At 35.1% G+C, this 60948-nt stretch overlaps 1 protein-coding gene across 2 annotated transcripts; it reads right to left on the bottom strand.

Moving 5' to 3' along the window:
• Window positions 1-6090: 6090 nt before the first annotated feature.
• Pnpt1 (polyribonucleotide nucleotidyltransferase 1) lies at window positions 6091-51860 on the bottom strand. Of its 2 annotated transcripts, none has more exons than XM_046423712.2 (28): window positions 51669-51860; window positions 45860-45920; window positions 45034-45108; window positions 44047-44152; window positions 43097-43146; window positions 41924-41987; window positions 41777-41824; window positions 40788-40901; window positions 34070-34256; window positions 33362-33413; window positions 32944-33001; window positions 31009-31105; window positions 30454-30556; window positions 26597-26667; window positions 24886-24922; window positions 22341-22407; window positions 22142-22231; window positions 21015-21068; window positions 16459-16565; window positions 15949-16020; window positions 15790-15853; window positions 14842-14925; window positions 13904-13987; window positions 12940-13046; window positions 12791-12846; window positions 11664-11742; window positions 8856-8903; window positions 6091-7561 (listed from the first exon to the last, which is right to left on the bottom strand). In XM_046423712.2, the coding sequence occupies exons 1-28, from the start codon at window positions 51827-51829 to the stop codon at window positions 7403-7405; spliced, it is 2355 nt and encodes a 784-aa protein (XP_046279668.1). In that variant the 5' UTR covers window positions 51830-51860; the 3' UTR covers window positions 6091-7402. The 2 variants fall into 2 exon arrangements, with proteins under 2 accessions (XP_046279668.1, XP_058429003.1); XM_058573020.1 differs by having other exon boundaries at window positions 45034-45104; window positions 51669-51737.
• Between the last annotated feature and the right edge of the window lie 9088 nt (window positions 51861-60948).

The following is a 60948-nucleotide window of genomic DNA, read 5'->3' as shown; positions in this document are numbered from 1 at the left end:
CTAACCGAAAGCTCAAACGAGCCGAGGAGAGCCCTCAGACCCCTATCCAAGATCTGGTGAAAATGGCCTTTAAAGTTGCTTTGTCATCACTGAAAACAGGTTACTACGAATTAAAGTCCCTTATAGGCTTTTTGGGATATTCATTCCCGTCTTCCCCTCTGCTCTACCTGTTCTACTGCTCAAGTTTTCCTTGCTAGGGAAAATCCCAAACCCCTTTCCCACTATTCTTTTACATCTCCTTCTTCATTCTCAGATCCACTGGAGCTGCTCTCAGCCCCGCCTTCCCATCTTCCCCCTCCCTACCCAGGCCCACAGAAAAGTCTTAACTAACCTTCTCCAGAATATTCACCATGGCTGATTTTAGGACTTTCAGCAAAAGAATCTCTACAAAAGAGTTCAGTGTAGATAAACTTCTTCTTTTTGTGTTGCCCTGTTCTACTTGGCCATTGGCTAAAAAAAATCAGCACTCCAGGTGCTGGACACCCCCTTACTAGTTTTTCACAAAATATGTAAACAAAGCCTCTGGCCTTGAGCTGGGCTTCACAGTGCTGACTACATTTCTAAGATAAGGGAGACTAACTGGGCTCCATGGTAACAGCTGGCAGGGGGAGGAAAGGGAAGAAGAAGCCCTCCCCCTCCCAGGTGTCCTTGAAGGGTTAACTTGCCCAGAACAGAGAGGAAAAAAAACTGCTTTTTGTGAACTTCTGCAGACTGTGAACTTCTGAGCCCCTCCCCTTACATGCTAGGTGCAAAATTCTGAAACTATCTAAATTTGGGGTTCAGGGGATTAATTGATTATGGCAGAAGCTGTGCGCTCCAAATCTAGCTGCAACTAAATAAGACTGTTTCCCTATCTTTGGTGCTATCTTAGGTGCCCGTCCCTACAACAGTATAATTCTATGTATTTAAACATTGCTCATGTTTTCATGAAATAGTAAACAGATGTGATTAATTGTGCAAATAACAAAATATCTCTTATTGAAATGGAATAATTTGCCTAAATTCAGAAATTTACAAGGATTGGTTCAAAGTGTGAATAAAGAAGGAATTAACAGATGGGAAAGAGAAATTAGAAGGTTCTAGGTATGGATTTAATAGAAGGAAAATGTGTTTCTGGATAAGAGAGTCTTTATGATTAAGTAAATAAGAGGGTTTAAGCAAGTGATAAAGAAGGTCTGTGTACGTTGGCTATATAGGTTTAAGTAAGTGATAAAGAAGGTCTGTGTATGTTATATATGTAAGTTTTTTGAGCAAGTAATCTTGAAGGAATTAATAAGCATTATACAACTATGGTTAAACAACAACTGTTATTTTGCAATATTGTAATATGTTATTTCTTTAAGAGCTAAACTTGATTAATATAAAAACATCAATGTAATTGTGGTACTATTACTCTTCTTTGTATATTAAATGTGTTCATATTTTCCAGGTATATGTCTTTAAGATAGAAGCTTTAAAAAATTATATCAAGCTGGTGTTCTCCAAAAGGTTGCATGGTAATTTTAGGCTTATAAAAATAACATATTGGAGATTTATTTACATAATTTAATTTTCTATAACTGGACCTGTTATCAATAAGATTAATATAAAGTTCTATATACCGGGTACAATTTAAATGTAATATATTGTGTTAGCTAGTATTCATATGATCTCGAACAATAATATATGTAAACTTTATAAAATAATATTAAAAACAAAGATCAGCTTCAATACTAGAACACTTTACCTAAGATTTATAAAGAGCCCTGGCTTACCTGAGATAAGGCTATGCCTTCCATCTTACTACATGTCAGAATGACTCCAAAGTAGGCCAAACTTCAGCTAAAGCCTAGTACTCTTAATTTAAGGTGAAACTGACTTTGCTGAATGTTTAAGATCAAGACTTAAACTTAAATTAAAATGGCCATGAAAACCAATATTTGGCTCTGACCCTCTGAGTCAGTCTGAAATCCAGGGAACAGGGAACTTCTCTAAAGAGCTTTGCAACTCTGGGCCACATAACCTCCTGATTAATGAGACCACTGGAGAATGAAAAGCCAATCAGTGCACTTGCTGTGAGTAGGAGGGTCATTGGAGACAGGAGACATCCCTGATGCTTCCAAGGGAAGCCACATGGTCAAGCAAGACCTGGACCCATCCTAGCACAAATGGCACTAGCAGAACTAAGAAGCTGTTCTCAAGTTCCCCCATGAGTGACCCCTATGGGAACTTGGCTGACTCTTAACAACAGATAGATACAAAGTCAATTTTGACCAGCTTATCTTAAACACCTACCAAAAACAGTTAAGCCAAAAAGTCATTCCCAGGAGTAATGAAAGAAGCCAACAGGCTCCATAGGGAATGTTCAGTCAAGTATAGCCTTGGCTCCTCCCCCTCACAGGACTCCTATTAGTCCTCTTTATGTTTCTCCTAATAGGACCATGTCTATTAAATTGCCTACAGAAGTTCCTGCAAGATCAGATACACAAATTCACCAACCAATCAATTACTTCTTTAAGACTACCAGCCCCTGATGCCCAAGACAGAGACCTGTGACTCATGACCAACTCCTCTAACTCCAGAGACTCTGCCCCCACATAAAACCCTCTCTAGACCCTTTTCCAGATTTTACAATCCCTCTTTCACTTTCTAGGAATGAGAACTACTCTCCAGCAGGTCCACTCTGCTTGTTCAGTCTGCTCTACAGTATCCCCACAAGGAAGCAACAAACCTAAACTCCCCACACATCAGATGAGGAGCCACTAGCCAGGCAAAGACTAGTAGATCAACTTCACTCATGTGCCCAAGCACAAAAAGCTTCACTACCTACTTACTTTGGTTGATACTTTTCAGGTTGGATAGATGCCTTCCCTACATCCAGGGAAATTGCTGACACCATTGCCTCCATCCTCACTGAGGGGATCATTCCCAGGTTTGAACTTCTCACCTCCATCCAGTCAGACAACGGTCCAGCCTTCACTTCTCAGGTTTTTCAACTAGTCTCCAAAGGCCTCAACATCACTTGGAGGCTCCACATCCCCCACCAACCCCAATCCTTGGGTAACGTTGAGAGGCCTAAAGGCATTCTCAAAGATCATCTCCCTAAACTTACTATTGAACTTAGGCTCTCCTGGCCCAATCTCCTGCCATTGGCCCTCACCTGAATTCAGGCAGCCCCAAGGGCCCCCTCAGGCCTTAGCCCCTTTGAGCAATTCTATGGATGCCCTTTCTTAACCACCCAAAGCTTTACAGTCACTCCTCCTCCCCTGTGCCCTACCTGCCCTATCTCACACTTCTAACAAACTCCTAAGGGAACATGCAGACCAGTGCCTTCCTGTGCCATTCATTGCTTCAATCCCAGCACAACCACAAACTGAATTGGACTCTCTTCAACTCGGTGATTCAGTCTTACTTCAGGAACTGCATTCTCAATCATTGGAACCTCAATGGACGGAACCCCATACAGTCATACTTAACTACCCAATGGTGACCAAGCTTTTAGACACTCCCCCTGGTACCATGTCTCCTGTTAGGATCTGTAAACAAGTCAAGATGGCGCCTGGCATTTTGCCAGAGGGAGTGGTTTGTGAAGTAATGCCAGCGAGCCATTAAGTGTGGAGATTCCTTATTGGCTGACTGCTCTATCTAGTTTATGTTAATTAAGATAAGCTGTGTGGAATGTATATATACCCCTCCTGTCCTACAATAAACGGCTCCCACTCCTGCTGTATCAATGTACACAAGTTGCTCGTCACCCCCCTCCCCCATTTACTTTGCTGCAGCCGGCTGCGGCAGTCTCCCACCTTAAAAAGGCACCTGTTCCAAATGTCCAGTCCTGGACTTCCACCACGCCCACCAAACTCAAAATTTCCCTCGTCTTCTTTTACTAATCATTAATCTCTCAAGTTTCTATCCCAACCACAGATGGCGCTTTAACATCCAAGCAACATGGCACCAGGATGACACCACCCACTCTCAGTTTATGGGTCAAGGTGATTTTCCTTCCACTGGCTGCAATCGGGTTGTCACCCTTAACATTACTGGATTCAACCAAGCCACCTCTGATACTTCCTAGAGTCCCTACAACAGGACCAATGGCTGATACCAAGAATCTCCTCCACCCAGGACTGGTTTGATGCCATCAAGGACTTGTGGATTCAAGGAACTTTTATGGACTTTACCCCTACCAAAGTAGTTATCTATAGCCACTGAGTGTTATTTTTGGCTGCCCTGATGTTCTCAGACCTGTCCCCCGAACGAACATTCCTCCACTTCCCCTTCTAGGCCCAACGCTGCCCAGAATTAAGCAGGAAGTAGCCAGAGGACTTTACGCTGTCCCCCATGTCATTTAGAAAAACAAAAAGGGAGGAATGTTAGGTGCAGGACAGGCTGAGTAAGCTATCTGCAGGGCATGCCAAACAAAGTTAGCTGCAGGATGACCTGGCCACTCAAACCCTCTGTCTGGTTCTTTATCAACTATTTGCTTCAAGCCCAAACGCCCAAGCCCCCGCTCAAGGCTGAACACTCAACCCCTTGCTCAAGGCCAAACACGTAACACCCTTTGTGCCAACAAGGCAGCTTGCAGACCCAGAGACCTCCTTAGATTTGGGCTATAAAAACTCCCTCCTGCTGGGCTCCTCTCTCTCTTGCTTTCTCTCTCTCTCTCTTCTCTTTCTTTCTTTTCTCCTCTGTTGCACTGCTGCAATAAAGATCTCTTGGTTGCTCCAAGTGTTGTGGTCACTTTTCTTTCAATGTCCTCTTATTTCTTAAGATTAAGGCATAAAAAGTAGTTGAGTGTAGTGGTGCACACCTGTAGTATCTCTTCTGGGGAGGCTGAGGCAGGAGGATTCCAAGTTCAAGGCCAGTCTGGGAAACTTAATGAGACCCTGTCTCAAAATAAAAAAATAAAGACAAAAAGGGATTGGGATATTGCTCAGTGGGTAGACTGCCCCTGAGTTCAATCTCCAGTACTGGGAGTAGGGTGAGGAAGACATGAAAAGGCTGGTTGTAGATGGACACAATATCTTTATTTTACTTATTTATTTTTATGTGGTGCTCATGATCGAACCCAGTGCTTCATACATGATAGGCAAGCCCTCTACCACTGAGCTACAGCTTGAAAAGGCTATTTTATTTTTAAAAATTATTGTTGTTGTTGTTTTCAGTACTGAGGGGTAAAGCCAGGGGCTCTTTACTACTAAGGCACAACTCCAACTCTTTTTATTTTTTTGAGACAGGGTCTTGCTAAGTTGCTGAAGTTCTTGTCAAATTGCTGAGGCTGGCCTCAAACTTGTGATCTTCCTGCCTCAGTCCTCCCAAGTCCTTAGGATTATAGGTGTGCACCACTGTGTCTGGCTGTTCTATCTTTTAAATTTACAATACCAACTGAAAATGAAGTTGTTAAAGCCTCTATCTGAAATTCTTTCCCAAAAAGCTGCATATGTCTCTCCTTTACTTTATTTGGATCTCTGTTCCAATGTTATCTACTCAGAGAAGCTGTTCAGGATCATTTTATCTAAAATAGTAACTTCTTATTGCTCTACCCGCTTACACAATTGTTTTCTTTAAAGCCCCTATCACTACTTCACATATTGTGTATTTATTTTCTGTCAGTTTCCAGCCACTAGAATGTTAGCACTGGAACTTTAGCTGCTTTGCTAACTGACACACCCACTGAACAAAATATAGTGCCTAGCACATAAGTGTTGAATAAATGAATGCTATGCTTGGCTGAACTGAACCAGGAAATAGGCTGATATTCATACTTCTATCTTAGATTTAGAAATTTAACATATTCTGGAAGAAAAGAAAAAATGGTTGCACAAAAATTGTAAAAAAACAGTAATTTATGGAGTGCATATCAACAAAATTCATAGAGGCCGGCATAAGGATGGGCACTCAATTTGAGTGACTATAAATTAGTCACTTAAGTAAGAACTGGTTTCATTTTTCTAAATTTTTAGCAGTTAAGTGCTCCTCTAAAAAAGAAAACAGAAAACTTAAGAAAAATAGAAATTATAATTCTGAATTTCTACCATTAAGGATTATCTTAAAAAGCAAAAGTGAGAATAAAAATATTTTTGTCACTATTACCAAAAACAGCCGATCAAATATAGAAGGCAAATTTTAATCTTTTTCAATTAATCTTTGCTATTTCAGAAAGAATATCAAAATTACCTAACATGTTATTTTAAACATAGTAGATATATAAATACACAAATCTTAAAAATCTTTGCTTTGGCTAGCTAAATTTTATGAACTAGTTAACCTTGAGTTATAAATTTATTTTTTATAAGATTATAAAAGATACATTCTAAATGACTCCTATGTACCATTTACTTTTTTTCTGAAATTATAATGCTTTAAGTGATGGAAATGAACAATAATTACATCAATAACTGTCGTATCTGATTATTTTAAATTACTATTTATTAACTGAAAATCATGATTCTATCAGCTTTTATGTCAAGAATATCCATGTTGGCAAAATACACACTAATAAACGATCTAGTTCTATTTGACAAGTATTTTGTTTGGTTAAATTTGAAGAATTTATTCCCTCATTCTACTGAAAGTTCCATTTCTAAGATTACTCCACTATGTTTATGTTTTTGGGACAAATTTGAAAAATAACATATCATTAAAAATGGGTCAAATTTAGCTCCTTTCCACTTCTTGTTATATGTTTTCACATTTTTTTCTTTTTTCTTTTTTTGGTACTGGGGATTGAACCCGGGGCCCTTTACCACTGAGCTACATCCCCATCCCTAAACTCCTTCATATATCTAGTAATTACTTGGAAAAAATAGGTCCTGCTTATTTCCAACAAAATAGAAAGTTCCAGTTTGTGAAATAGTTGTAGGCAAGAAAAGCTGTTAGGCAAAAAGGTAAGCCCTAATATGACTAAGTGAAAACTTTTACTATATATAAAGAAGAATAATAAGATATATAGGCAGAGATCCATAATGACAGCATAGTGATCTATTATTTCTAAGCTTTTCAGGTATTTCATAATAATAGGAACAAAAGGGTAATCTTCCCTAAAATGTATATAAATGGTTTGCCATTAATTAATTAATTGAATCCAGCAATATATACCATTGATCTACACCAGCTCTTTTTGAGACAGGGTATTGCTAAGTTCTTAGTCTGGCCTCAAACTTATGGTCCTCCTGCCTAAGCCTCCCAGGTCACTGGGATTATAGGCATGTGCCACTGCACCCTGCATGGTTTACTTTTAGTAATAAATATTTATTGGTTTATATTATAAATAAAAACATGTTATTCTTGTAATAAAAAATGGCACATGTGAGCATTTTAATACAAATGATTAGAATATATTTATACTATATATAAGTCTACACATTAGAATACTAAAATTTTGCTATATATAATATCACCCTAGAATTCTTTAAAAAAAAAATCACTGGGAAGAATTAGATGATGTTTGTGAAATAGGTTCTCCCATTACAATACTGCTTCTGTCATTTAGAGTTTTGACAACATTTGTAGCTGGAGACTGAAGCACTTTACGAGAAAGCCTCATTCTTCCATCAGCTGGATCACGACCAAAGTATTTCACCTGTGTTAAAAAAATTTACTTTTTTAAAAGTTATAGCACATTGAATGACCTTCAAAATTAAACACATATGATCTAAATAAAGCAATTATTAATGTTTTTACTTATTCACTGAAAGCACAGCTCAGTGCTATGAAGAGGTATATGCTCAATAAATACAACTTGGTTAGGTAATTATTATAAAAAAGGAAAGAAGGCATTTAGTTGTCTGATTATAACCTTTTGTTAAATCATCTGTCCCTTTTTAGTGTCTCTGAGTCTCCATCCTAGAAGACCAGTAAAAGCCACAGTGATTCTTGACAAGGCTTTCTGTACCTATTTGTGCTACAAACTATACTAGGTCGTGCTCAGATTTTCATTACTGCTCAGGAAACTATCACACTGGAGTTTATTTGGCTTCACTGTGGAAAATGGAAGTTAGGGGGAATGTAGAAATTTTAAAGTCCATCCTGATGTAAAAAAAAAACCAAAACTTTAAATCGAGATATGTTTTAGTTCTCCTTCTTTCCCTAGAGGCTCCATGAACAAAGGGATTATAGATCAGGAATAAACTCGTGGCCTTAGTTACTCAGGTCATGGGTATTAGGTATAACTGGAACACAATGTGGTGCAGCCAAAAAACCCAGATCAGCAATGACTTCTTTCATCAACTAAAAGGACTAAAAAAAAAGTCAATTTTACTATCAGCATTGTAGACTTGAACAACATAGCTCTTATCAAGCTCAAAGTGGTGGAGAAACAGAGTCTCAACTCCTCAAAAATCACAGTCAAGGTTTCCAATAAGGTAAATGATGAGATTTTTATGTCTTTCCCCAAACCACTGAGCCTGCATAACCAATGTGCTCATGCTCTCTCTCTTTTTTGGTACTGGGGATTGAACCCAGGAGCACTTTATCACTAAGCTACATCCACCATTCACAGTCCTTTTTTTTTTTAAATTTTGAGACAGGGTCTCATTAAGTTGTTGAGGGTCTCTTTGATCTTGTAATCCTCCTGCCTCAGTCTCCTAAATTGCTGGGATTACAGGTGTGTACTACCACAACAGGTTTCATGTATTTTTTAAAAGCTCTAAAGATAGCTGTTTTTGCTTAGCTATCAGTTTCTTGAGGGTAAAAACTGTGTCCTAAATCCTTAATGAATCTATATAAAGCAACCCTGAGGTTAAAAAAGAAGACTACATATAAATAATATACATCATAGATGTTAATTTTATTCTTTCAACTTACTTCTTGAAAATGATAATTAAAACTTCAAGTATAATTTAGAACTTTAAGGCTAAAAGTTTGAACATAGGTACCTGAATTTCTTGGCCAACTTCTAATCCTAGGGCAGTGGGATGTTTAATCTGAAAAAAAGAAACAAAACCAAAAACACCATGTTATAATACATTTTTTTTTTCCTCAAGTGGACAAAAGCTTTATTGTTTTCTGATTATAAAATCTGTTAGTTGGGAATGGTGACGCACACTTATAAATTCAGCTATGTGGGAGAATGAGACAGGAGGATTGCAAATTGAGATTGTGTCTCAAAAATAAAAAGGCTAGAGATGTAGCTGAATGATATAACACTTGGCTATATATGTGAGACCTTGGCCCAATCCCCAGTATTATGCCTCTGCCCCCCAAATCTGGAATCCCCAGTACTCTGCCTCCACCCCCTAAATTTATTAATTACAAAATTAAAGTAACATAGTGGTACTGAGAAGAAATTTAAAATCATCCAAAATCCTTCTACCTGCAGATAACTACTGCTAACATTCCAACGAGTATCCCTTCAAATGTCTACTGTATTGCTTTTATAAAAATGGGCCTTTTTTCATTCAATAATACGTTAAGAATGCCTTTTCATATCAATAAATGAAGCATTACAGGAGTATCCAAACTATATAATTTATTTAATCAATCCCTTAAAGATAATCATTTAATTTCTTATAAATTCCCAACATCAAAAATATGAATTACTGATAGATTTAGGTGAAAGGTATATGAGTGTTGAGTGTATTATTCTTTCAACTTTGCAGCAGGTTTAAACTTTTTCGAAATAAAAAGTTGAGACAGGTGTGGTGGGGCATGCCTGTAATCACAGCAACTTGGGTGGCTGAGGCAGGAGGATTGCAAGTTCAAAGCCAGCCTCAGCAACTTAGCAAGACCTTGTCTTAAAGTAAAAAAATTAAAAAAGGACTGAGAATGTAGCTCACTGGTTAAGCTACCCTGGGTTCAATTCCTAGTACAAAAAAAAAAAAAAAAAAAAAAAAAAAAAAAAAGTTGAGGAAAACCCCCAAAGTTTTAATGTTGCACTGATCATTTAATTATCTACTCTAATTATCTTCTGAGAATAAAGTCCTACATATGGAACTTGTGGGATCAGAGACATTTACCAAACATTCCCCAAAGTGTGTCACAAAATTGTCCCTTAATAACGGTCTAGAGAATATCCTTCTTTTCTCTTACCCACACTAGAAATTTCCAACTACTTGAAAGTTAAAAATATATTGATTTTATTGAATTTAAAAAAATTATTATTGATATAGAATACTATGATTGGTTTGAGAAAAGGGGGGAAAAAAGCCTGGGGTTAGGGCTATAGATCAGTAGCATGAGTACATGCTTGGCATGTAGGAGTCCCTGGGTTCAATCCCTAGCACCAAAAAAATAAAAAATAAACAAAACGCCAAATGAAAATCAAAAAGCCTGCCCATATTCTTTGCTCATTTTTCTATTGATATTCATTTTTAAATGATCTATAAAACTTGTGTATATTCAGCCCGTCCTATGTTACAAGCACATTCCCATAGGTTGCTGTTTGTCTTTCATTATTGTGATTTTTGCCATACAATTAAATTAAAAAATTGCAGTTAAATTCTTATCAATTTATTTACATTTTTACCTTTGATACAATGAGAAAGGGTTCCTCAGCACAAATACCAAAACATTCTTACTTTCTTCTAGAGTCTCCCTCCTCCAAAATTTTATTTCTTATTCCTACCATCTCTTTAGAAAATTTAGCTGTTTAATTTAGATGGAATTTTGGTATAAAAATGACTGAAGATCCTACTATGATAACCAATTATATACAGTGAAAATTGAATAATTTGTATTTCTTTCTTTCTTCTTCTTCTTTTTTTTTTTTGTACTGGGGATTGAACTCAGGGGCACTTAATCACTGAGTTACATTCCCAGTCCTTCTCATTTTTTAAAATTTGAGACAGGGTCCCACTAAGTTGCTGAGGCTGGCCTTGAACTTATGATCCTCCTTGGGGCCTTCAGAGTTGCTGAGATTATAGATGTGTACTGTTGCACCCAGCAATTTTTATTTCTTCATTTAGTAAAAATGCAACTTTAAGCATGTATTATGGACCTATGTATATAACTGGGTTTATTTTTTGGTCTCTCTCTCTCTCTCTTTTTTTTTTGTATAGATTCTCTAATCCTGGGCCAAAAAATATTTTCTTTTATTCTCTGTAGCTTTATATTTTAATATATGGTAAAATGGAGACACTTATTATTCTCTGACCCCTGTATTTTCATTGAGTAGTCAGTCTGTCAGATGTCTGAATTATAATTAAGATTAATGAATTTAAAACATTTCAAGAATTAGATTCCCATCATTGGTTGGTCAGTAGAAAATTGAGAAATCATAGTTACATGTAGATATTTTCAGTCACTGCTATGTGCTAGTTCCAGATGTTATTCAACCTTAAAATGCTTAGGAGAAACATAAACATCTGTGCTAAACAATGTAAAATCTTTTGTCAGCAGTATCTCTGCCATTTTTGTTTTCTGTACTTAAACTAGCAATCAAGAAAGTGTACAATTCTCACCAATCCAAGTAATTTCTTTTTTTTTGGTCCAGGAATTGAACCAGGGACACTTAATCACCGAGCCACAACCCCAGCCCTTTTGTTTTTTAACTTTGAGTCAGGGTTTCGCTAAATTGCTAAGGGCCTCGCTATTTAGATGAGACTGGCTTTGAACTTGTGATCATCCTGCCTCAGCCTCTCCCACCAATGGAATTAGAGGTGTGCACCACCAAATACCCAACTGATCCAAGTAATTTCAACATGGTTATATTCAGGCAATAAAAATAATCAAATCTGTATTTTTACCTTTCGTTGATCAAGTTGTGTGTTATGAAGAAGCACAGCAGTCATATTTGGATATAGTTTTACCATTACTCCAGTGTCTCTACAAGAAGGGAATAAGCCTGGTTAAAACAATAAGTGTATCTACTGACAAAACTTATTATGTTTTCATAGACGGAAAAAGTAACAAAACAAAACAAAAGCCCACACCAGTATATAATTATAAAAATTATGATTACCTAAAACAGGTATTTTTCAACTGAAAATATACTAATACTTGTCATCAAAAGAAAAAGCTTTTAGTATATTTACCTATATCTCTTTTGTAACTTCCAAATTTTTTTGAAATGACATTCAATATTTTAAAATAGTATAGAATATTAACCTATTAGAAGTGATTTAAGAAAGGGGTTACATAAAATAGAAAAATTATTTAATTAATAAAGCTCTCTTTCTTTGCTTTAATCTATTAAGCTAAGCCATCCTATTTCTTATTTTTTATCTGCAATATTAAACAAATTATCCCACTGCCTTTATTCATTTTAAATAGTTTTAAACATTCCTGCTACCTTGGTAATTTCTTTAAAAAAAAAAAAGGAATTCTGGGATTATTTTAGCTAGTTAAAAATGCTTTTGAAGTTGAAATTGGCTTTTAAAAATGTATATATTAAACAGTAAGTAGTACTCTTTAACTGCTGTTTAGCCAACTGCTGGGTATGGTAACTGCATGCCTGTAATTCCAGCTCCTTCAGAGGGTGTGGCAGGAGTATCACAAGTTGAAGGCCAACCTGGGAAAGTTAGCAAGAACCTGCCTCAAAAAAAGAAAAACATTTTTTTTTTTTTTAAAACAGGCCAACAATAACAAAAAGAAAATATTGATTTTTGTGTTTTGGGCCTATTTATTGTTACTGGAAAAATTAAAATGGTAGAAAATTTGGTTAAAGAAAAAAACTCAGAAGAACCTATCACTTGAAAATCTACAAACTGGCATAGAAAATAAAATACAGTACAACTTAAAAAATATTACTGATTATATGGCAATTGACATATAATCCAAACACTTTATATTTTCAAAGTAAATAAAACAAATGTGAAGTTAACCTGGACTTGAAATCTTTGAAAACCCAGTGTAGTGTATTAGTTGGTAGTACCTGATTTCAGTTATTGTGGCAGTATAAACTGCTCCAAACTCTAATTGTTGCTCTTGCTGTGAATTAAAAAAAAAAAAAAAAAGCCATAAGATTCACAAAGAAAACAAACAAAAAGAAGATAAAGCAATTAGTATAAGATCTATACTTACATCATCTTTGCAGATTTCACTAATGAATTCTTTTGCTTCATGCATTGCACTGGGTGTTGGTGCAAATACAGAAAATGTTTCTTCATCCAACTGATTAATAGTTACACCTTTTAAAAAGATAGTTTAGTTCCCAGCATCCAAAAAAAAAAAAATCATGGAGACTAGTCTGAAAGTCACTAGGAGAGCAAAGAGGGGCAGCTGGGCAGGTTTATTCAGTGTAATCATTGCTTTGGGAAGGGATCAATTCATCAACACATATATACTGCACACCTGCTATATATCTGGCATTATATTAGGTCCTGGGGATAAAATAGAGAACTAATGTCCTATCATATCAGGGCTAATTTTTGAGGCTCTTGTTTTATTCTCTTAATTATGACTAGAAACTATACTAGAATCCTTCCTCACCTTTTTGTCTCTCTTCCTCTTATCCTGTAGAGTGAACAGATGAATGAGGAACAAAATCATGTCAGTTTCTCATTCTCAACAACTAGCTATGACAACTTTGCTTCTTATCCTTCTTCAATAACCTCAAAGCTGCTAAGTATTAGGAAACCTAAACACTGTTTTCAGAAGAAACAAATTAAGGCATAACTATTTCTACATATACTTTAAAATAAAAAGAGTGTAAATAAAACTAAGCAAAATTAGTAATAAAAAATTCAAACATAACTTCACTAAAGGGAAACACTAAAAATTATTCAGGAACAATCCATTTAAAAATGTTGCCAAAAAACCTTGATGAATGCTTGACTACCCTTCTTGAATATAGTTAAGAATTAAACATTTACTGAGGCACACAAAAAACTCACAGAAAAGACATGAAATCCTTCTCTCCTGGTCTTTCTCTTTGTTTTTCAAATATATATATTTTCGGAACAACATAGTAAAGATAAAATAGCAAAACTACATATCCAGCATTTAATAAAACCCACCTGTTTTATTAGATTAAATAAAATCTCACCTGTTTCAGCTTGAAGTTTTTTTAAATGATATCCACCTGGTCCAACAAATCTTGCTCGTTTTGATAATGGAACCTGAACAGTTTCTGAAATGCAATACAGATAAATACATAAATGAACCTAAAACATGTAGAAATATTTAATTATGAAACAGAAAGACAATGTTACTTGATTAAAAATGTCTAGGAGTACCCCCTAGGTTAAAATAAAGTATTTTTCTTTTATTTTTTAATTGATACATAAAAACAAAAAAATTATACATGTTTATGGGCTACAATGTGATGTTTCTATACACATAGTGTAATGTTGAAATAAGGGTAAACATATACCTAAATATTTTAGGTATTTATCCTCCATGGTGAAAATATTCAAAACACTTCTAAAGTATTTTAGCAATAAAAGTACTTTGAATATTTTTATTTTGTGTATGGGGTAAAAAAAATTAAAAACCTATAATATACTTTCACATACTAATGTTTGTTATGGTGAAATCAGTATTCATTTGTTTTTTTGACTGTTTGTACTAAGGGCTGATCCCAGGAGCCCTTCATTCACTGAGATACATTCTCAGTCTTTTTTTTTTTTCCAAGAGAGGGTTTTTTTTTTTTTTTAAGAGAGAGAGAGAGAGAGAGAGAGAGAGAGAGAGAGAGAGAGAGGGGAGAGAGAGAGAGAAATTTTTTTATATTTATTTTTTAGTTTTCGGCAGACACAACATCCTTGTTTGTATGTGGTGCTGAGGATTGAACCCGGGCCACACGCTTGCCAGGTGAGCGCGCTACCGCATGAGCCACCTCCCCAGCCCCCCAAGAGAGGGTCTTGATAAGTTGCACTGTCTGGCCTGGAACTTGAGATCCTCTGGCCTCAGCCTCCTGAACCACTGGAATAATAGGTGTGTAGCACTGTGCATGGTGTGACATTAGTGATAATTTTAATGTATTACCTACAACAGGTCCATTTTCTTTTCTAGATGCTCGAGGTTTTGAAATAGTTTTGTTCATAATCTGTAGTATCTCTTTCTTTGCCACTAGAAAGATAAAGACACAATAAAGGTTACAACTACATAACGTGGGACCCGAAATAGCTGCATTCGGGAGTCCCGTGGCCCTGCCCCACCCTACTCCCTACTGGAGATGAAACTCAGGGTCTTGAACATTCTAGGCAAGCACTCTATCACAGAGCTATATCCCCAGTACTTTTCCTTTATTCCTCCCTATTTTGAGATAGGGTCTCACTGAATTGCCCAGGATGGCCTTGAACATTGTGATCCTCCTGTCTCAGTCTCATGAATAGCTGGGATTACAGTTATGCAACACCCTGCCTAGCTCACTCTTAGTTTTTATGGAATAAAATTCAAACTCTTTAGCCTAATAATCAAAGCTCTCCATATCATAATTATTTTAAAGATTCACTCATATTCCGTCCTTTATAAAGTCTATCTTAGATGCTTAATTGCTGAAAATCAAAATTTCTCTGGTCTCTTTCTTGGATGATTAGTCATGTGCTCAATAATTAATACTTCTTGATCCCAGTTAAATCATATAAAATTCATTTTTATTTTTGGCCATGCTAGTGGTCAAACCCAGCATCTCACGCATACTAGGCAAGCACTCTACCATTGAATTATATCCCTAGCCATATGAAATTCCATATATTTACATTTGTTTGTATTTTTTTAAATTGGTACTTGGGATTGAACCCAGGGACACTTTGCCACTGAGCTATAACCCCAGCCTGTTACTCTTTATTTTGTGACAGGGTGTCACTAAGTTGTCAGCTGGGATTACAGGTGTGCACCATGATGTCTGGCTGAAATTCCATTTTTTAAAGGAAATATCTTATAATAAGTCTAATGAAAATTATTGTTCCAGTTGACTAGACACTGGCTTACCTGATGCTTGCTGAATGGCTTCCATTACAATTTTCATTGGTATTCCAGGTAATTTAATATCAGCCTAATATGGAAGGGCCAAAAATAAATGAATAAAAACACTGATTCATAACATTATTTAAATTTACAAAAATGAGACAAAGTACGTTTTAAAAATACCTGTAATGCAGTTATTCCCTTATTAGTACCAGCTATTTTGAAATCCATGTCTCCATTGTAATCTTCAATTCCCTTTACGAATTTAAGAAATTATGAAAAAATTTTAAACAAAAACAAAATTCACCCATAGTCACTGTACAAGAATTTTAAAACATAGCCTTAGAAGTAAACCATGTCCTCTAAGACTAAACATAAAGAAAAGTCTCCTATATTAACTGCTGCTTCCAATTTGTGGCTTTTTAAAGATACAAATATTTTCAACAGAAACATTATTTTTAGATCATGCCTTTCACAATAAATGTGTAAGAATTAATTTACAAATTATCCTAAAGCAAGTCATTATGGATACCTATCCTGTAATATATATTTTTAACATATCCTTTAAAATCCAAGGCAATATACAGAAGATAAAAGTAAGAATCACTTGACCTCTATTCTTTGAGAACCAGCATTCTTCTAAGCATATGCTATTTTTGAAGTATTTATATTTAAAACTGGGAATATACTTGCCAGAATATCTGTCAGCAAACGATAATCTTCTATTTCACCCTTCTCAGGATTGCTTTTGGTGACCAATCCTATTGCTACACCTGCAACAGCAGATGAAATTGGAACCCCTAGAAGTGAGAAAAGATAATTTTGTGTAATGTGTATATCAACCTAACACATATTTATTTATTCTGTTGACATTTATTTTAATGAAAGGGGATGATGTTTCCTAAATAGACAATCATGAGAGCTAAATAGACAATCATGAGAGCTAAGTTGGAAAGGTCTTAACAGATCCTCTAACTACCTCATTTCTTATGGAAACTATAATAAAGTCCCTTAAAACAACTTTAAGAGGTAATCCTATATTTGGCATAAACCTTTATCAAAATTGCAAACTTTATAACTCAAATGACTCATTGCTTTTGGTGTCTTCTTCTAGCCTGAACCCCTCATTGGCACCATTAATAGAACCTCCCAGAAAATTTCTGTGCACAAGTATAAATGTAAACATAATTTTAAAAAAAGGTTTTTTGTAGTTGTAGATGAACAGAATGCCTTTATTTTCATGTGGTGCTAAGGATCAAACCCAGTGTCTCACACATGCTAGGCAAGTACTCTACCACTGCTACAGCCCCAGCCCTAAATTTTTATTTTCTTTACTCATGGGAGCAAGGTATAGGCATTTGTTACTCTGCACATACCCTTTTTTAATTAACAACTTATCTTGGATAATGATTCATTTCACTAACAAAGCTCTACTTTATTTCTTTGAATGACTGCATACTACTCATCATATATATTTTTTCCACATGTTCCATATATTTTTATAAGTCATAAACAGAAATAAAATTGCTGAATTAAAAGATATTTGTAGGGCTGGGGTTGTGGCTCAGTGGTAGAGTGATAATGGTCTTAAAGAGATAAGGTTGGACAGTGCCTTGCATGTGTGAGGCACTGGGTTCAACTCTCAGCACCACATACAAATAAATAAAATAAAGGTCCATTCACAAATAAAAAATATTTTTAAAAAAAGTATTTGTATTTTATACTTGCTATACTGTCACATTATGTATAAAAGGATACATGCTATCCTAAATTGTACCTAACTCTTGTTACACTTTTTGATCCCTGTCAACCTAAGGAGCAAAAATGGTTACTTATTTTTAAATTTGATTTGTTTTTAATAAGTGTGGTTGAACACATGCATGTTTGTAAGCCTACTTACATATCTTATTTTGAAGAATTGCCTGTTTATGGTCTTCAACCACTTTTTACATAGTAATCTTTTCCTGTTTTGTTTGTTCATTTTGTTTATAGTGACTTTTTTCTGGGTAGAATTTTAAAAATTTATGTAATCCTGGCTCCCGGATTTTGCTTAAAAAGGCATTCGTCTCTAAGATTTTGATAAAATCTTATTTCATTAAAAAAAAAGTATGTTTTTATTACTTGTAACTTATTTTTAGCATAAAGGAATGTGATTAAAAAAACCTTAAAGGTACAAAAAGATGAAAAGATATTAGCAATTCAAAGAAATAATACAAATGTGTACAGGACACACAGGGAATAAATAATGAACTAGGGGGATGTGGCTCAAGCGGTAGCACGCTCGCCTGGCATGCGTGCGGCCTGGGTTCGATCCTCAGCACCACATACAAAGATGTTGTGTCTGCCAAAAACTAAAAAATAAATATTAAAAATTCTCTCTGTCTCACACCTCTCTCTTTAAAAAAAAAAAAAATAATGAACTAGGTTGAAGGTAACTGACTCAGAGAAACTCTCATCTCATTTGGATGAGAAATGGAAGCTCCATAAAAACAAGAGCTATTTTATTAATAACCATGTCCCATCTGGTTTTAAAGACTGTGCAATGTTATGAAACAGTATAGTATGTTTCTAAGTGTACTAATGGTAGAGTGCTTGCCTAGCACAAGGCCTTGGGTTTTTCTACCTTAGTACCACCACAAAAAGGAAAGAAAAAAAATCTCCTGAAAGAAGATAATGGAGAACTTGAAATATTCTGAGTGTCATATTTTGAGTCTGCTTTTTAACTTTTTTTCTTTTGAGTAAGGCCAACTTAGATAATGGCCTTAAGGGGATAAGGTTGGACAATCCAGGAGGTGAAGGGACAGAAAATCTGGAAAGCCAGCAGGGAGATTGCTGCAAAAGAAGAAATGATGTGGACTTGAACTAAAGTAATAGCAATAGGTACTTCAGTAGTCAAGGGAAAGGATATTTTTCTTAAAATTTTGGAAGATATGGGCTGGGGATGTGGCTCAAGTGGTAGCACACTCGCCTGGCATGCGTGCGGCCCGGGTTCGATCCTCAGCACCACATACAAACAAAGATGTTGTGTCCGCCGAAAACTAAAAAATAAAAATTCTCTCTCTCTTAAAAAAAAAATTTTTGGAAGATAAACAGATCTTTGTGACTTTGAGAGAATGTAAGAAATGAGAGAACTGTTGATTCTGGCATGAATGTCATCGTTGCTTTCTACCAAGATGAATACAAAAGGAAAACTATTTAAATTAGAGTGACTCAATTTTAAATGAATTAAAATATATATTATGCTGTGGGGGACGTTAGCTAGAGATGTCCAAGAGGCAGTTTATATGGATCCACGATTTGGCAAAGAGAGCTAGGTTGAAGGGGTAAATATTTAAGTCATAATCATTATAGTGGTAGTTAAAACACTGAATATAGGTGAGATTGCTTAGAATGTCATCCTGAAGTTTTTATCATTACATCACTGCCAGGATGGGTTTTTCTTTAGAACAAAAGATCTGAATTAAAGCTTAAACACAGGGATTCTATCACTGAGCTACATTCCCAGTCGTTTTTTAAATTTTATTTTTAGAAATGGTCTAAGTTGCCAAGGTTAGCCTCAAACTTGTGATCCCTATGCTTTAGCCTCCAGTGTAGCTGGGATTACAGATATATGCCACCATGCCCAGCATGATGTCTCTTATTTTATCTTTTGATTAATCTTTTTCAGAAGTTTTTCTGTTTTCCAATATAATATTTGGATGAGAAATGCAAGCTCCATAAAAGCAAGGGCTATTTTATTAATAAACCACGTCCCAAGAGCTTAGATCAGTGTTTGGCTCACAGCACACAGATTTGTTTAATGCATACATGAAGATGAAAACCAGTAGCAGAATATTACCACCTATCTTGTATATTACATTTTCCTTCAGTGAACACAACTAGAAAAAATTCCTTATGCATTTTTTCTTTTGTTTAGCTTGATCCAAGTTTTAATTTTTCTGAAATATTTCTATTATATATTCATACTATTTCATTTCACCTTTGGTTGTCTTCCTTTCCACCTTTCACATATATACTGTAAATGTGTGAAATTATTAGAGAATTCCTTTGTAGCCTCTTTAGGTTCCTTTCCTTTTTCTTCTTCTTTTTTCCCCCGGGTACTGGGAACTAAATTTAGGGCCTTGTGCATAGTAGGTGAGTACTCTACTGCTGAGCTTCATACATCCCCAGCCCCCCTTTCTTCTTAAATAACATCAGTGGTACCTATATGGTAGAAACTGATAACTAGTTTTGAGAGCATAACATGCCAACTTTTTCTCTTCTAGTATTTCAGACCCAGGATGAACCACTCACATTCTATCTTCCTAAAATTCTATGTACACTTTTGGAGTAGCACAATCTCAAAGGTTACATGTTGACTTTCTCTAAAGGGCCCTAATCCTTCTGTTACTAATCAAAAACTTCTCTGGTGGTTGGAATCAATTCTGGGGCTCTACTTTTTGGAAGGTAAGAAAATTCCCTGGGTCACTGTAATGGTCAATTGAATAGTCAGCTTGATTGGATTAAGAGATGCTGAGGATTAAAAGGCTCAACAGGGTGTCAATGAGGGTACGTCTAGGAATGATTGGCATTTGGGATAGCCAATTGAAATGGAGATCCTTCCTGAGCATGGGCAGCACCATCTAATAGGATGATGAGTTGGATGGAATAAAAGTTGGAAGAACAAGGAAGCAGCAGCAGACGCAAGCTCCATTCTTCTTGAACAGGTTCTTGATTGATGCTGTAATTATCTGAGGATATCCGACTCTCACTTCTTCACTCTTTCGAAGCAGACTCTGCCAGTGATTCTCCAGAAGCCTTCTGTCTTGTACTAGGGTAGGGTAGCACTGTTGATCCCTCTTGTTCTGGGGCATTAGCCTCTTAGAATGTGCTGCTACTGGTTCTTCCAGCTCTCCAGCCTGTAGATGGCCATTGTGAACTATCCAGCTTCTGGTCCCATAAGCCAACCTAATAAGTCCCCTTTTTGTAATTATACTTCCTGTTGATTCGGCTCCTTTAGAGAACCTTGACTAATACAATCACTAAGACAAGTAATTCTCAGTGTACTGCTTTTATCTAAAAATAAGAATTCCAAAAAATATCTGGATATTTGAAGGATTACTTTTGCTACTATCTTACCTTTGGCCTGGCTTGGTAATCTATAACCTGACTTCAAGTCTTACTAAAATTCAGTTTTAAAGAAACCTTATATTTTATGCTAATCAAATTAAGTATAAAGTAATAGCAATTTTGAGACACAATTCTTTTACCTGCATCCATTAATGCCAAACTTCCACCACATGCAGATGCCATAGAAGATGACCCTATCAAAACAAAAGACTTGCTTTATAATATACTGATTTTTTTAAAAAAAATGTAGAATATTGTTACATTAATGATATCTTTATTTCTTTTTCTCGCTTTTTTGGTACTGAGAATTGAACCTTGGAGGCACTCAACCAGTGAACCACATCCTCAGTCCTTCAAGACAGGGCCCTCACTAAGTTGCTAAGGCTAGCCTTGAACTATGACCCTCCTGCCTCAGCCTCTTGAGTTGCTGGAATTACAGGCATGTGTACTTCAATAATTTCTTTAAAAATATTCAATAGCCTTTTCATCCTACTTTTTTTTTTTTTTGGTACCAGGAATTGATCCCAGGGACAGTTAATTTCTGAGCCACATCCCAGACCTTTAAAATTTTTTTTTTCTTTTAAAATTGTGAGATAAGGTCTTGCTAAGTTACTTAGGGCCGCTCTAAGTTGCTAAGGCTGGCTTTGAACTCAGAATCCTCCTGGTTCAGCCTGATTACAGGCATGCACCATGGCACTCAGCTTCTTCCTACTTTTCAGAAGTGGTTAAAATCAAGTTCTTGGGCTGGGATTGTAGCTCAGTGGTAGAGCGCTTGCCTAGCATGTGTGAAGCACTGGGTTTGATTCTCAGTACCACATATAAATAAATAAAATAAAGGTCCATGGACAATTAAAATAAATTCCTAAGCCACCAACTACAGAGTTACATGGCCCAATATAGTAGGTGTTAGCCATGTGTGGCTACTTAGTGTTCCCTGTCTAATGAGTCACTGTATTTTTGCCCCTTTTCTTTCTAAGCTGGCCTTGTTCTATGTTTTGTCAAAAATGAACAAATGACCCATATTGGATTGATTATAACAGATACAAAAAGAAAAATACTTGTCTTACACTGATTTACAAAGAGTTCATTAGCTAAGAACAGAGACTCAAAACAAATAATAGGCTCAAGTTTATGATCAACCAAACACAGTTTTTCATGCAATAGGTTTGGGCCCTGTGGTAATAAACATCTTGTAACATTACTTTTGAAAAGTTAAGAATATAACAGGGAATCTGGTCTTTTCCACTAGGGAAAAAATAATACATACCGTTCGACTCTAAGACTTCAGATGTCACTCTTATGGTAAAAGGAAAATCTTTGGGAATAACAGGATACAAAGCTTTCTCAGCAAGAGCACCTAAGTTAGAATAAAAAACAGTAAGTAAAAAATATATTAAAAACAATAGGCAAAAGTGTACTAAAAAGTCTCTGTAAAAACACCATAAAAGTTCATAGATTATACTCACCATGCCCAAGCTCTCTTCTATTTATGCCAGTGACTTTGCCAATTTCATTAGTTGCATAAGGAGGAAACTTCAAAGAAAACATACATATATAACCAACATGGAAAGATGCCCAAGATACATTACCAAATGAATAAAACAAATTACAAAACAGTAAAATCCCAATTTTTTTTAAAACAAAAGTAGGTTCATTTATGCCAGAACATGTTGGGTATAAATCTAAAATAAACTGCTAAAAGTAGCCATTTGTAGTGTGTAAAACTATGTTCTAGGAAGTGAATGATTATAGAGATAGACAACATAAATTTCCATACTGTTTAATACTAACAATAACAAAGTATCTTTTTGTAATAATAATAAAATATATATATTTAAGAAGTACACATCGAGGAAATAAATATCACTTTGATAAGGGTTTTATTTTACCCAGAGGTTATAAACTGTTTTGTTTTGATAGAAATGTTATCTGCAAGGTATACAAATTAGTTGATCATTTAAAAATTGAAGCTGCCCCATAAAAATCTGAAATTCCAATTTAACAAAAATTTTTAAAAGGATCAATAGGGAGGCTAAGGCAGGAGGATTCTAAGTTCAAGGTCAGCCTCAGCAACTAAAGGAGGCCCTAAGCAACTTACTGAGACTCTGTCTTAAAATAAAACAAACAGCAATAATTCAAGAATCGGATCAAACCCCTGGATCTAGCAGTCAATTTGCAGGAAATAGAGGAGAGAGAGGAATATGCTGACATATACCATGAGTGTGCAATCAACAATGCCCAGATCAAATGGCTTTGGACTTTAGTAGATAGATTGTAAAGAAAGTGATGGAGTAGAAATGCACAGATTAAAAGACTTAAAGAAATATCACATATAAGAAAAATTGACAAGTCTAAAGTATCTATGGATATACACTGAAAATGTAAAGAAATGGTTACTATGAAACTCAGGAGAAGGGGCTGGGGATGTGGCTCAAGCAGTAGCGCGCTTGCCTGGCATGCGTGCGGCCCGGGTTCGATCCTTAGCACCACATACAAACAAAGATGTGTCTGCCGAAAACTAAAAAATAAATATTAAAAAAAATTCTCTCTCTCTCTTTAAAAAAACAAATAAAAATAAAAAAATAAAACTTAGGAGGACAGTTGGTACTTTTAGGGGAAAATGGTTGTTGAGACTGGGATGAAAAACATGGGGAAGATTCAGAGGTGGCTGGTGATATATTCCCTGACTTGAGTGGTTGTTAAAAGGGTGTTTGCCTTGTAAAAACTCACTGTCATCTTCTGTTTTATATGGTTTACAGAGGGTCTTAAAAATGGAATAATATGGCAATAATAGCCCATTTCTTTTCTGGCTTCCCCTTTCATCCTGTTCCACAGTTAAAAACCAGAGATGCATTTTCCACAACTGTCCTTTCTAGATTATCACATGCTCACTAGTTAATGACAAAGGATGTGCTTTATTCAATTATAATTCCTCTCTGGCTTTCTGTAGCTTCTGGATATATCTAGAACAGTGTATTTTTAAGGGATTCAGACCAGTGATAATCTTCCGGTTCATTGCTATTTGCAGCAAATACTTTCTATATAATATATTCTGTATTTTTGTTACTGGGGATTGAACCCAGGGGTACTCCACCACTGAATTATATCCCCAGTCCTTCTTTATTTTATGACAAGGTCTCAGTAGAGCACAGTGGCACATGCCTATAATCTCAGCAACTCAGGAGGTTGAGACCCTGTAACAAAATAAAAAATAAAAAGGGTTGGGGATGTAGCTTAGTGGTAGAGCATCCCTGGGTTCAATTCCCAGTACCAAAAAAAAAAAAAAAAAAAAAAGACAGGGTCTTGCTAAATTGCTGAGGCTGGCCTTGAATTTACAATCTTCCTATCTCAGCCTCCTGAGTTGCTGGGATTACATTTACGGGTCACTGTGCCCGGCTATAATATGTTCTCTATTGATTATAGCAGGTTTGCCTAAGGTGAAGTATTGGGATTCTAGGCAGTCAACAGTGTTATCCAAAAGTGAAGTAACTTATTACTTTATACTAGCTTCCCATAGCATATACCTCAAGTAATAAAATCAAAGAATTATATTTTATATCTAGTCCCTTAGAATTAGTTGTAAAGATCAATCACAAACTTAATCATATATAATGACTTCATATAAAGAACAATGTTAATTACCTTAGATCATTTACTCATCAACTAAGTAAACATGAACATTTAAATGAGCTAATGGGATTGGGTGATTTTTTAAATCAAATTTGAAATGCTCCACTTTTGTTTGACACACGTTAGGTATAACTCTCTTACCTAAAACAGCACTGTCTAATAATATACTTTCACTTTTATGTATGACTCAGAATAAGAAGTTACTGTACTATCTTCTGTATGCAATAAAATAGCCCCTAAAGTAACTTAACAAATGTATGATAAAATGTTAATGGGATAATTTAGGTAGTAAAGATAAGAAAATTCACTGCAAAATTCTTTCAATGGTGCTGTATCCTAGAAATTTTCCACAATTAATGTTGGGGAAAAAATTCACCTTACCTCATAGTGTAGCATGAAATTTTTGTCTTTTATCCCACTATAAACAAAAAGCATAATATTAAAAACATTATAGGGATAAATTTATTTCATTAAATAAATTTCAATATATTTATTTCAATAGACAACTAAAAAAAAAAGATTTAAGAGCATCTGAAAAAAACCTGGATATTAATGAGAGTTGGTTGAAACAGAAAACATGAAGAATTAGATGAACGAGAGAGGATATATAAGTGTGTGTGTGTATAAAATATATACATATTTTTTTTCTCCTTCTTTTGAGATAGGGTCTTGCTATGTTGTCCAGGTGGGTCATGAACTTCCAGGGCTCAAGAGACCCTCCTGCCTCAGACTCCCAAGTATCTGAGAGATGGTATTTTTTTCCCTGTGACTTATGAATTAATTCTACAAGTACTCAGGAAAACGATTTTGCTTCAAATACCCTTAAATATTAGGTTTGAATAGTATGGAAGAAGACATATATTTTTAAACATTAGTAATAATTGAGAGAATATTAAATGTTATAAACACAATAGTTCAATCTCAGAATTATAATCTTTCTCTTCTTAGTCACCCTGTAAAATGAAAATTGGTAACTAAAATGATATAACACAACAACCAGAAGATCTGTCAGGCAAACACAAACATCTTTTCAGGGTTGGGAAAAAGAACTACTGTCAAAATATCTGGAAAAATGGTAAAAAAATAAGGATGAGAAGAAACAATTCCTGGAGGTAGGAAACTAGGTTTATTATGAATAGTCACATAGTAGGGTCAAAGAACAGATGATGCCCACTTTGTGTAGAATAAGCAAAACACACTTATCTGTGTAGAAATCACTGGCCCATTTTACAAAAAAAAAAGGAAACCAAAGGTCAGATGGATGAGTGATGTGTGTTCCCTCATTTACACAATTATAGATGTAAGACTAGAATATATAGAAAAGAGAAAGGAGTCAAAAGTGAAAAAGTGCAGGGCAACCCAGTTTGGGCTCAAATATTTGATAAAATATAGACTAATTATTAGGATGAACATTCCAGCCTTATATATAATTTTTGTCAGATACAAAAAAAAAAAAAAAAAAAAAACCAACTAGAGTAACTCCTGAAACACTAGAGATTATCCTTGTTAGTAGGGCAGTAAGAAGAGGAAAGCAAGGAAGCAGGCTTTCCCTATTAGCCAATGAGGAAAGAAAGTAGTTCCAGGACTCTGAAGTGGTGGTGCTGTAGGGCTTGATCATCTAATAGTGACTGACGTGATTTTACTACTGATGTTTTAGAAACAGGAGGAGAGCCAGTATTTCTGAACACAAAATCACAATGTGGCTTGGATTACATTTTTCATTAACAGCCTCCAGATTATTCTCAGCAACTGGGACTTTTGCCAATTTATTTGTTCTCTAATTTAAAATAGAAAAACTAATCCATTCAAAATTACCTAGAAAATCGGTTGTGAGGAATGATTCTAGAGGCAGAGAATAATCTAAATGTATTCACATTAAATAATTAAGTTTGTTCCAATTACGTGTTCAAAACCAATAATTTAGAAGAAAATACAACACATGCACACACAAATTCCTTGAAATTCTGACTTCATAAACAGAATAAAGTACAGAGATACTGGTTAAAAAAGTAATAATGACTAATAATATAACACATGAGCTTTAATTCTTTATAGGAACATCACAAAATAACACTGGAAAAACATAACTTACTTTATTGCTGTTATAATTCGGTCTGATTTAATACTAGATTCTAATGAATCAAACGTAACAGTACAAAGCACCTAAAAAAGAAGGAAAAATTTCTTGGGCTTTAATGCACTAATGACAAAGATAAAAACAACAACAAAAATACACATTTTGTGTTTTGGGGGGGTCTTTGTGCATCCTCTACTGCTGAGCTACACCCTTAGCTCAAAAATAAAAGTGAAGAACCCAATTAACTTTTTCAAAAAAAGGTAATAAATACATTCTATACAATACTGGCCATGACACTTAATATAGTAAATACTTATTCATTCTCTGTATATTCAAACTGTATGTAAAACTGAATAATCCAAAGGTCTAACATTATCATATAGACTACATATATAAAACACACAACTTAGGCATGTTAGGGAGGAAGAAGGAAGAAGAAAGAAGGAATATTTTAAAAAACTATGTACTAGTCCAAAGAAGCCTCAACAAAGGTGCAATCAATGAAACAGACTGCTTAAAAAAAAAAAAAAGTCAATCTTCTTTGGAGGAATATAACATAATTCAGAAATGGTACAATGCATCATTAACAGGTTCAGGATACATTCTAAAGAAACAGGAAACAAGGCCCAATCTCAAGACAAAAGATACAGAATGGAGACTGATTTTAGTTAAGATGTTAGATTAGCAGGGCAGGTGTAGGGCAGGTGTAAGGGTACATATCTATAATCCCAGCCTCTTAAGGAGGCAGAAGGATCACAAGTTCAGGGCTAGTGGAGGAAATTTAGTGAGACCCTGTCTCAAAAAATAAAAGGGGCTGGGGATGTAGCTCAGTGGTAAAGTGCCCCTGGGTTTCACCCCTAGTATCAAAAAACCAAAAAAACAAAACAACAACAATAACAACAACAAAAACAAAATACAAAAAACAACACCACCATCATCAACAACAAAACAGGAGACTGATAAAAGACTTTCAACAGCTCTAATAATTATACTGAAGGACATAAAGAATTAACAGAAGCTGGGCATGGTGGTACATGCCTGTAATCCCAGAGGCTTGGGAGGCTAAGGCAAGAGAATCAAAACTTCAAAGCGAGTCTCATCAACTTAGTAAGGCCCTAAGCAACTTAGCAAGACCCTGTCTCAAATTAAAAAATAAAAAAATAAATTAAAAAAAAAATACAGGCTGGGGATGTGGCTTAGTGATTAAGTGCCTCTGGGTACAATCCCTGGTATAAAATAAAGCAAAACAAAACAAAAACCAAAAATTCTAGAACTGAAAAATGTATTACTTCATAATTGAAAGGAGATGAAAAGTCAATGAACATGAAGATAGATTAATAGAAATTGCCCAAGTGGCTAGGGGTGTAGCTAGTGGTAGAGCACTTGCCTCACATGTGCAAGACCCCGATTTCCATCCCTAGTAACACTACCACAAGAAAAAAAAAAAGCCCAATTTGAAGAAGAAGGGGAAAAATACACATTCTCAGAGACCTATGGTATAATATCAAACAGACTATCATAGTGTATATGTAATCCCAGAAGGAGAGAAAAAGAGAATAAGGAATAAAAAATAGTAGTTCAAATATTTCAAGCTTGACAAAAAAAAAAAAAAAGATAAAAAATTATGGATTCAAGCTTAAAATTCTAAGCAAGATAAATCCAAAGAAAATTTTGCATGGTCATACTGCTAAAAACCAAAGACAAAGAGCAAATCTTGAATGTGCCCATTTGAAAACAATAAATAACATGCAAGAAACAGGGATTTAAATGAGTTCTTTCTTTTTCGATACTGGGGATTTAGTCTACAGGTGCTTTACTACTGAATTACATAAGTTCAATCACATCATAATTAAACTAAACACAGATTGGATAAGTATCCAGTTAAAAGACAGACTATCAGAATAAATAACAAAAGAATGAATAATTCTAGAGATACCTTAAAAATGTTATTAAAGAGCATAAAAGAAAACTTGAATTAAGACTGATTTGAATTGTAAAAAATGTCATTTCTCTTAGAATTAACAGGTTAAATTCAGTGCAATTCCAATAAAAAACCCAAGGACTTTTTTTTTTCTTTTGAGAATGTGATATAATTCAAAATTCAAACGAAGGAACAAATCTGCTTGAATAGCTTAAGACAATTTTGAGGGAGGAGGAATCAAAAACGGCAAGATTTGCTTAAGACATTTATATAAACTCCAAGACCACTATAATTAAAATAATTTGACACTGGCCCAGGAAATTCACAAAATAATAGAACAGAACATAGTTTAAAAGTTAATAGAAAAAAAAAAAAAGGAGACGCATAAATTTTGACTCTGAGGTAAAATATGATTCTTTTTTCTTTTTGCAGTACTAGCTATTGAACCCAGGGGTGCTTTACCACTGACCAGTAAGCTATATCTCCAGTCCTTTTTTAAAATTTTGAGGCAGGATCTTACTAAGTCGCCTAGGCTGGCCTTGAACTTGTGATCCTCGTACTTGAGCCTCCCAAGTCACTGGGATTATAGGTAGGCACCACGGCTCCCAACAAGAAATGATTCTTTAATAAAACTTTAAAAATAGAAGTAATGAAAGTGAAAATGACAAAGATTAACTACATCAAAACTAAAAGTTTCAGGTTTTTTCTACATGTAGAGAAGGGTATCAAGCAAAATTAAAAAGCAAACAACAAAGAACATCTACATAAAGTTTGGTTTGTTACTAGAATAGATTAATGTTTAAAACACAAAAGAGATTACTGCAAAATAGAAGGTAAAATACAGGCCATATTAAAAATAGAAAAAAAAATTTGGTCAAAGGCCAAGGACAGGAAATTCACAAAACAGCACACCTGAAGCAAGGGCACCACATTTTACAACTCTAGGGACAGTGCACTTGAGGCGCACAGTCCCCCAGGGTATGGTTTACACAGTGACTATGTTCATTGGTTATATCGAAATTCTGAGTCTTACTAGTAAACAGGGAAATACAAATTAAAACATCATGATACTATTTTTTAATACCTTTCTGACTGGTAAAATTAGTTACTAATGTGAATAATTTTTAAGAAAGAGGTAGACGGCATAATACCATACACAGAACAATGGGTACATGTGTTGGTTTAAATAAATTAACTGCTGGCAAATTATGTGAAATATAAGGGAGTATCTATGTAAAGAAAAAGAATGGGGCTGAGGTGAAGGCTAATGGAGAAAACAAATGAGGGCCATGATCAGACCCCAAACAATAACATGCCATAAAACTGAGGAGTATGAGTAACTCAATTTTGTGCACTTAAAATAAAAATATAATAAAAATACCTAATAATTTACAACATGTCAATTATAGTAACAAAAGCAGATCAGCAGTTGTATAGAGGAAACAGGAAGAAGGGATTAAAAACAGGCAAGAAACTTTTGGGTGTGATTGCTATGTTCATCATCTTGACTATGGCAATCTAAAAACTTAGGCAATCATACACTTAAAACATATATAATTTACAGGATAGAAATGATACCTCAAAAAACTCTTAAGCCAGGTACAGTGGCATACACATGGCCAGTAATCCCAGTAATCTGGCAGGCCGAGGCAGGAGGATTGCAAGTACATGACAGCTTTAGCAACTTAGTGATATCCTGTCTCAAAATAAAAAATAAAAAAGGCTGGGATATAGCTCAATGGTAAAGTGCCCCAGGGTTCAATTTTTAATATAGAAAACCAAACCAAACCAAAACAAAACAAAAAACCTGTTAAAATCATATTTTAAAAAATCTGACATTAATCTGAATAATATATTCCATATAACGAAAATTATAGCATCTATAAAATGTACTTCTAGATCTAATTAAACATTCCTAATTCAGCATGTAGTTTTCTAAAACATGTATTACCTGTGTTTGTCCCCTTTGAAATAATGCTGATCCATGAAGAGTTTTAAACATATCTACCTCACAACTTATATTCCTAAGTGAAGTCAAATCGCGTCCATCACACCTATAGTCATAAATAAAATAAGTAGTAAAGCTGTGTTGGAAGTCAGAAAAATCACATAACATTTCTTTATCTCTACCAAGAAGTTCAACTCCAGCTGCATATCATAAAACCCTGTGGATCTTTAAAAAACAATACAAATACCTGGGCTCCATCCTAAATCCCACTGAATCAAAACGTCTGGGGTTGTGGCCTATGTAACTGTTTTGTTAGTACTGTTACTGCACATCTGCAGGTAACTGTGATGTTCAGGCAAGGCTGTGAAGCATGGCTGGACACACAAAGCCCAAGAGAGTCACATATCCACATATTCTTTCTTTGATACAATTTACACAATAACTATTATTCTTTACTTTCCACTTAAAAATCAGTTCCTTCCTTTGAGTAAACAGCCACTTTCAAGGTAACTTGCAGAAACAGTACATACTTCACTTCTATCAAGAGGGTATGTTTACCTTTTGTATTCATTCAAAATAATACTTCTGAAAACCTCCTTTGCAACAACATTGAAGGATTCTATTATTTCATATGGATCGACATCTGGAAATGTTTCTGGAGGAAAAAAAAGAAAGAAATCAAAACAAAGGTTTTCTTTTCTGAAAGGCAGATTTCTCCAAAGTTCACAGAATCAAATCAATTACTAAGGGAGTAAGCCAAGGGGGCTGACTGAGTATTTGGTCCTCAGGCAAACAAAAGTAGATAAATCAAATGTTCTCAAGCAAGTGAGACTCACCAAATATTAATCCCTTAAACGTGTTGTGATTGGGAACTTAGTTAGCTTATATCATGTCACCTGATACACTGAGTCAACCATATTGTTAAAAGGTTTAACTGACAATATTAAGAGTAGTCATCCCACTCTTTTTTGCCTTGAGAACTTTTACTTAATCTTCTAATTAAGAAATAATTTTCTTTATATATTACAAATTCCAAACAACAAGTTTTTCAGTTAACATTACCAAGTGCTTTCATATAGACACTTCACAAGTTGCTTTTTAAAAATGCCTTTAATCTTCATAACAATTTATGAGGTAAATTTATTATTATCCCTTTTTACAGAAGAAAAAGCTAAGGCTTGAGGAAGTAAACTGCCTGAGATAACACAGACATAACTATTACAGCTGTGACCTGAATATAGATCTGTCTGCCTCAATGGCTTATGCTTTTAAATATTGTTATTTTACTTCATTAATTTCCTGTCTCTCCTTCCATCTCTTTTTTTAAAAAATATTTTTCTAGTTATAGTTGGGCACAATACCTTTATTTTATTTGTTTATTTTTATGTGGTGCTGAGGATCGAACCCAGCACCTTGCAAGTGCTAGGAGAGCGCTCTACCGCTGAGCCACAACCCTAGCCCTCTCTCTTTTTTTGAGATGTTGCCCAGGCTGGGTTCAAACTCATGATTCTCTTGCCTCAGCCTTTCAAGTAGTTGGGATTATAGGTGTGCACTGCCATTTCTGGCTATACCAAATATTAGGTACTGTTCTCTCAAGTCTTTGATTTACTAAATAAATGTATAACTTTAAAGTAAACTGAACATAAGAAATGGCAATAAAAAAAGAGATAATATATTAAGTATCCTATCTCATCAGGCAAGAATAACTTTTAATATTATACTTCAATATGAATTTTTATGCTTTAACTGGGTTGAACATGGAAAGAATAAGTAACAAAATACTTACAATGTTATACTACCAATTCAGAAAATAATGACATATAATACAAAAAAAAACTCATAAAACCTTTCTTTTTAAATAAGATAACATGAATTATACAGCTTTTCATTCTTAAAAACAAGATGAAATGTAGTGACAAAAGACTAAGTATTTCAGTGATTAATACAGATAATGGCATTAATATCATAGCTAATAGCAGAGTTTTAAAATAAGATAAACACTCTTGTGAGAGAATGTCAGTGAAAAAATTAACAAGAACTCTCACACTTCCTTTGTATTCAGTTTATATGAGATTGATTATGTGCCAGGTACAAATGTAAATGATTTACTCATTTAATCTTCATAGACCAGGTATTACTGGTACTGCAGTTTCACAGATCAAACAGGAATTTTAAAAGCTATATTTTAGGGTTTCAAATGACAGGACGCAATGCTATCCATTTTAGAGGAAAAATATGACACAGAAAAGATACAAACATTTCATGTTCAATATTTACTAGGTGCTTACTCTGTATTAATTGTTGTGTTAGCTATATTTATAGAAATTAGTTTAACCCTGTGATGTTTCATTATCACAAATTTACTTAAGATAAAACCAAGGAGCAATGAGAATAACTGACTTTTTCTGAGAAATTTTTACCAATGACTGAAAAAAAAAACCAAAACTATATTATTTCCTTCAATTTTTTTCCAATTGAAAAAACAGAATTCACCTTTTAGTTGTTCCTCTGTATCTAATCTTATCTTGTTAACAGCTTCATCTCTGGAAATCTAAAAGAAAGTTAAGGTTCAGTTATTATATAAAACATGATAACATTTAACATTTCTATTTTTATATTGTAAGGGTACTCATATTTTTCTAATGACAATATTCTTTAAGAGATTAGATCTTGTCATTGATTTTTAAGAAATACTATTTGTTTTTCATTCAAATGCATTTGTAGACTTCCCTAAAAGTTGTATTAATTAATAATAGAAGAATGGAGAAGCAGACAGGTAAGCTTTTACTCAAGACTTTTGGCTGGAGATTTTTAATAAAAATAGGATAACAATTCATAAACAAAACTACATGAGTTATGACAAAAAATAATACTGGAACAATTGTACAAGACAAACTTCAGGTATACCTACTTTATCATGTTCATAATTTGTAAAAACTGCATAGAGTTTCTCCATGGCAAGTCTTTTTAAAATAGAAAATAAATGTTAGCATAATAATATTTGAAACAAGAGTTAATTTCTATTATTAGTGAAACAAATACTTAGTAAACTACAAATTATTTATAAACATTTCATTAAGAATTAAAAATATGGACATACTATTGTTTATCACTGCTAATCTGTCTACTACTTATGATATGGGAACACAAATATCTTTACCTTTCAAGGCAAATCACTTATACATGTACTATGCTCCCCCTGCTTTGTCTTTAATTTTTTAATTAATTCCACCTGAGACTTATTCATGTGTGCCAGGCACTGTTCTAAATACTAGGCAAATAGTAGTAGTTTATACTTGATTTCTTTTTGAGAAATTCAACAATTTCCTAGATATTCAAATATCTATGCTTATTCTCTTTTTCCTGTCTGGGCACAGAGAGATACAGGAATTTTGTATATCTTGATCAAGAAGTGTCTCTCCCACATTTAAGATTTCTCCTGGAAGAGCATGGGTTTTTCCTGTTTTAGACATTGGACAGGAATTTAGAGGATCAATATCTAAATCAGAAAAGTGTTATTTCTGAAGTAATGTATGGGTAGTGCTTCCATGCAAATTTTTTCCTTAAAGGAAATTAAATCTGGTGACAATCTGATATTTTGTGGTACAGATGTTCTTACTTATGAACATATTTCACAATCTCTTGTGAAGGGGTAAATATCTTCTGAGGTGTCCTCTTGGTAACACCAATTTCTTTCACCAACTGCTGGATGCCCTGAATTATTTGTTGGGTGTGTTTCACTCCCACTTTGATAGCATGGCAAAAGTCTTGCTGTAAAATGTTCTCTGCAGAGGCTTCCAACATGACTAAGAAAAACAAAAACAAAAGATGATAATTGTCACTGAAATGTTTATCAATACAGCATTTCAAGTACCATGATGTGACAAACAATACAGATCAATTTCATTCTGTGGTGATATATACACTTTAAAAAATTTCTTTCCTTAGAGTCAACCTACTTCCAAAATATGTACAATAGATGAATAAAGAAGTCTTGACATTTAATTTTATATTCTCCTAAAATTTAATGAGGAATTTCCTATCCAAACCGAAACAGAAGCTGGGCATGGTGGTACACATCTGTAATCCCAGTGACTCAGGAGGCTGAGGCAGGAGCTTTACAAGTTCAAAGCCAGCCTCCACAAGTTATTAAGGCCCTGAGCAATTTAGTAAGACCCTATCTCAAAGTAAAAATTAAAAAGAGCTGGGAATGTGGCTCAGTGTTGAATCCCCATTACCAGAGGGGATTCAATCCCCATTACCGGGGGGAAAAAAGAAAAAGAAAATAAAAAACTTAGTAACTTTAGTATTAGCTTTATTAACAAAACTCAATCTTTCAAAGTATACAATAGCATTTACTTTTAATGTACATTTTTAAGTTAAATTTAAAAACATATAACATACTAGGTAACCAATAAATGTTTACCGTTTAACAATTATTTGAAGTGACCTCCTACTTAATTCTGACTCCTCACATTGTCTAATTCTTCCACAGGTGGGAAAATGAATGGGCTTCTACCATGTTATGATGTATTTAAATTTGCCATTCAGCCCTGGCTTTGCATTCTGAAAAGCTAAACAGCCTCCTGGCTAATAGTGTTATCAATTCTGGTGGCTTTCAACTTGTATAAAGTCAAAGATCATGAAAATGCATAGACATGTCTCATAGACATATCTCATATATTTAACCACATCATGTTATCATTAAGATTTATTATCCAAATCATTGCTTTTAAGATATTAAAAAAATATTTATGTACTTTCTTTCTTTTTTTGAGGGGGGGGGGGGAGATACCAAGGATTGAAGTCAGGGGCACTCAACCACTGAGCCACATCCCAGCCCTTTTTATATTTTATTTAGAGACAGGGTCTCACTGAGTTGCTTAGGGCCTTGCTAAGCTGCTGAGGCTGGCTTTGAACTAGAGATCCTCCTGCCTGAGCCTCCCAAGCTGCTGGGATTACAGGTGTGCACCATAGCACCTGGCAAAATCTTTATGTACTTTCTATATAGGAATTTCATCAGTTAATTCAAGTAGAATCCCGTGAAAAGATCAAACATTTGTGTTATCAGAGTCATGGAAGAATAGGAAGGAGGTAAGGCCTTTCAAAAAAGCACTGGAAAAAAAAAAATGGCTGAAAACTCCCCAACTCTGGCATTCATAAACCTAGAGATTTAAGAAGCCGAATAATGGGGCTGGGGATGTGGCTCAAGTGGTAGCACACTCGCCTGGCATGCGTGCGGCCCGGGTTCGATCCTCAGCACCACATACAAACAAAGATGTTGTGTCCACCGAAAACTAAAAAATAAATATTAAAATTCTCTCTCTCTTAAAAAAAAAAAAAAAAAAAAGAATGCAAACCCAAGAAAGGTAGACAGTGATATCGCAAACTTCTATACATGAAAACAATTCAACTAGCAGATCATCATCAGAAACCATGGAGGCCAGAAGGAAGTAGTTCACATTTTACAGGTGCTGAAAGAAAAGAATTGGCAACCCAGAATCATATACCCAGTGAAAATATTTAGGAGTTGAGTTTTGGGAAGAGGGGAAATTAAGATTCTCAAAAAAAACGAGAACCAAGAAAATTTGGTGCCAGCAGACCTACCCTAAGAAAATAGTAATAATGTTGTGTCCATCTACACCTAAAAAATAAATATTAAAAAAAAGAAAGAAGAAAAAGAACATGGCAAACAAAAATAAGGATAAATAAAATAGGCTTTCTTGAGTTTTCTAAATCATGTTTGTTGGTTTAAGCAAAAGCAAAACTAGTAACACTGACTGATGTAGTGTTCTGAATGTAGAGGAACATTAAAACAATTGTATTACAAGTCAGGGAGGGCCAGATAGGGAAAGATTTCAATTCTTCACTCCAGGCATGAAAAAGCTTCCTCTGATGTCATGATAGTGAGATGGTCACACCTTTTTCTCATCTGTACTTCTAAAACATCCTCTCATTTTCATAGAATTTAATTGGAGATAGAAAAAATATAATGCATTCAATATATTTTTTCCACTTATTGATTTTTTATTTTATTTTTTTGCATTCAATATATTTAAGTTCTATCTCAATAAATTTATTTAAAAATAAAATTTGCAAAGGAAAATACTCATCAAATAAATTTTGTTTTCACTAATTAAGCCTTAAAGCAATTCCTTTTTGACTTCCCTGTACTATCTTTTTGTTTTTCCATTTTTTTATTGGTGCATTATAGTTGTTTATATTAATGGGATTTATGGTTACATATTTGTACACACACACAAAATAACAATACATTTTGGCCAATATTCCTCCCCAGCACTTCCCTCCTCTTTCCCTTCCTCCCACCCCCTGGTCCCTTTCCTTTAACTGATCTCTCTTTGATTTATAGGAGATCCACTCCCACCTTTGTTTTCTTTTCCTCTCTAGATTCTGCTTGAGCGAAAACATACAACCCTTAACCTTATTTTGCTTAACATGATTGTCTCTGGTTCCAGAGTTTTCCTGCAAATGCCAAAATTTCATTTTTCTTTATGGCTGAATAAAACTCTATTGTGTATATATACCATATTTTCTTTTCCCATTCATCTGTTGATGGATACCTAGGCTGGGTCCATAATTTGGCTACTGTGAATTGTGCTGCTATGAACATTGGGTATGCATGTTTCACTGCCATAAGATGACTTTAATTCTTCATGATAAATACTGAGAAGTGGTATAACTGGGTCATAATATGGTGGGGTGGTTTAATGCCTAGTCTTCTAAGGAGCTTCCACACTGGTTGCCATAGTGATTGTATTAATTTAGAATTCCACCAACAGTGTAAAGTGTTCTTTTTTCTCTAGATCCTGTCTAGCATTTTAACTGTTTATATGCTTGATGACTGTTATTCTGACTGGTAAGAGATGAAATTTCAGCATAGTTTTGATTTGTATTTCCCTAATTGCTAATGCTATTGAACATTTTTTCATGTATTTGTTGGCCATTTTGAGAAGGTTCTGTTTAATTCATTCACCCATTTATTAATTGGGTTATTTGACTTTTTGGTATAGTTTTTTGAGGTGTTTAGATTATATAATCTAGATATTAATCCTCTGTTGAAAGAGTACCTAGCAAATATTTTCTCTCATTCTGTGGGTTCTATCTTCACAATCCTAATTGTTTCCTTTGCTCTACAGAAGCTTTTTAATTTGATGCCATCCCATTTATTAGCTCTTGGCATTATTTCCTGAGCTTTAGGGGTCCAAAGCAATTCCTTTTAAAAAATGCTTTAAAGGACAATTTCTGATAGTTCTGGATCCACAGACCTGTGCTGTTCAACATGGTAACTACTAGTCACATATGGCTATTTGCACTTAATTTAATTAAAATTATACAAAATAAAAAATTTGTTTGCCCACTCTAGCCACCTTGCAACTACTCATTAGCTATCTGCTCAGATAGGAAATATTTCCTTCACTGCAGACTATTCTACTGAACATTGTCACAAATAAAAAAAAATTAAATTAAAAACTTTGTTAAAATGATTATTTTAAGCCATTAACTATTTTTAGTAACTGAAGACGAAGGAATTGTAGGATTAACTAAAGTTATGAATTTGAGACACAGAATCTAAAAACATGGTGTTGCTATACTTTTCCCTGAGTTATATCCTATCACACACAGAATGATAAGTAATATCAAATGTACCAGTTTAAAAACAAGCACCCAAAAGGTACTGTGCAGAAAATTGGTTAAAGATTTGGACTACTACATATTTTAGTACTGATATGGTAGCAATTACTATTATTTGTATCCCAGAAGTTTCATGATGGCGGTATTAATCATAATGCATGAAAAGGGGGTCAAAATACATATCTGGTATACTTTACAAAAGCAAAAAGCTGGCTGAATATCTTTATGGAAATAGTGTGTGAAAGTCAAAAAATGTAGGTTGGTAATTCTTGAAGCTAGTTACAGGTTGGTTCTGAATTATCCTTGGCCTCTCCTAATTATTTAAAACTACCCTCTGAGGTTCACTTAGCCTCTAGAGTCTCATTCTTCCATCTAGGGAGCAAAAGGTGAGAACAGCTAGCTCAAAGGCTGCTTATGGTGTTTCCACAGCACACCATAGATGCCACAAAGATCCTTTGTTCTTCCTCCAAGGTTTACTAAAATTAGAGTGGATCAACTCTAATATAGATTGGGATTATAATAACAATTAGAAACAGGTTTTTTTTTAATCTTAATGACAATAGCAGGTATTAACTTTATTATGCTTATTAGAAACACTACTTGTCATTTTGCAAACCTTGACTTCTGTCTTCAACTATCCTGTAAAGTAACTGGATCAATTTACTAACTGAAAGTAAATGAAAAACACAACTTTAAAGAAAAAAATTCAGATGCAGATCAAGCGAACTTTAAACAGTTAACAAGTACTTTCATGGAGGCTCTTTTCAAGATGCTCATTTATAATGTAGGGATCATCTGTTACTCATGGCTTTCCTAAATTTTGGAATACTCTCTTTACATTAGTGTAGTTCCTGGTGGTATAAATCCCACTCTCTGAAGTTAAAATTCAAAAAACATGTCCTTGCCTTTTCTGCAATCAATGATGTGCCACAGTTATGCCCAATGAGATGTAAAAGAAACTGCTGGGTGGGGATGTCTGGGAAAACACCTTACAAGGCAGGGTGACTCAGTCAGCGGTCACATGGCTTTCTGCTATTCCACTCTTTGATCTTCCTCCTGCCTATAGACAGATTAAGTTGGCAAGAGCTCTGGCAGTAAGATTGTTAAGTATGAAGATGAGGCCACACCTTGAAGGTAGCAGAGCAGAAAGTCAGAAGGAGACTGGATTTCTTAAGACAACATGGAGCCACCATCACTGTCTTGGACTCACCAACTCTAAATTTCTTTTACCTGAGAGAAAAATAAATTTCCATCTTGTTTAAGCCTTGTTATTTGGTTTAACAACACAAGCTAATAATGTGGATAGCATACAATTCCTATGTGTTTTGTCTATCATACAGTGCCTACTTCTACTTCATTACTGACCAACATAACAGTAGCTAGAAATGAGGTGTTCCACGCATTTATACAAAAAAGTACTAAAAATTTAGTAGTTTATGTTTCATCAAAATGTTGCCACATCAGAGGCTGGGCGCAGTGGTACATGGCTGTAATCCCAGAAGTTTGGAAGGCTGAGAAAGGAGGATCTTGAGTTCAAAGCCAGTTTCAGCAACTGCGAGGTGCTAAGCAACTCAGTGAGACCCTGTCTCTAAATAAAATACAAAATAGGGCTAGGGATATGGCTCAGTGGCTGAGTGCCCCTGAGTTCAATCCGGAGTACCCCCCCAAAAAAAGTAGCCACATCAGAAGATGCAATGTCAAAAAGTCCAGAGACATCAAAAGTTCTATAGCAGAATAAATGGATAAGGTTTCTAATTTGTTCAAAGTCAAATGATTATAGTGGTAAAGGAAGATTTCAACCCCAAGTCATTCTAACTGCTAAAGTCTATTCTCCTTCCATAGACTAGAACAAGGCCAAAATTTTCATTCATGCAATTAATGACATTTTTATTACAGGAAATAAGTGAAAGTGACTCATTGTTAGTGTATTTCTTCTACTTTATTACTGGTTTTCCATTTATTAGATGTCCTTAGAGGACATCAAGGAAGCTTTACGATGGCTGAATTGTTTAAATGAAAATATTTAAACCAATAAACAATAATTTGTTACCAGATTTAAAACTTCTATTTTTAGGTTAAGCTATCAGTTTAAAAATAATTTAGTCTAAAAATAATTACTGAAATTATCTGGCTAAAGATTTTTGTATATTTTAACTGCATAACATTCTGTAATTTTAAGTATTATGTGATAAGACGTAAAGGCTCTGCTAAAATATGACAGACATAAAACAAAAATCTTCACTGTTACTGAAAATACACATACAAGAGTGCCGCAGTCCGGCTGAGCAGAATAAATGGGAGGTGACAAGCAACTTGAAGGTTGAAGCGGGAACTGCTTTATTGTAGGGAAAACTCAGCAGGAACTGAGCGGGAACTCAAGGTAGCGGGCACCCAAGGTAGCAGGAGCCGCCTTATTGCAAAACAGCAGAGGTATATATACCTAACTGGTTACACACAGCTTGACTCAATTAGCATCATCCAGTTATAGCAATCGGCCAATAAGGAATCCCTACCATCTTCATGGCTTGGTGGCGTTGCCTTACAAACCACTCCTCCTGGCAAACTGCCAGGCGCCATCTTGACTTGATTTGCGGTCCCCAACACAAGAGAGTTTAAAAACATTTCTTAAGAATCAAGAACTTATGAGTAAAATCTAGAACAAATGTGGTACTTAAACTACTTACCAATCTGACTTTTAGGTGCTCCAGCAACCACTAAATTTAAAGTACTTGAAGACATTTCTTTTCTTGTTGGATTAACAATACATTCCCCATCAATCATTCCTATTCGTACTGCCCCTAAAATATATTAAAATATTGGTAATTGTTTCAAGGCATTATTCCAGTGATGGCTTCAATCCTTTTTGTGACCACAGAACAAAATTCCTCTTTTTCTCATGGTACTAAAAGCCCACAGAACATCCTACCCTACCCCACCTTCTAGATCCAGTGAGTTGTTCAAGTATATCATTTATTCTACACATTTTCAGTTATGCTGAATGCTCTTCTGGTCTACAATGTACTCTCTCCAAAAAAGATGTTTACATCTGATCCTACTGAGGTTCAACCTCCATACTGGCTACTTTAAGAAGCCCTCCTTGATAAATCAAAACCACAAAACTAAACCTGACCTTCCCTATCATTTTCTAAGCACCTCAGCTATGTCTTTAACACAATAATGCAAATAATTATCTGTCTCTCTCACTTAAGCTAACAGCAAAAACAGTTTCTTTTGTCTTTGTGTTGCTAGTCTGTCTTTGTTTCTTCAGTGCTTAGCTCACTAGCTTGTATTTAGGATACTTGATAATCATTTATTTGATGAATAATTTTTATATTTATGATTACAACTTATAAGAGCTATCCGTAACAAACATTTGTTTGTTTTCTCCTGAAAGACTGTGTGCTCTGATAATTTTCAAGTGCAAATCAAGAAAAAGTTCTTTTATAAAAAGAGGCCACTAAAAAGTGAATATATCTAGGAACATTAAATCTAAATGGAGCATCTTCACACATTGCTATTAAAAGCAGGCAAGGATCAGAATGTCTCAAAGACCTGCAAGGACTCTTGGATTATCAACCCCATAAGAAGTAATAAATCTATAGCCTTGCTAAAACATGCTTACCACTATTAGAACAACATAAATACAGATTTTTATTTTCATAGCCTAACTTACCAACAGGTCCATTCCAAGGAATATCTGATAATGAGAGGGCTAAAGAAGCTTTAAAAAAAAAAGGAAAAAATAAGAGCTGAAATTAAAATATTTCATTATTTTTCAAAAATCAACAATGATCCTTTTAATCTCTATTTTTATACTTACCACCATTAATTGCTAGGACATCAGGTTCATTAATACCATCTACTGCTAACAGATTACAAAGGACCTGGTAGAAGGGGAAAAAATTTGAAGTACTTAACAACAAATGTATTCGATTTGAGAGGACTATCTTGGCCTAAAATATAGGAATACTACATGTTAAAAACATGGTTAATTTTGGTTATATTTAACTAAATCCTTGACATTGGGTAAATTAGTTAAATTAAACTCTGAAAGTTCTCTCAACTTTAAGAAAGAAAAATAATGGCATCTTCCCAAAGGGTTTCTATGAGAACTGAAGAAATACTGTATATATAATATTTACAATACCAGTTGCATTGCAAGTATTCAGCAAATCTTAGCTACATATTTCTATTATCTGTTTATAAGTAAAGATGAAACAAATCAATGAACTGCTTAATACTGCAGTGATATGCCTATGTCAAATTCTTTTCTGTCTATGTCATATTCTTAAGGAAGTAATTTCCCTTGTAGTTCCTAGCACTGAAAAAAAGGAATCTCCCTGAAGCTGTGACATCCTTGCAAAGGTACAATTACACATTTAGTTCATGTAAGTAAAATGATTACTTAATTAAGTACTCTTAATTAAAGTATATGTATCATTATGAGCTAATAATCAGAAAATATTAAAATGTAATGAGGTAGAGTTTCAGAGGATCCAATAATAAAGATAATTTCTTTATGCTCAGGGCTTTTTTTTTTTTTTTTTTTAGAGAGAGAGAGAGAGAGAGAGAATTTTAATATTTATTTTTTTTAGTTTTCGGCGGACAAAACATCTTTGTTTTTTTTTTTTTTAGAATGTGGTGCTGAGGATCGAACCTGGCCGCATGCATGCCAGGCAAGCACAATAAGTTACTACTTGAGCCACATCCCCAGCCCATGCCTCAGGGCTTTTGAGCTTCCCATTTCCACTGCCTTGAGTGCTTTCCAACATTCCTGGTTAGCTGACTCCTCAGAATTTAGGTGTCAGCTCCAATTGATACCAAGTAAATGTTAGCTTTTCAAAAGTATTATCTTTTTTTTTTAAAAACATGACTTAAAAGTAAAATGCAAGAGCAATACCAAAATTTTTTATAATATTTAGCCAAAGAAGAATTACAGAGATTAAATAAGTTTTGACTGACCTGGAAACAAATAACATAAAACAGAACTTACTTGTGTATCATAAAAGTAGCCAGCGGGAAAGAGAGGTCTAATTGAACGATCTCCAAAAAGAAAGAAAAAAGACATTAAATAGTATTGACAGAGTTGCTTTAGAGTCCAAAACTTTTGAAATAATATTGCCAGTTGTTCGATATGTCAAAACAAAACCAAACCCATTGGATTGATTTGCTAACAGGAAAGTTGATAAATATCAATCCTTCAATTAATAATAGACCATGACCTAACACTAAGCAGAGGAAAGACAATTAGGACTAAGAGCAGACCAAAAGAAAATGGCACCTTGGTAGTTTGTGTCTGTTCATCAACTACCAATTTCTGGGTATGGGAACTATAAACTATATTTATATTTATGACTGTCAAAGACTTAGAAGATTATTCACATGTCAGTAGTTGATACATATCATGTTTAGGAATAACTATTCTCAACATAAAAAAATGAAAAATACTAGGGACAGATCAACATAGTAGAGGCATGAGCTATGGAATTCATATGCTCAATAGATATAACAAATATTTATTGAATGCCTATCCTTTTTTGTTTTTTGGTATCAGGGATTGAAACCATGGGCACTTAAACACTCAGCCACATCCCTAGCCCTGCCTTTTTTGAATCAGGTTCTCCATAAAATTGCTTAGAGTCTTGCTAAGTTGCTGAGGCTGGCTTTGAACCTGTGATACTCCTGCTGCCTCAGCTTCCTGAATGGCTGGGATTACAGATGTGTGCCACTGCACCTAGTTGAATACCTGTTCTGTGCTAAGCAGTGTACAAGTTAAAGAAGATTTGGTAGGTAAAGAGACATTTTTTTTTCTCTCATGAAGACTACATTCAAGTGAGAGAATAGAGACAGTAGATAATCTTTAGTGGCACTCATGCAATGAAGGAAAATTAAAGAAACATTGGCATATCTGAGAGCATTAATGCCTCTATCTTGATATCTTACCTATTATTCGACTTGTAAGAATTTCTTTATCAGAAGAACCAATCTCTCTTCTAAGATAGTTTGTGGGAATTCTACCTGCTGCAGCAGCCTTCTGTCTGTAGTCAACCTGCAACAGCAATGAAAAAATAAGGTTTGTATGATTCCTTTTTTTTAATAAAAACCATGTCACAAAATCTATTATATAAATACTAATTTTCTTGAGTTTGCTAACAACATACTCTATAGACTAGGAGTAAAGGTTGTTTAATATATCAGCCAGAGTTGGGTGGGGTGGTGCATTCCTATAATCCCAGTGACTCAGGAGGCAGAGGCAGGAGGATCACAGGTTTGAGGCTAGCCTCAGCAACTTAGTGAGGCCCTAAGCAACCTAGTGAGACCCTGTCTCAAAAATAAATAAATAAAAGTTAAAAAGGGCTGGGAATACAGTTCAGCGTAAAGTATTCCTGGGTTTAATTCCCAGTACCTCTCCCCAAAAGAAAGAAATATTTCAGCCAATTATTTTAAAAAGTCTTCTACTTAGCAGTCAGATGACTACCTAGCTTCACTACTTTCCACAGTGGCTTATTCTGTCAAACACTGACTTTTTGTATCAACTGTTAGGTATAACTGCATTCCCTTTCATATTAGAAAGAAGCCTTAACATCCTAAGGCTCTCTTCACTTACCATACACTTGTAGACTCATACTGAAGGGAAACCCATGAAGGCAATGAATTCATTGCTTATTTGTCATCAGAGCACTCATGCACTTTATTCACTTATCTCATCAACTCATATAACTGGATAGTCTAAAGAATGTTTACTACTAGCATGAAAAGTGGTTATAAAATAATCCATTCAAACTCTCTTAACGATTCAGTATCAAACAACTAAGGACGACCTTTTCCTGAACAAAGTTTATATTTTGTACTCATAAGAAAATGGAAAAATATTACAAATTCTACATTTATGCTATAACTACAGTTCAGATAAATTAGCAAATTACTTACCACCAAAGGCATGAACTGGGAAGGTGAAGGTTTTGTTTTACTGACAGCTGTGACCATCACTGCAGTGTCACCTGACTTAAAACATAAACACTGGTAAATACCTTCGAAATCAGACACTAACATCTAAGTAGCAACTGAATACTCACTCCAAAAATTTTTTAAGCAAAGAGATGTCTTATTCCAAGTGATGATTATTCACAAATAGTCCACTCTTGGTTCTCCCCACCCGCTGCATTTTTTTTGTACTGGGGACTGAACCCAGGGGGCTTCCCTTTTTTATATTTTATCTAGAGACAGGGCTTCACTAAGTTGCTGAGGCTGGCTTTGAACTTGTGATCCTCCTGTCTCAGCTTCCTGAGTTGCTGGGATTACAGGCGTGTACACCCAGCTTGGCACCATCCCTTCTATATGAGCATGATCAGCATTAGAACTGTCACTAAATTTTTGAAAAGGACAAAGGGGGATCACTGATAGCTTAGTCACACCAAATAAATTGAATCATATTTTCTATTTCTAATGAGGAAATTTAGGTTGTATATAATAAAAATTTCCAATTTCACTGTTCTATTGAGAATAATGAAATTACTTTCTCTAGAAATGTCTAACAGATTCTATTAACAAAAATATAATAAAATCCCATGTTTGGAAAGGATCGTCAAGGTCATTTAATACATTCAGGTCTGACTCTGGTTTTGACACTGGGAAAGATCTTAGTGTCTGAATTAATTCCCAATATCACATTTCTAAGTTATATGATGTCATAAAGATTCAGTACCAATATCCATAAATATTTTTAGGATGAAGTTCTAAAAACCTGGATTTTTACCTGTACTACAGCAGAGCCATCTGCAAATCTGGCCAGTTTCCCAGAGGATATTTCTATTTTTCTGTTTAAAAATAAAAATTCAACACAATGACTTAGTAGCATATAAAATAATCCAAGATTGTAACAGAAGAACTAAAGGCTATCAAGCCTCACAAATCCTCTTCCCTCAGCAAAAAAATAAAAAGAATGAGATTCATGTACAAGGGGAGCTGCTTATAGAAGATAAAAAGAAGGTACAGGACAAACCTGAATGTGAGATAAAGTATTTTAGGGGCACAGAAACCAAGTGCCTTTCTAAATATTAATTCCCATTTACCATCTCAGTTCAATCTCTTTGCATCCCTTGCCTTGTTGACTACAGTAACCTTTTAGTACACAAACTACATCATTTCCCTATTAAAAATCTTATAAGGGGCTGGGGCTGTAGCTTAGTGGTGGAGCGCTTCCTTGCTGGTATGAGATGCTGGGTTCATTCCTCAACACCACATACAAATAATAAATAAAGATACTGTGTCCATTTACCACTAAAAAAATAAAAAATTAAAAAAAAATCTTATAAAATTTCCCTCAGTGCTTTCAGGGCAAAATATAAACTACTAAATATTGCCTATAAAAGACTTTCATGTTTGAGAAAAGTGTCAAGATAATTTAATGGTGGAAGAATAGTCTTTTCAAGCAATGGTGCTAGCATGACTGGATATTCATATGCATACACATGCAAAATGAATTTGGACTCCTTCATCACACAAAGATAAAAACTAACTCAAAATGGATCCTAGAACTAAAAGAACTAAAACTACAAAATTCTGAAAAAAAAAAAAAAAAAACAGCAGTAAATCTTTATAAATTTGAGCTAGACAATTTTTTTAAAAAGATATGATATCAAAAAGCATAACTGACAAAACAAAAAATAAAGTGGACTTCATCAAAATTAAAAACTTGGCATGAGTCAATGGATATTATTGAGAATGTAACAGAAAGTCCACAGAGGAGGAGAATACATTTGCAATTCACATATCTGATAAGAGGCTTACATCTAGAATGTTAAAAATTCTTTCAAATGAATAAAAAGACAACTCAGTTTTGCTAGGGGTGGTTGCACATGCCTGTGATCCCAGAGACTCCAGAGGCTGAGACAGGAAGATGGCAAATTCAAGTCCAGCCTCAGCAACTTAGCAAGGCCCTAAGCAATTTAGCAAGACCCAGTCTCAAAATTAAAAAACATAAAAAATTAAAAGGGCTGGAGATGTGGCTCAGTGGTAAAGAGCTTCTGGGTTCAATTCCTAGTACCCAAAACATAAATAATATAAAATAGCCCTCCCACATCACCACTCTCTATAAACAATACGTGTGTGTGTGTGTATGTATATATATATATATATATATATATATATATATATATATATATATATATATATAAAAGATAATTCAATTTAAAAAATTGGCAACGGATTTGAAGGGACATCTGTCCAGAGATATACAAATGGCCAATTAATACATGAGAAAAAGCTTAATATCATTATCCACCAGGGAAATGCAAAGCAAAATCACAATGAGATACCACTTTACACCTAGTAGGATGGTGTACTCAAAAAAACTGGTAATATATGTTGGTATGACTGTGGAGAAACTGAAATTCTCATACTGCTGGTGGGAATACAAAATGGTGTTCTAGCTTCATGAGATAAACTGGCAGTTCCTTAAAGTATTAAATAAAGAGTTCCTAGTGGCCCAGCAATTCTACTCCTTTGGATATACTTGAGAGAAATGAAAATACATCCGTACAAAAATCTGTACATGAATGTTCATAGCATTCTTCTTATTATTATCATCATCCTTTTGGTACTGGGGATTGAATCCAGGGGCGATTTACTACCAAGTTACATCCCCAGCCCTTTAATTTTTTTTTTTTTTTTTTTTAAATTTTGAGACGGATTGTCACTAAGTTGCTGAGGCTGGTCTCTAGCTTGGGATCCTCCTGCCTCAACCTCCCAAATTGTTGGGATTACAGGTGTGCACCATTTCCCCTGGCTGTACAATCTATATTAGGCAAAGAAAACAGGTGGTTGCTTATCATTTTATCTCACAATCTCAGCTGGGATTAAACTGACTTATAGTTTTTTTCTGGTCTATGTACTTTTAGTTGTTTTTGGTAAAATTCTGTTATTACTTTTGCTCCATGGTTCATTTTACCTGTGATGGTTTAGATATGAGGTGTTCCCCAAAAGCTCATGTGAGACAATACAAAAAGGTTTAGAGATGAAATGATTGGGTTATAAGAAGGTTAATATAAATAGTGCATTAATCCCCTGATTGTTGGTAATTATAGGTAATTCATGGTGTGGCTGGGGGAGATAGGTCTCTGGGGGCATATCTTTGGGGTATATATTTTGTCCTTGTTGAACAGAGCTCTCTACTTCCTAAAGCGATGCCTGAGCCACTACTTTTGCCACACTCTTTTGCCATGATGTTCTACCTCATGTGTGAGGCGTTGGGTTAAATTCCTCGAGCCCCAAGGAATGGAGCCACATTCTAGGGACTGAAACCTCTGAAAACAGTGAGCGCCAAAATAAACTTTTCCTCCTCTAAAATTATTCCTGTCAGATCTTTCAGTCACAGCAGCAAAAAAAAAGCTAACTACAGCAAACTCTCAGCCAACTGACTCTTCAATATTACATGAATAAAATATTTCCAAATATATAGAAGACTGATAATATAGGGACGGCCTCTGGGGGTTGGAACTGCCTGGCTATGGAAATGTATGGAAGACTGTCATGCTATTTAAATGTTGAACCACGTAAGCGAATACCTAAACAAAACACACTTCTGAAAAAATAAATAATAATAAAAAGGATGATAAGATGAGCAGGGAGATCTTATTGGTGGGGAGAAGAGTAGGAGGAGGCAGCTAAATAAGGAATTGGAGAGAAGAGAGGAGCCACACAGGAAGTAGAACTACAGGGAAAAAGAGGTACTTAAAGAACATTTTTAGAAATATTGCAGGATGATATAGAATGTAACCACCTTCCTAAAAATTCCACCAAGAAATATTCAGTAAAAATACTTGCCTCCACTGAAAAATGAGGGGTGGAGGTACTTTAAGATTTGGCTTTGGACTCTGTAAAAATTTTTAGATTCAGATTTTTACTGTTTGCTACATCCATAGTGAATTATCTATAGTTACTAAAATGCCATTTCACCTTTCTATGATAGTACCTTCCAATTTTTCTGTTGCTATTCTCCTTACTATTTGAATTACTGATAATTCCTCCTTATCCTTCAAAATTCACAACAATTGCAAGCTTTGGGGTAGGAAAAGTAATGCTTTGTACTCCCTTAGTGCCCTATTCTTATCTTTCCCCACAATGATTTTCCAGTGAATGTGTGTTTATTTCATTTCTTCATCAGACCTTATATCTCCAGTTCTTGGTACATAGCAGTTGTGCAATAAAAGCTTGTGAAATGAAAATTAAACACTTGCCTCAAAGGCACTATGAGCATTAAACATACTATCTGGAAACACCTACCACAATAGTATATAGTCTCCCATGGTGTTAAAAAATATATTAAATATAATGTATCTGGAATATAATGGCTACTCAATAAATGTTGCAAGTGACAAACTTAAGACAAAGATGAACTGATTTATCTAGCAGGTATCAAACTCATTGAGTTGTATTTTTCAACACATGGCACACATTTACAAAAAACTAGCTTCAAGGGGGCTGGGGATGTGGCTCAGCAGTAGAGTGCTCGCCTAGCATGTGTGAAGCGTTGGGTTCAATCCTCAGCACCACATTAAAAATAAATAAATAAATAAAGATATTTTAAAAAAATAACTTCAAAAGAGATCCAGATTGATTAATAAATGAATTAAAGTAGATTACTTATGGGAATTATGGATGTCACTGCTTTTAGTAGATCACAGTAAGTGTCTGTTGAATGAAATGTTGTAGGGTTTATCTTTGGGCAAGAATGTGCAGTCCTTAAAGAATGGAAGAGATATCCTTTCCCTAGTTCCTCTTCCCCCCAAAATCAGAATTAACCAAGGGTAGAAAGAGTCTTAGAGATAATCTAGTTTAGAGGTAAGGAAACTACTGCCTATGGCCTGATTCTGTAGAGTTCTTCAACTGAAAAATTTTGTATAATGTTTAGAAGTTTTGTAAAGACACATACACACAAAGAGGAATTGAGAGGGTGACAATATGCCCACAAAGCCTAAAATATTTGCTGAAAAGTCTGCATACTCTTGATCAAATCCTGTCTGATCATTTGTCCCATGTTGTGAAGTAATTAGTTTGTTGTTTATTCATTAAATTAGGGAAGTGGCTCTGGATTCTAAGCCAGTTTTTTTGTTGTTGTTGTTTGGTATGAATTAGGGTCAAAATAATTTTTAAAATGCAATAAAAATTTTTAGATAATAAAAGTATGCATTAGCAATTTCGTTTGTTCGAAAAACGATCACATCAAAAGTGATTTTTCATGTTCTTGTGGTGTGAACTGATAAATACATCAATAAGAGTGTAAATTATAGGTTATAGATTAGTAAAAATATAGATTATAGATAAGATTTTGATAAGTGAGATAAGACAATTTTAAAGCAAGAACTGTCATAGACAAGCCTAAGACTCCATTTTGCTGTCTTCTATAAAACACTGTTAAAAGAGCTGTTTCTGAGAAACTGAAATAAAATCTGTTTTCTTATTTAAAAAACTGTCTTTCTGTACTTTGTACCCCACAAATTGTACCCTACTTAGGATGCAGCAGTGGTTGTGGTGAACTACATCCTGGGTGTGAATGCCCTTGTAGATTCTCGTCCACCGACTCCTGCCCAATTTCAAGATGCCACTATCTAGCACCTGCTTGAACCCAGGACTGTGGTCAGCTGAACTGCAAAGCTAATGCTATTTTAGCTTCTTGCTTGCTGACTGGAAAATTACAGTCCAGCCTAGAGCCCAAAGGTCCCACTTACCAATGTTTTAATTTCTATGATTAGCTAGCTTACATGACAAAAAGCAAGTCACTGAGTTGTGGTTTTTGTGCTCACATTCTCTTTGGATGGACCAGGAAGATGCTGTCCTCCCACAGAGCTTGAGTCTCTGTGGTGGGTGAAAGTCTCTGGCCAGGTAAATAAAGATCTCTTTTGATTTGAAATTAGGACTTAGAATGCTTTCTGAGGCGTCTCCCCATAACAATGTGAATTCCAGCAAATGGACCCCTGGGAAAACTATGGACTTAATAAGAAACACTATTTCACAATCCATCTAGCTTGGTTTACTCTGAGAAAGTTACCTAGCTTTTTTTGTTATCTTAACTATAGAATGAGGGTGATAGCATCTTTACTATAGGTTTAAAGATATTGCGTGCATCATATAATTGGCGTTCAATAACCTGACTTTCCATTTCCTTCCAGGGTCATGCTGGCCACACTTTTAGGCAATCAGTTGGGCTGGATGACGAGTGCACACATAGTCAACTCGTTATCTCAAGGTGGAATGCCCCCCACTTCAGCGCCCAAGGGTCTTTGAAAATTAACAGAATAGATGTCAGCTGGAAAGACAGGCTCTGGAGAAAAGAATCCCGAACAGAGGAAGGAAAGATTCAATAAGCAAAGTCACAAGGCAGAGCAGGAAGGAGGAAAGTCCGAGAAGACAGGCTCCACATTCAGAAAAGGAAATATGGAATTTAGGTTTGGGGTAAAGAGAGGTTAAAGAGACGTCGGACGGATTTGTAACCAGGAAGATTAATGTATCTGGGCTGGCCGGAAAGGATACCTTGGGACAAGAAGGGAGCGCACGCCGTCCCTTACCTGTTGCCTAGGTCCACAGCCACAGCTCGGGACCCCACGCTACCCGATAGTGCTCGCATCTGCAAATACGTGAGCGCCGGATTCCGCCTGGGCATGCGGAGGGGACTATCGCCCAGCGGCCGGAGCCGGAGGCAAGAGCAGCAGCGACTGCAGGCCGCCATGACACCCAGCACGCGATCAGCCCGGGCTGTGCCTTGATTGGCTCTCTCCCAGTCCGCGGGGAGGAGCCTGGTGCAGTTTCGTTTCCGCGGTGCTGGAGGAACCTCTGGGAAGCGGATACCTTGTCCGCTTTCTACGAAGACTAGAGAGGGTCAAACCTCTGAGAGTGCGATTGCGCTCTTTCCATTTACCCACCAATTAAAGGCAAATACGTAAAAAATGCGCGCGTGCGCGTGTAGCTATCGTAGTTTGAAAGAAAGTCCTTAAATAATATAAGCCTTTAATAAGTAAATATAGTAATAGTGGAAGTCACTGGATAACACACTGTTATTTGGCTCTGTGAATTAATAACTGCGTGGCCCGCCATGGAAAGAGATCCTTACATCTCTTCCGCCCCGGTTTCTATTTTATAGATTCCACATAGCAAATATGTTACTGTAAAGGTTTGTTGTTAATTGATTTCCAGTAAATTAATTTTATTTCTCGTTGACTCCCATATCATATTTTTAAGTATCTATAGTGTCATTCCTGATTCATCTTCATTTTCGTTGCTAATATTCAGCATTGCATTTTTTTGCCCCTTTTGGTTAAATGTTAATGTTTTCTAAGCCAACTCTTTTATTTTTCTTTATTATTATAGCATTATAGTTACACATGGTAGTTGGGTTCATTTTGACAAAATCATACATGCATGGACTTGAGTTTACTCCTTTCAGTATCCCCTTTACCCTTCCTTCCCTCTTCTCTCCCCCAATTCGCCTACCTCTGATCTGTTGATCTTCCTTTTGCTGATTAATTAACTTATTTTTTATAGGTGCTTTCTCTATATACATAAAAGTATATTTATTTATTTTTACCTTCTCAAAGGTACCTTCTTCTTCCTTTTTATTTATTTATTTATTTATTTATTTATTTTTGTGGTACTAGGGTCCAACCCATGGCTCCATGCTTGCTATACCACTGAGCTACATCCCCAGCCCGCTGCAGTATATTATTTATGTACATAAATGTGATTTTGCTAAATTCATTCAGCATTTCCTCCCCTTTCCCATCCTTCCTCTCTCCATCTTGATCTTCTTCTACTCCACTGATTTTCCATGTATCTTTATGATATTTGATACACACACACATACACACACACACACCCACACACACCTTTTTTTCCTCTTATTTTGTTATAGCTTCCACATATGAAAGAAAACATTTGACCGTTGATTTTCTGAATCTGGCTTATTTCACTTAGCATGATGTTTGTTCTCCAGTCCCTTGCACTTACTGGCAAATGCCAGAATCTCATTCTTCTTCTATCCCTGTAGTATGCTGATTTTAGTTCTTTTGGATAAATACCAAGGGGATAGGATAGCTGGGTCATATGGTGGTTACATATGTATCTGGGCTGTCTGGAAATGATACCTTGTGACAAGAAGGGAGCCGCATGCCGGTTCCTTACCCGTTGCCTAGGTCCACAGCCACAGCTGGGGCTGTGGCCTAGTGTCTTGTTTTTTTAATCTACCATCTGTTTTCCAGAGTGATTGTACTAATTTGTAGCCCCAACAATGTAGAGTGTACCTTCCCTTCCCCCACATCCTCACCTGCATTTATTATTATTTGTATTCTTGATAATTGACATTCTAACTGGAATGAGATGAAATTTTGGTGTAATTTTGATTTGCCTTTCTCTGATTGCTTGCAATGTTGAACATTTCTTCATATATTTGTTGGCCATTTGTGTTTCTTTTTTAAAATGTCTGTTTAGTTCTTTTGCCCATTTATTTATTGGGTTATTTGTTTTGTTTTATGGTGTTAAGCTTTTTGAAGTTTTTAAAATATATTCTGGATATTAATCCCTCCAATTCTGAAGCAGTTTCTCTCTTCGTGTTCTTGTTTCCTTTGCTGTGCAGAAGTTTTTTGTTTTGTTTTGTTTTGTTGGTGCCAGGGATTGAACCCAAAGGGCACTCTGCCACTGAGCTACATCCTCAGCCCTATTATGTATTTTATTTAGAGACAGGGTCTCACTGAGTTGCTCAGCACCTCACTATTGTTGGGCTGACTTTGAACTCGGGATCCTCCTGTCTCAGCCTCCATAGCCACTGGGATTATAGGCATGCACCATCGTTTCCGGTAGAAGCTTTTTGATGACATCCCACTTATTGATCCTTCATTTTATTTCTTGAGCTTTAGGAGTGTTGTTAAGGAAGTTGGTGCCTGCATCAATATGATGAAGTGTTGACCCTGTGTTTTCTTCTTGCATAGTTTCTGTTCTAATTCCTACTTTGATTTGACTTTTGTGCAGGGTGAGAGATATGTATATCCAGTTTCCCCAGCCCCATTTGTTAAAAAAGGCTCTCTTTTCAGGAGCTCTTTTTACTGATTTTGGATTTCCATGCTTGAGAAGGAATTATCATTAGCTTTATTTATGGGTATTTAGTGTTAAAATTACTTTTGCCTCTTTTATCTTTGACTTTACCTTATGTTGCCACAGTGATTTCAAGACCAATGCATTGAAACCTCTCCTGAAGACAAATCTATCAGGATATACTTGCAATAATTCAACATGACTTAGGATTTATAAAGTAAAGATACTAAGTCACCTTTCAATAATGTGCCTAAGTACTATGTTTTCATTCATGCAATGTTGCCTAATAGTTTAGAACAGGTACTTAGTCCCAGGTTATTCTAAACTTGTCTTTCTCACCAGTTGTGTGTGTCTCTCTTTGAGCCTGTTTCCTTGTCTGTAAAAATAGATAATGATATGAGCCTTGCAGAGTTTTAGTTTTTGTAAGGATTGTCACAGAGGATAGAAGATATTTATTACACAACCTGGCATACAGTCAGCTTCAGCTTTGAGTCAACTTTTTTCCCCCCCAGCCCTGGAATTTGAACCCAGTGGCCCTCTACCACTGAGCTGCATTCTTAGATCTTTTTATATTTTTCATTTTGAGATAGGGTCTCAATGCATTTTCAGACTAGCTTCAAATTTGTGAGTATCCTGCTCAGCCTCCTTCTTAATAGCTGGAATTGCAGGCATGTGCCACTATGTCCAGCTCAATCAGTCTTTTCTTAATTTTCCTTCTAATTTTCTTTCCTTTTTGGGGGGTGGGGGTGGCATGTACCAGGGATTGAACTCAGGCGAACTAGGCCACTGAGCCACATCCCCAGCCCTATTTTGTATTTTATTTAGAGACAGGGTCTCACTGAGCTGCTTAGTAGCCTTGTTTTCTGCTGAGGCTGGCTTTGAACTCTCGATCCTGCTGTCTCAATCTCCCAAACCACTGGGATTACAGATGGGTGTCACCGCGCCTGGCTCCTTTTTTTTTTTTTAATTTACTTAACTACTTTCTTGCCTTCAGAACCCCTTGATTCAGTTAACTTCCATCCAGTCAGAATTGCTGGAAAGGAGCATTTATTTAAAGAGCTCACCTTTGTTTCATCACACAGATTCAAAATAATTAGAATAGTTGTAATTGAATTATAAACTCAGAAGCAACACAGCACTGAAATCCTGCAGCAGAATTTTGTTATGAAGCCTTCATACAGATGATACACAAAATATTTAAGTATTTTTAGATTAGCCTAGAAACAAAAGTATATAATGTTCAAATTTTTGTGGTTGTAATTACTGAAACTATGACTCATGAAAAGACAATCCATTGAAAAGATGTAAAATTCTAGAAGTATAATTCTGTCACATATAATTCCACAGCCACAATATAATTTAAAATGAATTTTTTAATTTGTGACTCTTGAAAGACATTAAAAATTATACAGTTTAAGTCAACAAGCAGAATTTCTCAGATTTTCTTCTCTCTTTTTTCATACTCAAATGAACTTGCATCAAAATAATACCATTGCATCCTTTGAGTACCAATTTCATTTAAGTAAAACATCATTGCATTAAATTGTTTAATTAAAATGTAATTTGGTTTATAATTGGTTTAGACAGTATATACATTTATTTTACTTTTGTGACTATCTAAAAAGCTGCAAGAATAATGAGTCTATATCTTGTTAAATATTTGTAGATATTTAAGTAACTTTTTATTTTTTTATTTTTTATTTTTTTTAAATTTTGGGTATATTTATTTTAAGGTAAAACAAAAATAACTAGAACAGCATTAAGAAGCAGCTCTTTCTTACAATTAAAATAATGAAATCTAAATGCTTCCTCATATGATTATTTGATTTAACCATTTTCACATCTTAGTAAATAACTTCAATATTAAATCATACATATGTGTAAAGATATACACAAGAACTAAGAATATCAAGAAACGTGATTCTCACTAAAATTACAAGGTATTTTATGTTCTTTTTATTTTCTTACCTCAGGAATTGATAAAAAAAGTGTATAGTTATATGTATGAAAACATGAAATATCATTCAAAATTGATGAGCTGAATTTGTTAATCTGACAAAATATTATATATTTTTATGAGTAATGGTACCAATGATATAAAATATCTATGTAAAATGGTATATGAGACTTTTAAAAAAAGTATTAATATATTTTAAAAGCAAGTATTGCCCAAGTGCAGGAGTAAGTCATATACAACAATTTTACCTACTCAGCCAATGCCACTAGTGATTTTATTTTTATGAAGTCATAAACTTTTATCTAATGTACTCAATTTAATGCCTTATGCCTTAAATAACTGCAAATGTACCATGATAGTAGAATGATCTATACTTATATAATTTGCCAACTTTTCAAGGTAGTTAGCAAGCTTGAAAATAGTGCAACATACTACAACAAGAATAAGGAAATATAGTTATGCCCACTCTTGACTGGTTTGGAAGCCACTATTTTCAATAATCCTAAGAGGGATTCAAAGATGACCCTTTATTAATAACTTTTAGAAACATTGCTCCACATTCTACTACCAGTCTGAAGGAAAATAGGTCAACTACATAATAAATACTTTTTTATAGTCCTGCTCTTAATACTGAGTTAATTATTCATGATATTATCCAAGTCTCTTCTTGCTAGAGTAAATCTTAAGAGATTATGGAGAGCGATTAAAAATTGTCTTCTCAAGTTTTTTTTTCTATCTTCCCTATGTGCATGGTGTTGACTAAAATTCTTGTAAACAACTGTATGTACAACATCCCTGTCTTTCAATGAATTTGAACACCATATTCCTACCAGCTGCTTCCTGTAAATCACATCTAACGGGGCCTAATTTTTAATTTCTGTTATTATATGATTATCTCCTGTTAGTCCTGCACTAAAGCCTATTATTTTATCAGAAAAATTGTTCTACCATAGAAATTGCATAAAAATTCTAGAGGAGTAGTGACGAGGGTAGAGTGGAAAGAAAGATTATTGGCATTGAAGTGGTCATAAAACCAAAAGGTTAAATGTTGGGTGTTAAAATAGTCGGGGTTTTTAAATTGAAAATAACAGAAAACAAATCTAAACTATCTTAGGTTGGAAGAAAGAGTTAGAGAAGATAACCATTCAGCAAATTAGTACCAAGTTAACACAACTTAGAAAGGACAATAAAATTCCACTTGCCTTCTATGTCCAACCAGGTGACCATAGGCAGAAGATGACATAGTGGAAAAGTCAACATTATAAATAATTTTCACTGAAGCCACATATTTTGAAAAAAATATTTTTCCCAGCAAACTACTATAAATTAATTGTTAGAACACTGGGGCCATTAGAATTTATAAAGCCACTTATATTTATAGAATTAAGCAAATGTATTAACTACAAAGTTTTTAAAAAAATAATTATACATTCTTTTTTTTAAAAGAGAAAAAAGAGAGAAGTTTTTAATATTTATTTTTCAGTTTTCAGTGAACACAACATCTTTATTTTATTTTTTATGTGGTGCTGAGGATTGAACCCAGTGCCCCGCGCATGCTAGGCGAGCACGTTTCTGCTTGAGCCACATCCCCAGCCAACATTGTTGATCTATTGAGATGACTATTCATAAAAAAATAAAATTAAAAATTAAACTGCAGAAACTAGGTGTGGAAGGAAGATACCACAACATTTCAAGGTTATATATAATGAATTCCAAACCAACATCCTAAGGAATGGGGAAAAATTTTAAAGAAAAGCATTTCCTTTAAAATCTGGCACAAGACAAAGATATTCACTCTCTCAACTCCTATTCAAGGTAGTACTACAAATTCTAGCTACAGCAATTAAGCAAGACAAGGAAATAAATGCACTAGAAATAGGAAAGTATGCAAATTATCCCTGTTTGCAAATGATATGATCTTCTACTTAGAAGATCTAAAAAGCTTATCCAGAAGACTGCTATGGTCAATAAATACATTTGGCAAAGTAGCAGACTACAAAATCAATGCATAAAAATCAGTGGCTTTCCTACACACAAATAATAAATGTGTTGAGAAATCAAGAAAGCAATTCTATTTACAACAGCCTCAAAATAAAAATGCATAGAGTGATATATTAGCCTTGGGTTTAATGTATATAGTTATTACAGTGTTGAGATATATTCCTACTAGCCCTACTTTTTCTAGTGTTCTGAGTATGAATGGATGCTGAATTTTGTCTTTTTTTTTTTTTTGCATCTATTGAGATAATCCTGTGATTCTTAAGTCTCTTGACTTGGTGAATTACATGTATTGATTTTCATATGTCAAACCAATCTGGCATTTCTGGAATGAACCCCACTTGATCATAGTGCAATATCTTTTAAATATGTTTTAGTATGCATTTTACAAGTATTTCTTTGAAAATTTTTATGATAATATTCATCAGGGACATTGGACTGAAGTTTTTTTTTTAATTTTTTATTGTGGGTTGTTCAAAACATTACAAATTTCTTGACATATCATATTCCACACTTTGATTCAAGTGGGTTATGAACTCCCACCTTCACCCCATACACAGATTGCAGAATCACATCAGTTACACATCCATTGATTTACAAATTGCCATACTAGTGTCTGTTGTGCTCCGCTGCCTTTCCCATCCTCCACCCTCCCCCCTCCCCACCTCTCCCCTCCCCTCCCCTCCTCTCTCTCTACCCCCTCCACTGTATAACCCTGAGGGTCTCCTTCCATTACCATGCAATTTCCCTTCTCTCTCCCTTTCCCTCCCACCTCTCATCCCTGTTAAATGTTAATCTTCTTCTCATGCTCTTCGTCCCTACTCTGTTCTTAGTTACTCTCCTTATATCAAAGAAGACATTTGGCATTTGTTTTTTAGGGATTGGCTAGCTTCACTTAGCATAATCTGCTCTAATGCCATCCATTTCCCTGTAAATTCTATGATTTTGTCATTTTTTAATGCAGAGTAATACTCCATTGTATATAAATGCCACATATTTTTTATCCATTCATCTATTGAAGGGCATCTAGGTTGGTTCCACAGTCTTGCTATTGTGAACTGTGCTGCTATGAACATCGATGTAGCAGTGTCCCTGTAGCATGCTCTTTTTAGGTCTTTAGGGAATAGACCAAGAAGGGGAATAGCTGGGTCAAATGGTGGCTCCATTCCCAGCTTTCCAAGAAATCTCCATACTGCTTTCCAAATTGGCTGCACCAATCTGCAGTCCCACCAGCAATGTACAAGTGTACCCTTTTCCCCACATCCTCGCCAGCACTTGTTGTTGTTTGACTTCCTAATGGCTGCCAATCTTACTGGAGTGAGATGGTATCTTAGGGTGGTTTTGATTTGCATTTCTCTGACAGCTAGAGATGTTGAGCATTTTTTCATGTACTTGTTGATTGACTGTATGTCCTCCTCTGAGAAGTGTCTGTTCAGGTCCTTGGCCCATTTGTTGATTGGGTTGTTTGTTCTCTTATTGTCTAATTTTTTGAGTTCTTTGTATACTCTGGATATTAGGGCTCTATCTGAAGTGTGAGGAGTAAAGATTTGTTCCCAGGATGTAGGCTCCCTATTTACCTCTCTTATTGTTTCTTTTGCTGAGAAAAAACTTTTTAGTTTGAGTAAGTCCCATTTGTTGATTCTAGTTATTAACTTTTGTGCTATGGGTGTCCTATTGAGGAATTTGGAGCCCGACCCCACCGAATGTAGATCGTAGCCAACTTTTTCTTCTATCAGACGGCATGTCTCTGATTTGATATCAAGCTCCTTGATCCATTTTGAATTCACTTTTGTGCATGGCGAGAGAAAGGGATTCAGTTTCATTTTGTTGCATATGGATTTCCAGTTTTCCCAGCACCATTTGTTGAAGATGCTATCCTTCCTCCATTGCATGCTTTTAGCCCCTTTATCAAATATAAGATAGTTGTAGTTTTGTGGATTGGTTTCTGTGTCCTCTATTCTGTACCATTGGTCCACCCGCCTGTTTTGGTACCAGTACCATGCTGCTTTTGTTACTATTGCTCTGTAGCATAGTTTGAAGTCTGGTATCGCTATACCGCCTGATTCACACTTCCTGCTTAGCATTGTTTTTGCTATTCTGGGTCTTTTATTTTTCCATATGAATTTCATGATTGCTTTCTCTATTTCTACAAGAAATGCCGTTGGGATTTTGATTGGCATTGCATTAAACCTATAGAGAACTTTTGGTAATATTGCCATTTGGATGATGTTAGTTCTGCCTATCCATGAACAGGGTATATTTTTCCATCTTCTAAGATCTTCTTCTATTTCTCTCTTTAGGGTTCTGTAGTTTTCATTGTATAAGTCTTTCACCTCTTTTGTTAGGTTGATTCCCAAGTATTTTATTTTTTTTGAAGATATTGTGAATGGAGTGGTTGTCCTCACTTCCATTTCAGAGGATTTGTCGCTGATATACAGGAATGCCTTTGATTTATGCGTGTTGATTTTATATCCTGCCACTTTGCTGAATTCATTTATTAGCTCTAATAGTTTCTTTGTAGAGCCTTTTGGGTCTGCTAGGTATAGAATCATATCATCTGCAAATAGTGATAATTTAAGTTCTTCTTTTCCTATTTTTATGCCTTTAATTTCTTTCGTCTGTCTAATTGCTCTGGCCAGTGTTTCGAGAACTATGTTGAACAGAAGTGGTGAGAGAGGGCATCCCTGTCTTGTTCCAGATTTTAGAGGGAATGCCTTCAGTTTTTCTCCATTCAGAATGATGCTAGCCTGAGGCTTAGCATAGATTGCTTTTACAATATTGAGGTATGTTCCTGTTATCCCTAGTTTTTC

This window comes from Marmota monax, unplaced genomic scaffold (genome assembly GCF_021218885.2).
Source record: "Marmota monax isolate L192 unplaced genomic scaffold, Marmota_monax_Labrador192_F-V1.1 WCK01_AAM20220418_F8-fsc00015, whole genome shotgun sequence".
NCBI classification, from domain to species: domain Eukaryota; kingdom Metazoa; phylum Chordata; class Mammalia; order Rodentia; family Sciuridae; genus Marmota; species Marmota monax.
This window is presented reverse-complemented; position numbering and strand designations above follow the sequence as displayed.

Excerpts from the sequence above, each read along its gene's own strand:
- Pnpt1 (XM_046423712.2), bottom strand. The coding sequence starts at position 51,829 with ATGGCGGCCTGCAGTCGCTGCTGCTCTTGCCTCCGGCTCCGGCCGCTG. Across the intron at positions 40,902-41,776 it reads TCCTTGGAATGGACCTGTTG|GGGCAGTACGAATAGGAATG; the intron begins GTAAGTTAGGCT and ends AATATATTTTAG. Across the intron at positions 7,562-8,855 it reads AAGTTGGCCAAGAAATTCAG|GTGAAATACTTTGGTCGTGA; the intron begins GTACCTATGTTC and ends TTTTTAACACAG.